Source organism: Muntiacus reevesi, chromosome 16 (genome assembly GCF_963930625.1).
Source record: "Muntiacus reevesi chromosome 16, mMunRee1.1, whole genome shotgun sequence".
Lineage (NCBI taxonomy): Eukaryota > Metazoa > Chordata > Mammalia > Artiodactyla > Cervidae > Muntiacus > Muntiacus reevesi.
In genome coordinates, this window is record NC_089264.1 from 26,751,323 (window position 1) to 26,823,411 (window position 72,089).

Sequence of the window (72,089 nt, forward strand, 5' to 3'; positions counted from 1 at the left end):
TTCTGCTATGCTGTCAGAATATTTTTGTGAGGTTTATTAGTAGATAACATACACTCAGTGTTTTAAGTAAGCATTGTATAGAGAAAGCAGATCAATAAGATGTACAGATATGTGTGTATATGTGTGTTAATAAGGAGGTGGCTTGGTATGATTATGGAGAATGAAAAGTTCTGAGATCTGCAGTCAGCAAGCTAGAAATCCAGGAGAATTGATGGTATGGTTCTAGCCAGAATGGCTTAAGGCCAAGAGAACCTATGGTAATAAGTTCCATTTTGATACTAAATCCAAATGCAGGACAAGACTGATGCACCAGCTCAAAGACAGGCAGAGAGAACAAATTTTTCCCCTACTTCACCTTCTTTATTCTGGTCAGGACTTCTTTGATGGATCGGATGAAACCCACCCTCATTAGAGCAATCTGCTTGACTCAGTCTACAGATTCACATGTTAATCTCATCCAGAAATATTCTCAAATACACACCCAGAATACTATTTACCAAATATCTTGGTATCCTGTGGCTCAGTCGAGTTGTACATAAAAATAACCATCACACTTAATAAATGTTTGTCAGATGAATCAGAGAAATTGAGATTAAAAGAATGCAGGGAATTAGTAGCATAAAATGTTGTAAAGAGGATTCTGGACAGATTAAACTCTCCATGAAATAGCACAGGCATATAAAAGGGTGATGTTCTAAGAAAATGAAGGAAGTCAAGGTGCTTTGAGCCATGTAGGTCAGATGCAGAGTTTTGGGTGATGAATTTTGAGAGGCTGCAAAGAGGTCAATTATGTAGGAATTTGTAGGTTCATGTTGTTCAAAGGGTGGTTCTCACACCATCAACACAGGTATCACTTGGCATCTTTTTAAAATCCATGGCCTTTAGTCCCACCCTAAACCCACACAATCAAAATCTAAATTTTAATAAGATCTCAATATGAGGCATGTCCCAGATGTGTAATTTTGATAGGACATGATGATGAATTATATATTGGTGATGATGATTCAAGGATAACATTCAGATTATGTACCTTGATCAGAAGTGTTAATAAAGGGCCATGTACTCAGGTAGAGAGCTCTATAGGAAGGGTAAAGTGCATATGTACACCATGTCGAATTCAGGATTACGGTTTTGCCTTTATTATGTCTGAACTGACTATGAAATATCCAAATAGTGATGTCCAGTGTTGCAAGGTATTAAGGTCTAGAACTCAAGAAAGATAACTGAGTTAGTTGCATTAAAGAGGACATAAGCTAGAAAAAGGACATAAGTTAGAAGAACATTAGACAGTTCAGGAAAATGTTAATGAGAATCTGAACAGTGATTTAGAAGTAAGAATTTTAAAAAATAAATATTTAAGAGATTAGCCTATTGAAAACATAAAACTAATTCAATGTAGGGAAAAGGGCAGAGAGAGTGAACAAAGACGACGACAAAATTCCCACCCTGCATAGAATGTGTGTGTGTATGCTCAGTCATGTCCAACTCTTTGTTACCCCACGGACTGCAACTTTCCAGGCTCCTCAGTCCATGAAATATTCCAGGCAAGAATACTGGAACAGGTTTCCATTTCCTACTCCAGGGGGTCTTCCCCACTCATTGATTGAACCCGAGTATCCTGCATCTTCCGCATTGGCAGGAGGATTCTTTACCACTGAGCCACCAGCAAAGTCCTCTATTTCTGTTAACAACTCCTTAAGGGCCTCCTGCATGGCTCAGTGGTAAAGAATCTGCCTGCCAATGCAGGAAATGCCATTTCAATCCTTGGGTCAGGAAGATCCTCTGGAGAAGGAAATGGCAACCCACTCCAGTATTCTTGCCTGGGAAATTTCATGGACACTGGAGCCTGGCAGGTTAAAGTCCCTGGGGTTGCAAAAGAGTTGGACATGACTTAGCAAATGAACAGCAACAATAGACATAGAAGATGCAGGAAAATGTCTAAGTGCATACATGATATATTTCAGAAATAATCAGTTGGAAGCAACAATAAGATGTTAATTTGAAAAGATGATGCATATATATGTGTGTGTGTGTGTATACACACACAAATGTATCTATCATATATACTTATAAACAGATACATATATGTCTATCATTTATATATATATATAGGGCTTCTCAGGTGTATATATATATATATATATATCTGCATACCATATATATGTATATAGGGGGCTTCCCTGCACTAGCAGGCAGGTTCTTTACCACTAGCGCAAAGAACCTGCCTTCCAGTGCAGGAGACATAAGAGATGTGGGTTCGAACTCTGGGTCAGGAAGATCCCCTAGAGCAGGACACGGCAGGGCACAATAACCCACTCCAGGATTCTTGCCTGGAGAATCCCATGGACAGAGGAGCCTGGCAGGCTACAGTCTGTAGGGTTGCAGAGCCGAACACAACTGAAGTGATTTAGCACAGCATGGTTGATCTCAGGATGCTAAGTCCACAGCTAAGTCTGCAGTAAAGTTTTTGGAAGATATATAGATTGAGAAAATAGTTGAGACTTGGATCTAGAGTTCCATTCTACTTTTCACTGACTCTGTTGAATTCCACTTGTACTCAAATAATGATTTCATTAAAATCAACACACCACCCCAAAGTTCTGGCTGGTCAGTGCTTAACTGGCATTCTGCCCAGGGACCATACTGAGAAAAGAAACCAAAAGTAAAATCTAGCATCCCTGAAAAGGAATGAGCTAAGATATCAGTTTGAGTGGTTGTGGATTCCCTTTTTGTTTCATTTTCCTAATAGAAAAATCTCTGCAGTTTTGAAGAAGAAAGGAGTATCTGATGCAGTGAATTATACTTAAATTGTATGGAAAGAGGAATAGACTTCATTGTGACATGACCCTACATCTGCTGATGGTTTCATCACTAATATTTGAGTAGTTAGCATTAAGGAAAAGAAAGAATGATATTCAGACAGCCCAAGTACAGTCAGTAAAATTATTGAAATATATTCTCTGGAGTTGGAAATGTGCTTCTGTTTTGAGTCCGTAAATGATGGTCCCTATTAATCTAGATCTAGATCCCAACTGGATCTGTTCCATCTAACTTTCTGACTCTCTAGAATCCACCAACTTAATTGCAGGTTAAAACTTGAATCAGTCACATTTTATCCATCTGTATCCCAACTCTGAGTTACATATATACATTCTCATTAGTAGGTGCTCATAGAATAGGTGATTGGCTTCAGTTCTGTAGGCAGGCAGTGTTAGGAGCCATGGGAGGGGACACCTAATATGAATAATGCCACTTAATTTAACTGGGAGACAGTGATTAAACTGTAGAACACCTAATTGTTCTTTGGCTATCAACACTATGAAATGTATTAGTAAAATGAGATCCAATATCAGGCCAAGCCTTAAACATATATTAGCTCATTTGAGTGCTGCAATTACTCAATTATATTGAAAGTGAAAGTTGCTCACTCATGTCTGGCTCTTTGGGACCCCATGGACTCTATGGAATTCTCTAGGCCAGAATACTGGAGTGGGTAGCCCTTCCCTTCTCTAGGGGATCTTCCCAAACCAGGAATCGAACCCGGGTCTCCTGCATTGCAGGCAGATTCTTTACCAACTGAGCTGTCAGGGAAGCCCAAAGAGTGAAAGTGAAGACTCTCAGTCATGTTGGACTTTTTGCAACTTTATGGACTGTAGCTCGCCAGGCTCCTCTGTCCATGGGATTTTCCAGGCAAGAATATTGGAGCCCGTTGCCATTTTCTTCTCCAGGTGGTCTTCCTACCCCAGGGATCGAACTTGGGTCTCCAACATTTTGGGCAGACTCTTTACTGTTTGAGTCCCAGGCCACCAGGGGTTGAGAGCTATAATTTTACAAATTAGAAATTCAGATATATTGAGATTAATAATAATGTCATTAACTAAAATGACAGTTTCAATTTGAACTCCACCAGCTAGAAACAATCTCCACTTGTATAGTTATTTCAGTGCCTCTAATCTCATCTGGAGGAAGTTACAACCTATTTATATATACTTTCAAATGAGTTTGTACACAGTAAATAATAGAATGAATATATTAAATATTAGACATGATATAAGGAGTATTAGAAAAGTGAATTTAATTATTGCTAATTCACCGGAAATTGAGACATGAATCAGTACCATGAAAAATTTCCATTGGTGACAGGCATAAAGGAGAAGAATTCAAACAAAGCTACAGTTAATCTTTCATTTATGAAATATAAACAATGAATATATTTATTTTAAATGGTCACAGTTTTAAATTTAAAGATATGAGGTCATCTGAAAAGAGAAGAAATCATTCCAAGAGGAATGGAAAAGTTTTTGAAGTACTAGTGCTGAAGTGAATTGTTGGGAAACATTCCAGTCCTTCATCATGCACCAGCCACCTTCAATTATGAAAGGATTCTGATAAAGAAAACATCAGTGCTTCCTCTTCTTACAGTCTCTAAACAGGGGTTTTGTTACAGAGAGTATTATATGTACAATTCTTAGTTTCAGGAATATGTTTCCAAACATATAAGATGGAACAAAAGCTTAGAAATGAACCAGAATGACATCTAGTGAAGGCAGACAATTTAATCCAGTATTTACTCCTCTAAAAGCTTTGTTAAACCCAACAGGCTAATGTTGTTTATGACTTTTACACTCGAATATTCAGTTATTTTTTTCAACAAAAAGCATCTTACACAGTAAACCATTTTCACAGCCCAAATCCACCTCTAAAAATACATCACAAGTTTTCATATGTTCATTTTAAGGAAGAAAATGTAGGCTGGATTAAGTAGGATATGAATGAGCAAGCAGAATAAACCAGTAAAATTTAATTAAGCAATTTAGCACACCATAAAAGCAGCAACACATAAAAGTGGGATGTAAATGACAGTGGGGTAGTGCACTGCAATTCCAACCTCTCAGGAACCTGAGAAAGTGTGCTGAGTGCAGCAAACAGACTTCCTTTTTCTCCACACAGTAAATTTAAACAAAAGTACTGATCAAAGCAGCCTTTACATACAGAGATTGTGTCTCCTGGTCTCCTGTAGTTTTTACTTTTACTTTGTGCAAGTGAGGCAAATTATAAGAAATGATTGTAAGACCTATACTCTTAAATTTACTATAAACAGGAAAACAGAGGAAAGAATTCATGTATTAGCATCCTATTTTTCAAAATGATATGCCTGCTACATACAAACATTTTAACTGATCCTACCAAGATACTGAAAACAATCAAGAGCTCAGAGATAAAAAGTATGAGCTACCTTTGCCTTAAAAAAGCTGAATGAATGAACAGCCTCCTTTGCTTCATTCCAAGGGATGATTTGTATTTTCTTAATTTAGGATTATTATGATACTACATTCTTTTAAATCAAACCTGATTGTCAAGGTGCCTGTAACCTTACTATTTTTCAATCTATTTCCTACTAGCTTTCAAAATTTTTCTGAATTTAGTTCAACTGAAATCATTTTAAACATCAGAACATTTACATTCAAAAATCACAATTATTTTATATTTAACTGGGGACTTTATCTCAGACTCTTCTACAATGACATATTTGTTAAAAACTACAAAATTATATCTTACTGATATATATTATTAGGCTGCTTTTATAAAATTCCTTATTTCTTATTTTTAGCTCATAATTTGTTTAACATATATGTGCATGTTTTACTTAATAGATTATGTAATATATAATTATATATTATATCATTATTATTTTACTTATAATTCAATTTGTTTATCACATGTATTTTATAAGTGAACTTGAAATATTTGTGGAATAAGACCCTGATAGCTCAGTTGGTAAAGAATTGGCGTACAATGCAGGAGACCTGGGTTCGATTCCTGGGTCAAGAACATTCCCTGGAGAAGGGAGTGGCTACCCATGAAATTCTTGCCTGGAGAATCCCATGGACAGAGGAGTCTGGTGGACTACAGAGCATGGGGTTGCAAAGAGTTGGACAGGACTGAGTGACTAACACTTCTACTTACTTTTCAGACAAAGAGTAAGACGGTAAGCAAGTGAAGATTTCAGTATATAAAAATGTAGCAATTAACATTAAAATTAATTTCATTTCTTCACATAGAAAGAAGACCATAAACAATTCTTCCCCTGGTTATCTTACAGGTCTTCATGTAATCATAAGCACATTGTAAATATTATTCAGCTTATTATGTCGATCACTCATCCATCTTTAGTAAACATAGCACACTTTATTCTAACTTTAATTGTTTTATTTTAGACATTATTTCTTTTAAAATAATTTCACAAATAGAGAAAAGTTGCCAGAATAGTATATACAAAGAACTCACAGACTCCCAAATTTTCATTCACTCAGACCCTCCAGTGGTTGACATTTTTCATGTTTGCTTCATCACCTTCTCTCCCCTACTTGAAAGCATGATGTAAACACAATCCCCTGTCATCTCTCAATATTTTTGTTAGCTTTTTGGTAAAGCAAGGAAGTATTATCACCCTGTCCTTTTTGTTCTTTGGTTCTGATATATCAATAACTGATTATCTAAAACTTTGATAATTGTCTTTTTAAGTTTATTTTATTTTTTTTTTTTTTAGTTTTTTGACTGGTAGGGAATTGCTTTACCATTTTGTGTTGGTTTCTTTTGTACAACAATTCAATTCAATTCAATTCAATTCTTCCTCAGTCTCCCTGTCAACCTTCTAGGTCGTCACAGAATGCCAGGCTGGGTTCTCTATGTTATTTAGCAACTTTCTACTACCTATTTTACACATGATCATGTATATATGACAATGCTACATTCTCAGTCATGCCACCCTTACTTTCCTTGGAATGTTGGAATGTTGAAAAAGCTCAATAACTTGGTTTCTTATGAACTGACCACAAATCAAAATAATTGAAGTATCTTCTTCTCTTATTCTACCCAACAACAAGGAAGCATTTCTTGATTGGATTTTAATATGTGATGAAAAGTGGATTTTATGCAACAACCAGTAATGAGCAACTCAGTCATTGGACCGAGAGGAAGTTCCAGAGCACTTTCCAAAGACAAACTTGCACCAAAAAGGTCATGGTCAGTGTTTGGTGATCTGCTGGTGATCTGATCTACTACAGCTTTCTGAATCTCAGTGAGACAATTACATCTGGGAAGTGCGCTCAGCAAATTGATGAGATCCATAGAAAATTGTAGCACCTGCAGTCAGCATTGGTCAACACAAAGGGCCCAAATCTTCTCCGTGACTACACCCAACCAAACGTTGCACAACCGATGCTTCAAAAGTTGAACATATTGGCTACAAAGTTTTGGCTCATCTGCCATATATATTCACCTGACCTGTTCCCAACTGACTACCACTTCTTCCAGCATCTTGACAGCTTTTGGAGAGCAAATGCTTCCACAACCAGCAGGAGGCAGAAACTGCTTTCCAAGTGTTTTCTTTTGTCCAATGCTTTTGTCAAGAATCCCAAAGCATGGATTTTTATGCTACAGGAATAAACAAGCTTATTTCTTATTGGCAAATATGTTGATTGTAGTGGTTCCTATTTTGGTCAATAAAAATGTGTTTGAGCCTAGTTATAATGATTTAAAAGAGTTTCCCAGGTGGCACTAGTAGTAAAGAATCCGCCTGCCAATGCAGGAGATGTAAAAAACATAGATTTGATCCCTAGGTCAGGAAGTTCCCTGGAAGCAGGCATGGCTCTTTTCCAATATTATTGCCACAAGAATCCCATGGATAGAGGAAATTGGAGGGCTACAGTTCATAGGGTTGCAAAGAATCGAACATGAGTGAAGCGACTGAGCGTACACACACACTAACTTAAAATTCATTATCTGAAACCACAATTATATTTGCACCAACCTAGTATACACAATTTATATATGTTAACTTATTAAATATTCTTAATAACCTTATAAAGAAAATATTATTTTTATTTGGGGAGAATTCACATTTTTACATTTACACTTTACATTTATAGAAAAGTTACAAAGATGGTACATAGAGTTCCAATACACCTCTCATCCAGTTTAACATCTTATATTACTAAGGTTCATTTGTTGAAACTAAGAAACTGTCATAGGTATGTTATTTTTATTAACTGAACTCTAGCATACATTAAGGGCTTCCCTTGTGGCTCAACTGGTAAAGAATCTGCCCACACAACAGGAGACCTGAGTTCGATCCCTGGGTCGGGAAGATTCCCCTGGAGAAGGGAAAGGCTACCCACTCCAGTTTTCTGGCCTGGAGAATTCTATGGACTGTATGGTCCGTGGGGTTGCAAAGAGTAGAACATGACTAAGTGACCTTCACTTTCACTTTCAGCATACATTAAAGTTCACTCTCTGTGATGTATGGCTTATATTGTGTGGTTTGTGAGGTATATGATCTATAGATTTTGAGACATGAATAGTCATGTATGTGGTATTCTAGTACTTCACAGAACAGTTCCTTCACCTTAAAAATTATCCTGCACATTCTCTTGTAGCCAACTGATCTTCACTCCTCCAATTTCTGGAAACTGCTAATATGTTTTCTATCTTTATAATTTTTGCCTTTTCCACAATATTATGTGAATGGAGTTGTGTATCATGTATATTTGGGGGTCTGTCTTCTTTCAGTTGCTGAAATGTATCTAATATTTGTCCATGTCACTGAATGCATCAGTAGCTCATTCTTTTTATCCCATATGCTATTACATTATATGGCTCTTCCATAATTTATCAATTCTCCAATCAAAAGGCATAGTGATTTTGTCAAATTTTTGGTTATTAGGGATAAAGCTGCTCTCAATATTCTCATACAGATTTTCTGTGAATATAAGCTTTCAGATTTCTTGGATAAAGACCTAGTAGAGTGATCCCTGTGTTGCATGGTATGTCTTTAGCTTTCAAAAATCCACCCAACTTTCTTCTGAAGTGGCTTTACCCCATAATCCCATCATTAATGAATGGATAAATAAGATATGGTTATATATACAATGCAATATTAATATTACTCAGCCATATGAAGGAACAAATTTGAGTCAGCTCTAGTCAAGTGGATGAACCTAGCGCCTGGTGTGAAGTAAGAAGTAAGTCAAAGAGAAAAACATGTATCGTATATTCATGCCTATATATGGGATCTAGAAAAATAGTACTGACGGTACTTATTTTCAGGGGAGGAATGTAGACACAGACTTAGAAAATCCACTTGTGGACACAGAAGGGGAAGGAGATGGTGGGACAAATTGAGAAAGTAGTGCTGACATTGTGTAATATAACTAGCTAGTGGGAAGCAGGTGTACAAACCATGGAGCCCAGCCTGGGCCTCTGTGAAGACCTAGGGGGTGGGATGGGAGGGCGAGGGAGGCTCAAGAGGGAAGAGGTATGTATACAGTTATGACTGGTTTGCTTATTGTATGGCAGAAACCAATACAGCATTGTAAAACAATTATCCTCCAATTAAAAACAATTAAATGAAAGAAATTCTGTTGTTCCTCATCCTCACCAGCATCTGCTGTTGTTAGCTTTCCCTTCCTCCCATTTTGGCCTTTCAAATAGATGAATAGGATCTCATCTCATTGTGTTTTTATTTTACATTTCTCAGTGACAAATGATGTTGAACATTTTTCATGTTTCCATTTACCATTATGTGTATCCTCTTTGCTATTTGTATGAATATCCTATCAGGTAACTATTCATTTTATCATTATTAATCCCATTTTATAGATGATAAAATTGAGAATCAGAGCAATTAATTACTTGCTCTAAGGTCATGTAGCTGATAGTAATAGATTTTGACTACTCTACTTTTTAAGTAGCATATCCATAAAAGATAAACCAGTTATAGAAATAGCATCAAACTCTACAGTAGATATTACTGTATTATATTCCCTTTCTATATGACCTCCAATTCTTAAGAAACACCATGCAAAATTATACATGAAAAAAACCACTCCAGAAAATCAGAAGTGAAAAAGATATAAAAAAAAAATTCTGAGATTGAATAGTGAAGAACTCAGCAACAAGCTGTCAATGATGGAGTTAGTGGTAAAGAATCTGCCTGCAATGTAGCAGACACAAGTTTGATCCTTGGCTTGGGTAGATTCATGAGAGAAGGGAATGACACTCCAGTATTCTTGCCTGGAGAATTCTATAAACAAAGGAGCCTGGCAGACTACTTTCCATGGGATTGCAAAGAGTAGGACACAACTGAGAGACTGACACACACTTCTCTTAATGACATCATCAGAATTGAGTTAACACACGAAGCTACTGCACTCATTATTTTCAATTAAGTTCTCTACCCTCAGTAACTTTTGAAAAAAATTATTAAAATGATGATCTATAGCATGCTAAATGGTGTGCTTAAGTAGCACTCTATTTATTCCTGCGCATTCCCTGACTTGATGTTTGCAGTGTCAATACTTTGCTTTCTATTCTGTTTCTTTTGTCCGGTCACTTACTGGAGATTCGGCTGAAGTGCAATGTCACGTTATGTCACTAGTTGCTCCAGAATGAGATGTGATGATGCCATCATTTTAAAGTTGATTTGTGTGAAATGAGGGTCATCCACACAATCACAGAGTCACACAAGCTATTTTCAACTTTACATAACTTAAACAAGCGTTCAGATTGAATTGATTGTCTTCCATTTATTTATTCTTTTCATGTATTAAAGTTGTGATCATCTATGCCTTTTATGTTGTCTAGCATTAAAAAATCCAGTCCTCATTGAGCTTTTTTCTATCTCTTGCACTGTAATTTTAATTACACAATTCCCTGGCATGCTGTATAAACTAGAATCACTATATTTTCGAAGCTATAATTGTACAAAACTCTATTGCTCTGCTTTGCAATACTGTGTTGTAAGAAAAAATATATATGAATACTTTGAGTAGCCATGCTTTTTTAAAAGAAGCTTTAATGCTTAATCATAAATGATTCAACTACTTATTAAACTTTGTTTAAACCTGAAATTTACAACTTCAAAATACAGTGAATTAGGTATTTTAATTCATGTTTATAATGCATTCAAAATTTAGTGAGGAAAAACTTATTAATTCTTTAAGTTACAAACTGATTTTTCTTAGATATATATATTCTTGAACTGTTACTGAGGTGTAGAGATATAATTAACAAATATAACTTAATAGAGAAGATTATGAGTACAATGAATTTATCATGGAGTTACCCTCATTATGAAAAAAATGAACTATTATAGGAAATCATGTCATGTGATTTCAAATGTGGACAGAATAATTATTTTAAAATTATTAATTAATTAATTTGGTGTTTTTCTCCCTCACAGTTATGCTACATTAGTAGCTTTGGCTTATTTGCTTTGGTCAATGGGCTGTAAGACTGAATAAATGCAAATGAGGGTTCCTGATGTACAATGCCTTAAAAATTATGCCGTGTGTGTGTATTAGTTGCTGAGTTGTGTCCAGCTCTTTGTGACCCAATGGACTGTAGCCCACAAGGCCCGTCTGTCCATGGAGTTTCCCAGGCAAGAATACTGGAGTGGTTTGCCATTTCTGTCTCCAAATATTATGCTATGTACATCACAATAATTTGCATCGACTTTCTATAAAATTTCTAACTTTTTTAATCAACACATAGCAACCTGTATTTTAGAATAGCAGCTATTCAGTAGTTTGTTTTAAAATATATTTTATTTCCATGTCATATCAGTATCTGTTATTGATATATCAAGTACTGAAGTGATATGAATAAACAAATCTCTAAAAACTTTTATTTGCAAACCAGTATTCCTTTTTAATGGTATATAACATAGTATAAAGTGTGGTCAATGATTTCTTATTTTGATCATTTGTATATATTCTCTCATGATTAGAGAAGAGAATTAACATTGTTGCTATATTAGGTTTTTTTCTTTTTGTCTGTGGTTTCTCCCTAATGCACATACTACTATGTGTATTATTCTCATAAATAGCAAATGAGACATAAAACTCAGAAGATACTGAATTAGTATCTCAATTAGTCTGCCAAGGTCTACCAGGAGATAATAAACTGTATTTTTTGAAATATAGTTTAAAAGTTTGGTGCCATGCTGTGCTCAGCAGTGCCTGACTCTTCGTGACCCCGTGGACTCTAGCCCACCAGGCGCCTCTGTCCATGGGATTCTCCAGGCAAGAATACTAGAGTAGGTTGCCATGCCCTCCTCCAGTAGCTACAGTAGATATTACGTATTATATTCCCTTTCTGTATGGAGAAACTAACACTTAGTTGCTCCAGGGGACCTCCCCAACCCAGAGATTGAAGTCGTGTCCCCTACATTGGCAGCAGATTCTTTACCACTGAGCCGCCAGGGAAGCCCTTAAAAGGTTGGAGTGGATCCTATTTGCTTTCATATAATTCAACTGGGGAATACAACATAACTTTTAATTTGGGAGAAGACTGGCGCCAAATATGTGGTAATGAGATCCAATCAAACTAGAATCAAATGCCAATAAGTGCATTTTTCATCCCTACAAAAGCAAAAATAAATGTTTGTGTCTTGATATATTATTTTACTTTACGAAAGACCAAGATAATTGTTCCCTTCCCTCTGCTGAGCAAGAACAACAACCTAAAGAAATGTGTAACACTAAGGAGCATTTTTATACACAGAATTAGAAACTTAGAGTGAGCAGTGTAAATATAGGGGACAAAGCACAGACTTTCTAAGAAAAGGTGACGCTAGTGCCTGGAGTTCTTCTGGGAAACATAAGATAGTTGTTGTGTTGTAAATTCATAGATCTGCCAATCAAAATGTTATTTGCATAGAGCTCTTGCCTCAGTGCATGTGTGTGTAGAGTGGTCATGGGAGGGAAGGATATACTTTTGGCTTGTTTACCCTGAGTGTCACATTCAAGTGTGACTCTTGAGTGAGAATCATAGAGGTGTATACCCACATCAATATATATATTTTTTTTTACTAGCCAAACTACTAGTCGAGCACAAAATCTCCAGCCTTTTAATTTGAGTAACTTTTACAAATAAAATAGTTATGAAAATTAAATGGAAGTGTAATCATAAAATACCTTGAATACTGGGAAACACATAATAGATATTTAATAATTTTGTATCTCTTTTTTTCCTTATTCTTCCCTGCTTTTGTGTTCCTTTGATTGAGGGTGGTGGCCACCCTCTAATCTAAAATATCAGATTAAGATTTGTAATGGGATAATATGTGATTTAATTTATTTAAATAATAATAACTAGAGAAAACGGCTCAAGATGTTAGAATATTATTTTACAAGATGAAAACTAGACCATAGAGATTAAATACCTTTCATAGATTACAGGTACATATGGCCTAACTAGATTAAAATTCAATTTGCATCATTATTTTTTCTTCACACTTTGCATCAGATTCCTTAGATTGTTATTAATAAACCAGCTCATATCTTCAACCTTAATATTCAAATATTCTCAATATCACTGTGATTAATGAACTGGTTCTTTGAAAGTAAAATCACATCCTTATTTATGTGGGGACCAGGAAGAGGAAGAACTCCTCAATACTTCAAAGTTAGTTTTCGGCTTCATTTGCTATATTTTAATTTTAAAAGTCCACTGAAGTTTGAAAGTGTTAGTTGCTCCATCATGTCTGACTCTTTTGACCCCATGGACTGTAGCCAGCTGAGCTCCTCTGTCCATGGGATTCTCCAGGCAAGAATACTGAGAGTGGGTTGCCATTCCCTTCTTCAGGGGATCTTCCTGAGTCAGGGATCAAACCCGGGTCTCCTGTATTGCAGACAGATTCTTTACCATCTGAACTGCTAGGGAAGCCCCCCAAATCCATTAAGATCCATTAAAATTAAATCAGAAATTATGTAATCTAATAGGCAGATCAGGCTTTATATCCATACTCCATACTGTAATAGTATAGTAGTGATTAACATGAGTAGAATTAACCCTCTCTTTTATTTTTATTATGAAATTCTTATTTCTGTTCAGTATCTGTAAAAAATAAAAGTTAATGATTATTTTTGTTTCTAACATGTGATTTTTGTCAGCAAAATATTCAAAGGAGAGAGAGAATGGGAAGAGGAAGGAGAAAGAAAAAAACAAGGGAAATAAAGGAAGGTCAACTGAATTCTGAAGAGAAAAGTCACAGACCTAGTATATATATTATAATTGCCTTGGACATTGTGGCCTAATTTCTCCAGGCATCAATCACAGAAACTTCTAGCATTTTCTGTAGCTTATGAGGGCTTCCAGAGTTGGACTTTACTATACCTTCTCTCAGTTCCTCTTAGCCATTGGTGTAATCAAGGTGAAAGTGCTTTTCAGACACTGTATGCTGCATGAAGCTATAATGCATGGATGAACTAAGAGACAAGCAAATGCAAAAAAGTGCATTTAACCTTAAGGTTGTATGTCTCAGACATGACCAAGTAATCATAAGGATTAATCAATTTAATATAGTTCCCATTATATAGGATGACAATAAACAGGGTTTATTTATAAGAATATAGACATTATTTCTTGACATAAATGAACACCCGACAAAATAGTATATGTTAGAAATATAGAAGGTACTTATTAATACAGACTTCCTAGAAGTATTATAAGCACCTAGAGACTTTCTTCAGGTTGCACTTATTTGTCAGTTTACCTGAAGTAGTTTTATCTTTTAAGTTTTTTAATTCTAATATGCCTGAAAGGCAGAAGCTACATTATTATTTGGGACATGTATAGATAGAAGCAGAACCAAATATGCAGTTTTTAACTATCTTAGCAATTTTAATCAATGTTAAGAGACTTGTTTTCTTAAAGTGAACTATGTACTACTATCAATAGAAAGTCTCTTCAGAATCCTGACAGCTGGAGGAACCTATTTCTGAACAAAGACTCTGGTCTTAATGATCTTAAGTATAAGGGAAATATCTTAGGGCAATTTTAAGATTAACAATTAGATCGTGAGTGTAAGTTCTTCTGGAATGTTGATGAAGAACCCACAATAAAACATTAGTGGCACAAGAACATTTGACTTCTTTCCAACTCTTGTATAAGACCCTATTAGTGAAATTTGAACAGAACAGAATAAGACAGGAGGAAAGTATCACATGGATAAGCCACTTTTATAATGCCAACTCTGGTAACATTTTTACTGTTGGTTGAGTTTTTCTCATTTAGCCAAACAAACTGGGAATATTTGGCAGATATATGTGTGTGTGTGAGTGTATTTGTTTTGTATGTTCATGCAACCTAATTATGACGTTGAATCAGAAATTAAGAATATCAGGACTATCAATACATTAAAAGATGCAATTAAAACTTTCAATATTCTTATGAAGTGATTATCTACTCAGATTATCCCTAAGAGGTGAAGTCTTCCACTCCCCTGAAGTATTTTTCATTTCTTAAACAGACTATGTAAAACTGTGATTGCCAGCATACAAATAAAATTGATATGATGAATTTATTTGGCTAGAACCCCCAAATTTCCAGGTAGAAACAATCTGTTGAAAATATTACTAATAAATAATGGAGTTTTGATATATAGTAGCTTTGCTATTCAAGCACATTAGCTTCATTTAAAAATAAATATTCTCAGTAAGACAAAACTTCTGACTTATATCTGGCTAAAGATATCATAGGAAGTCAACTCTGCTATTATTTCTTGCTTAAGATCAGGTGCATCTTGCTAGAATACATTAGTTTGAAACTAAAAATGCAATAGGTATTTTTTAACATTATTGAAATGCATATTTTATATTGAATACTGAGTTGAGTGACTTCAGTGATAATCAAATCCTAATATGTCATTTTACAATTGAAGGAATTTACTAATAGAAAACATAAATGACCAGCTTCAGTGGCACAGATATAAGAAAATTAAATTCTAAAATTCTAGGTTAAACTCATTTTCAAAAAAAAAGATTCCTGTGTCCATAGTTAAGTAAATTTATATCAGAGAGGTCTTTAGTGGAATGAAAGACAGCATTTTGGAATTAATGTGTTTTCTTCTGTTAATATGTTGTCAAATTAATATTTTCAGAGTAATGATTGAAGCAAATAAAAGCTAAACAAATCACTATAAAATTGGCTGATTTGACTCAACAATGGGGATAATGTTATAAGCCTTCAGGTGCTTGACTATCTTTTAAAGGTATTATGTTACATGACAAAAGAAGAAATCAGTGAATGTAATTGGATCAGCCTCCTAATGAAGAGGTTTTAAATTCAGTACCATCAAATCTGCCAGGGCTAAAAGGAAACTGAGAGGCAAATGAGGAAGATATTGAAGTTAGAATTATAGAAAAAGAAAATGGGTGGTTTGAGAATTTTTGAACTAGGCTTCTGGAAACCAAATTTAGCTTAAATTGCAATTCTTTACTTCTTTGGTATTCAGCAGGGAGGAAAGCCATCTGACAATCAGTTGGATCCCTCCTGCTGTTTAAAGTGTCCAAGGGAAAGAAACATGACATTGTATCTTATTGTTTCATTTCAGGGAGCTTACTTTAGGATACTAGAAATAGGAGATACCAGGACAAGAATTACCAATAGCTTTTAAATATTATTTTTCTATTTATAGCCGTCTTTTTTCTCACAAAATTTCTGTCTGGTAATCTTTTAAGCAGACTGCTAATTGTTTAGAGGAATACAATTTTACTAAGAAAAACATTTAAAATATGAAATTTCCTATCATGTAAACAAATATTATGAGGAATAAAGTATAAGAACCATTGCTAGTGTTTTTAAAATATACTTATAAAAATTATGTATAGCCAATATTAGATAGTCTACAGCAAGGTTTCAATGTTCCTTCAGATGTAATTCTCTCATAATAAATCATAATTTTCCATTTATTACCATTAAATATATGAAAAAAAAGCATTGCTTTGAATTGATGACAAAGAGAAAGTCTAGAAGCACATAGACAAAAAGTAATTTGAGTTAAAACTAGAAATCACTCAAATTAGATGATCTTTATGACTTGGCCATGAATAATACCTTGGGCCAGTAACTTAACCAATGAGAACAAGACCAAAAACTAAACCTGAAAGACAAAAACTTGAAATCTACAGACTATGCTTTTAAGTTCATAGTGTAATGAAAAAATATAGTGGTTAATAAAAAAGTAAATGTGTGAGTATGAGAGTGTTTACGTAGCCATCTTTAGAACACACACACAGAAATTAGCAGTCTCAAAGTAAATCCATGCTTTAGCAAATATGAATCAATAGGGTCATCTAATTAGATGTGCAACATGTAAATTACTATTCCAAATGCTTTCATTGCAAAAAGAGAAGGCAGTTGCTTCCTAGTTGTTTGATTCATGAATTCCTCTGAAAAGTAATGGTTGAAGCTGAAAAGTAATATTTTTAAGTCAGTGTATTAGAAACCTCTGAATTGGCAGAAAATAGACTTTACTGTATATTTTAGAAATTGATAAAACAAATTAGTCATGAAATAGTGAGATAAATAATTACTAATCCATTATGTTCTATCTAATATAAAGAGCCCAACTTAATTTCTTTTCTACTGCAGTTACACTAAAATTGTACTATTTACACTAGATAGTATATTCAGTAGATCTGCAATCCTTTCCACATGTTAAATAACCTTATCAGAGTATTGTGGAATTTACAGTAACTCTTTTATAGTAAAATTGTTAGATCTTCTTTTCTAGTAATCTGAATTTCAGAAGATATTATTCATAGGATTTTACTAAGATTCCTTATGTGGTTTATCATATATATATACACACATATATATATGACAATATGATATATATAGTACAGTGACTTTCAATGTGTGTTTGGCAGAAGGTTAAAATTTGCAAAGTATTACTATGTTACCACAAAACATAGTTTACAGTCAAGTAGGTTAATAAAATGTAGGATTAATCACTTCAAATGATTTCTTGCACTGTGGAACCTCTAAGAGCATTTAAAATAACAAACTTTATTTTAAAATATTCAAAATTAGGGTATGTTTTTCAAAAGGTTTTCCAAGCTTCTTGGACAAATATTCAATTTTTAGGTGACATAGGATCAGTATTCAAAAGAAGTCTACTTAGGAAACATATTTCTTTAGAAAAAATTGGGGGCTAACAGTGCGTAATACTGTTTTAGATGTCAGTATCTGGCATTATACATTTGTGGCCTAATTTACTCAATTAACTCTTTTTGTATACTTCAAACTACCTTCATATATATATTGTGTGTCACTCAGTCATGTCCGACTCTTTATGACTCCATGAACTGTAGCCCACCAGGCTCCTCTGTTCGTGGAATTCTCCAGGCAAGATAATTGGAGTGGATTGCCATTTCCTTCTCCAGGTCATATATTATGTTTGGGGATAAAGGGAAAAGATCGTGTATGAATAAGATTTAAGAATGTATCAAAGCAAATATACACTGCCTTTTAAAATAATAAACATCTTATTTGTCCTGTGGCTTTTTTGGCACCTCAACATCCTAGACTTTAGCTTCATGTCAGTATTTGGAAACAAACAATCAATGTCCAGAACCATTCCTAAATCAACTGAATGAAGATCTCTGGGTTGAGGCCAGACATGGGTGGTTTTAAAAGCTCTCAACATGATTCTAATATACTTTGAACGTTGAGAAATATTGCTCATCTGACCTCATCTGAATGGAAAGAAATCAGTCCTCTGAGTTTAATCAGAATTGTCCTAAAATAATATACTGTATGAGATAGCGAAGCAAGTCCCTTCTCCTATAACACTTGTTATTTGACTCGTCTTCACATCCCATACTAGTTACTAAAATTCTTCTGGCAAAGTTTCATCATGATCTGAAACAGAACTGCCAATAGCAAGAGCAGAGGTGACAGGCAGCAGCTGAAGTTTGATGGCATTGGTTCAAGTTGGTTTTAGGGATGGATGGAGGAGGCAGAAACTTAGATGAGTGTTTCTCAGTCATGAAGTGGGGTATAGAAGAACATTTCGCAGTTATCCAAGGAGTGCTTCAATATATTCATGCCTGGCTAATTCTATCTCCTCCTCACCTACACACATCCTGATACAGTTGCCTTAGAAATGTTGTTTTACTCTCATATTTGCAGTGAGAATCACTAGCCTGGAAATTTATTTCAATTTCAGAATCCGTGGTGAGTATCATACATATTGATTAAAATGTAGTTAATTGTGAAAATGCAAATGCTATAAGAAAAGATAACACTGCCTTGTTTTTGTTTGTTACCTTGGTATAAAAAATTAGGACAAGAAAGAAGGATTTGAGAAATTTTGAAAGCCAGACAAGAAATGAAAATAAATGCTAAGTGGATATGAGACATGAAGGGAAAACAAGGATATATTTGAGAAGCTTGGAATCTTAGAGGCAATTTTTTCCTATTTTGATAGCTTACCATGTACCTGAGCATTGTAAAATGTATACAAAATGCCATAGAGAAAACAAAAGGTATACAAAAAATTTAAGGGCCTGTAAAGATGTATCCTCTAATAGTTTCATAAATTATTTGTCATTATTAAGACTCATGGTCTGATCGTATGTAAGATCATATGTTCTTGTTCAGAAGAATACAATCAGAAGGATTATTATGAAAATGAGAGCTTCCCTGATGGCTTAGTGTTAAAGAATCTGCCTTCCATGCAGGAGACACAGCAGATGTGGATTAGATACCTGGGTCAGAAAGATCCCTAGGAAGAGGGAATGGCAACCCACTCTAGTATTTTTGCTGGAAAATTCCGTAGACAGAGGAGCCAGACTGGCTGTAGTTCATGGGGTCACAGAATCAGACACAATTGATTAACTGGGCATGCATGCATATAGCTGAATTTCTTTGGAAACAGTAATAAAGAGATCATTTTAACAGCATGACCTTCCCTCCTTTTCAAAGTTAAACAGACAGTCGCTATTAATCAAGGTTACACTTTTCCAAGTTCTTAGTAGTCTAGTTTGGCATGAGTTAAATGAATTTGTTCTCTTAACTGCTTTTTCTTCAAATGATTTTATTGTTCAAAATACTTACTGTAGAAACTATATATTTCTAGTCTAGTCTATATATGATTTCCCTAGTGGCTCAGATGGTAAAGAATCTGGCTGCAATGCAAGAGACCTGGGTTCTATCCCCAGGTTGGGTATATCCCCAGGAGAAGAAAATGTCACCCTTTCCAATATTCTTGCCTGGAGAATCCCATGGACAGAGGAGCCGGGAGGGCTACAGTCCATGGGGTCACAAAGAGTGGGACATGACTGAGTGGCTTAACACTTTCACTTTCACAATATATGGTAATTAGGTTAAAACTAATATTGAGACAAGTATTCCGGAAGTAAAGCATCTCAAAGGGTGCTCTGTTTAATAAAATTAAACTGTAGTGGACAGGTACACTGAAGTCTATCAGATGACGTTTTTTCCACAAGGAACAAGAAAACCTCAAAATCATAAAATTCTTGAAATATTGGTCATCCAAAATTAATTTGACTGTGCTCAGTATTTTAGAACCCAATCTTTAAAAAAATTACCTTCCCTTCTGAAGAGACTGGAAAATGAGGCCGTCATTCTTTGCACTAAAAATAGTGCACTAAATAACTATTTCCAGTTTACCTCTAACATTGAAGAGGATCATCTAGAATTCATTGACTGTTCAAAGGAAAAATGAATGATATTTTTGATAGTCAAAAATAAATGCATGAGGATAGAAAGAAAATCAGGATAGTGAAAGTAATTTATTTGTGTATGAGAGAGACTCCTAGATAAGATATTAGGGAAGGCATTCACAGATGTGACAATATTAGGGAAACAATGAAATTTCTGGCTCAAAGATCTATGAAATATCTGCAGGAAATGTGTGAATCCCACTGTTTTCTAGCCTTTGTTGTTTCTAATGCAAAATCATTTGTTAATTGTAATTTTGTTTCTCTGTACATGTTTTTCTCTGGCTATATTGAATATTGAAAGTTTTCTTTATGTTTCAGCAATATAACTTTGATATATCTAGGTTTAGATATATTTGTGTTTATTTTACATAGACTTGTTGATCTTGGATCTGTAAATTAATATTTATAACATTAAATGTGGGAAATTTTTGTAACTTATTTGTTTAAATATTTTTACTGCAAACTTATCTTACTTCTGTCTAACTGGCAGTCACATACACCTCTATGTGTTTGATACTTGCTCATAGGTTTTCACACTTATGTATATTTTTCTTAAATCTTTGTGTCTCCTCATCCTTAAGATTGAATAATTTCTTTTGATGAAATTTGTTGATTTGCTTTTCTGTCATGGCAAATATGCTAATAAACTTATCTAGTACATTTTCAATTTCATTTATTATATTTTTCAATCCTGGAATTTTCATTTGGTTCTTTTTTCATATATTACTAAGTACTTATTCACATTTACTATTTGCTGAGTCATGTCATCATTCTTTAATCCTTTAAAAATAATTTCCTTTAGTTCTTTGAACATAATTATAAGAGCCATTAGAGGTCTTATTCTGTTGAATCTAACATCTGGTCCTTCTTATAGACTGACCTGTTTCTGAATACGAGTCACACTTTTCTCTTTGTTTGTTTGTCTTGTGAGGTTTTGTTGACAGTAGCTATTTTCGGTAATATAGTAAATACCTCAGCTTTTTAAGTTTTTTTCTTTTTTTTTTTGTTTCATATATATATATAGTAAATAACTCTGTATTCTGACTTTTCTACTACACATTTTAATTGCCCTTGATTATTTTATTTATTTGTTTAGAAACTTGTCAGTACTAAAGATGACAAAAGGAAGAGGAGTAAACATAAATGGGCTCTTATAAGCCATACTTGGGGTAATTTAAGCATCTCTTAAACAATACAATGGCAAAGGTATGTTATACCATATTAAAATAAAGACATAAATGAGTCTATGTAAGATACTAAAAAAGAGGGGAGATCACTCTTCTTTTAATAGAAGGCCTTAATGAAAAAGAAATAATACTAAATAAATTATAGAATAAAAATATTGCTGTTTCACAACTCCCAATTTAACTTAGAAAATAGATCATCAATGATTGATGAAAAACAGTGCCAACTCAAAACAGCAATCAGATATCATAAGACACTTGTTAGAATAATTTGAAAAAAAGTATCAATTACTGGTGAGAATGTGGAGCAACAGGAAATCTCATTGGTTGCTTTTAGGATTGAAAAATGCTATAGCTACTTTTGGAGACAGTTTGGCAGTTTCTTATAAAACTAAATGTAGTCTGACCATAGTATCCAGCAGTTGTACTTTATTTATTTATTTTTTCATTTATTTTTATTAGTTGGAGGCTAATTACTTTACAATATTGTAGTGGTTTTTGCCATACATTGACATGAATCAGCCATGGATTTACATGTATTCCCCATCCTGATCCCCCCTCCCACCTCCCTCTCTATCCAATCCCTCTGCCCAGTGCACCAGGCCTGAGCACTTGTCTCATGCATCCAGCCTGGGCTGGTGATCTTTTTCACCCTAGATAACATACATGTTTCGATGCTGTTCTCTCAAAACATTCCACCCTTGCCTTCTCCCACAGAGTCCAAAAGTCTGTTCTATACATCTGTGTCTCTTTTTCTGTTTTGCATATAGGGTTATCATTACCATCTTTCTAAATTCCATATATATGTGTTAGTATACTATATTGATCTTTATCTTTCTGGCTTACTTCACTCTGTATAATGGGCTCCAGTTTCATCCATCTCATTAGAACTGATTCAAATGAATTCTTTTTAATGGCTGAGTAATATTCCATGGTGTATATGTACCACAGCTTCCTTATCCATTCATCTGCTGATGGGCATCTAGGTTGCTTCCATGTTCAGGCTATTATAAACAGTGCTGCAATGAACATTGGGGAGTTGCACTTTATTTAGCCAACTGATTTGAAAGCTTATGTTTACCAAAATTCTACTTGTAAATATTTACAACAATCAATCCAAAATGAACCAGCCAAGATGTTCTTCAAAAATAAATGAATAAAAAGCCCTGTCATACTGTCATACAATAGAACATAGTTCATTGATAAAGAGAAATGATTGCAGTGGCATGAATGAAACTTAAAAGTGCATCACTAAATCAAAGAAGCCTATATGAAAAGGTTATATATCATTCCATTTATATGACGTTTTGGAATAGGTAAAAATTAAAGATGGAAAACATCAGGATTTGTCAGGGTTTTGTGAGAAATAAATAGAAGCACAGGGAATTTTGTTTCAGAAATGTGAAACTTTTCAGTATGATACTATAGTGATATATATATATTACACCATTGATTTGTCAAACCTGTAGAATTTTATAGCTGAAGAGCACAGCTTAATGTTTACATTTAAATTAGAAGGTCAGAGCATCCCAAGATGAAATGCAAATTGTGATAAAATAATTTATTGCATTACACATGTATGGCATCATTAAGGGAGGTGAGGGGGAAGTATGCTGACCCAAGTGGAGATTGGAAGACTAAAGACAAAAGGAATGGAACATAAGAACTGTTCTATAGTGAGTGAAGTTATTTCTCACACACCTGTGAGATAGCAAATCTGAATGAAACAACTGTACATGTACACTGAGACTGAAGAAGTACAATACATAAATGAATTATGAATGTTGGTAGATTTCTCATTGTTGGAGTGCAAGGTTACAAGCAAGAGAGCAAAGCTAGATGAAACAATTAAAAACTGACTTAATTTGAAGACATCAGTATGAACTCATGTTTAGCTTAATATTGACTTAATACACAAAGGAAAGTAGATATAGAAATAATTATAAATACAGGTTTTATATCATGTTTATATAATATATTATTTACTAATAGATTATTATTATGCATATGCAAAGATGTATTTCATTAGCTTATTTATTTTTGGCTGTGCTGGGCCCTTATTGCGGTGCAGGGGCTTTCTCTATTTGCGGTGCATGGGGGCTGCTCTCCGGTTGTGGGGTGTGGGCTTCTCACTGTGTGGCTTCTCTTGTTGTGGAGTACAGACTGTAGGGTGTGCAGGCTCAGGAGTTGCAGCTCGTGGGCTCCAGACTGCAGGCTCAGTTGTGACGCACAGGCTCAGTTGCCCTGTTGCGTGTGGGATCTTAACTGGTGAGGGTTTGAACCCATTTCGCCTGCATTGGCAGGAGGATTCTTTAGCATGGGACCACTAGGAAAGTCCTCATAGATTCATTTTGAAGTTCTGTATTCTCAAAAAGCCTGGAAGCAATGACACCTAAATAGCAATAAAGATACCCAGAACCCAAAATTCCCTGTAGTAGAAGAAATGAGGACTCCTTGTAGAAATGTATGATTATAAGTCTGGGATAGGAAATAAACATGATAAGCCTGGACCGTCTTGTACCACAAAGTAATGGAATATGTCAGAGAAGCACAGTTGAATTTGCTGCTAGTGTGACCAAACCTGGAACAATTTGAACAAGAAAATAATGTATGTAGATAACTATAGTGTAAGGCAAAAAAATATCTTTAAGCCTACGGTTATACAAGTAAGTGATTGAATAAATACATGAAATGGAGAGAATAGACAAATCTTCATATATAAGAAATAAAAAATCAGTTACAAAGATACTCCTTTTTTCAGGAGGTGGAACATAGAACTCCATTGCTTAAGTGTGGGCTGCCCATGGTGATTTCCTACCAATAAAATATACCAGTAAAATATAGAAAGAAAGGAAAGGAGTAACTCTACAGTGGTGAAATCTGACAAATACTACCCTAGCCATGTGACCAAGGCTCATATCCATAGTCATAAGTCGTGTCGATAGCATGAATCCCTGATATGATGTGATGCACATTACCTCTGTGGCTTTTCTTTCCCCAAATCAATAATTCCAGTGTAACCATAAGAAAACATCAGCCAAACCAGAGACATTCTGCAAAATACTTGATTAGCCCTCCTCGAAACTGTCAACTGTCTTGTCATAGAAGAAAAGTATGAGAAACTGTCATCTAAAGAAATCTAAGGAAACATGATGACTAAATGTAAGGTGATATCCTGGGTGGGTTTCTGGATTGAGAAAAATAACATTAGATAAAAAATAAAATAATACAACTAAAGTATGGACTTGAGGTAATAATACATCAACATTGGTTCATTAGTTATATCATTCAATGCAAGATGTTAAAAACTGGGCAGGCAGTCTACTTATGGTAAATATAATAACTTTCTGTATCATCTTTATATATATATATATATATGTAAATATAAAACTGTTATATAATTAAAATTTTATTGAAAAGAAAACATTGGGAAAAGTTCAGTGAGTAAAAGGATGTTCAAATAGTTCAAAGATTCACTGCACGAATTGCTTTTTCTTTACAGGAGGAGGGAAGGTATCTTTGTGGTGAGAAACCTAGAGGATAACGCTTTAATCAAATGAGCAAATTTTTCATTGCCAAATATTGAATATACACCATATGCCTCCTGATATGCTGCACAGAGATTAATGCAGCATCACTATTTCTGACAAGAATCTTTAACCTGATTTCATTATGAGGATACCATTAGACAAATGCACATTATGTAATGTTCTGCAAAATAACTAAAATGTATGAGATAGCTAAAGCATTCTTAGCTGAAGGGCTTCAGATTAAAATTATTTAGTTTTTTACCTAGCACACTGTTTCCATGGGGTGATTGGAAAGAGCTTGATAGAATAAATGCCACCAGGGATTCAAATCTAAGGATGAATTGGAAGGGTCAATTGGACCAAGTAACAGAACAGAACACGTTATGGTCAATTGATACATTACTGCATAAGAGGAAAGAAAAAAAAAATACAAACCTTTCCTAAGAATTTAGATCAGAGGAGTCAGAAATGAGCAGGCATAGTATCAGCAATTTCAGGTTTGAAATTTACCTAATGCTGCAGCTTTGTGTTAATTCTAAAAAGGACTGTGATCAGAAGCTTTCTTCTACTTCATGATCTCAGTTATAAGAAATATTCGACTATTTTTCTCTATTTTTATCTATATACCTATAGATAAAGTAATCACATAAACAATTTTGGACCATAAGATTTCTTTTAAAATGGAAGAGGTTATCTCATGGACGGAGGAGCCTGGTAGGCTACAGTCCATGTGGTCACTGGAGAGTCAGACACGACTGAGCGACTTCACTTTCACTTTTCACTTTCATGCATTGGAGAAGGAAATGGCAACCCACTCCAGTGTTTTTGCCTGGAGAATCCCAGGGACAGAGAGGAGCGTGGTGGGCTGCCGTCTATGGGGTCGCACAGAGTCCGACATGATTGAAGCGACTTTAGCAGCAGCAGCGTTCATCATTTTAAAAATATGTCTGACATAATGATTTTTAAATATAGGAAATGGTTTTATGTTCATTTAGCAGGTAGATCAGTTATGAAATCCTTATTGATGAAAACGTTAAATATTGCTTTGGTTATGCCAACGGATTTGAAGCTTTTGACTCTGAACCACTTTCACTATTTGATCATAAATCCTAGCATCTTTGGTTACATTTTATAAAATTAAGTAAAATGACAAAGTGTAATAAAGTTCTGTAAAGGGACAAATATGTAAAGACACTATGTTTATGCTTTTTCTTATTTGTTTTTTTGGTATTTTGGATTTCAGTAAATCTCTTAGAAAACCCATATTTAATAAACACGTACTGTAAATAATCCAAATCCTGGAAAGTAACTAGGTTGCATTCTTATCATCAAGCCCTGCACTTGTATAGCTGCGCTTGAAGCCAGTTTTCTTCTTTTTTCTGGCTCTGTGATCTCTTTTCTAGCACCTCAGTCCTGTAAATTTCTGGCAGAGGCTCCCTAGAATTGTTATTTGACAGCCTCAAGCTTTGCAGGCCCCCTGTGGCTGGTTATAACAGGCAGTTGCATAAGGAGAAAAATACAGTTGCCAGCTAGTACTGAGGAGAACCATAACACAGACACCTTGAGACTCATATTCAGTTAACCTTCTCTGCCTCCAAGCTTTTTCATAACAAAACCACTGCCATCTACAAAAGTTATAGTCAATTCAACAAATATTTACAGAGCTCCTACTGTGTGTGGAGTGGGTACTCTGCTAGAGTAAGGAGGCTAAGAGAAAAGGGAATGGAGGTGACTGATGAAAAGAAGGGGGGAATCTTCAAGTTTGAGCTTTGGGGTTAAATAAAATGTATTCAAGTAATCTTAACTTTTCCCTCATTGGCCTGTGACCTTAAGCAAGTTAACTTCTGCAATTTTTTTTTCCATTTGGACAGAACTAAAGAGAATTTTTTAAAGGTAAATTTAAGTATGCAACCATATTTAAATTTTATAAGTCAGTAACAAAAATTAAAATTAAATACAGTGAATAAATGTAACATTTTAAATTCTGTGCCTGTACCTTGTGACTGAGAATAAAAATTGAATATAACTAGTTCTAGGGAGCAAACCAGAGTTGTGGAAACATAGGTAAAACTTGCTGAGAGGAGACATTCAGTTAGTCTGCACTAGGTGGGGATCAAAAGTTCAGGTTGTCTGCTGGATCTGAATTATGTATTCATAGAGTGCCTTGATGGCATGCCAGAACAGAATATTGCATTCATTCATGGAACTGCAATCTAAGTGGGGTCATCAAAAATTTAATAGCAGATTATAAGAGGATACAGGATGAAATGTGTTAAAAAGAGATGCAAGCCACACATAGCCAGAAAACTAGAATAATTTATCCCAGCTAAGTTGGATGGTGATAACAGGAAAAGTTTCATAGGAGAGCTAGCATTGAATTGGGCCTAGCGATGCTAGTGGTGGCATCAGAGGCAGTGAATGGGAAACTTGAGCAGTATTAACTAGGTGAGAGCAGAGGGAATGTTAAAGAAACACAAAAGTATCATGGAAATTATGAGTACACCAGAGGGTTATGGTTTATGCGTGCTGTTGGTGATGAGTTTATAGTCAACAAGAGGGCAGAGAAAGTTGCATAACTAATCTAGGGAGAAAGTTTGAATAAGGAAGAAAAATGAAGCCTGAGGACTTAACCTTGGAGTATGTCAGTGTTTGGAGTTTGGGAAGAGCAAGTAGATCTAGCAGTAGACAATGAAAAGAAGACATATATGTAAATGTTCTCATCAGTTCAGTTAAGTCACTCAGTTGTGTGACTCTTTGCGACCCCATGAATCGCAGCACACCAGGTCTCCCTGTCCATCACCAACTCCCGGAGTTTACTCAAACTCATGTCCATTGAGTCAGTGATGCCATCCAACCATCTCATCCTCTGTTGTCCCCTTCTTTTCCCACTTTCAATCTTTCCCAGCATCAAGGTCTTTTCAAATGAGTCAGTTTTTGCATCAGGTGGCCAAAGTATTGCAGTTTCAGCTTCAGCATCAGTCCTTCCAATGAATATCCAGAACTTTTTTCCTTTAGGATGGACTGATTGGATCTCCTTGCAGTTCAAGGGACTCTCAAGAGTCTTCTTGAACACCATAGCTCAAAAGCATCAGTTCTTCAGCCCTCAGCTTTCTTTATAGTCCAGCACTCACATCCATACAATACTACTGGAAAAACCATAACCTTGACTAGACAGACTGTGTTCTCATAACAAAAACAAAATTGTAGCCCTATATGGTGGTGGATGTTAACTAGACTAATTGTGATCATTTTACAATACACACAACTATCAAGTCATTATACTATATCCTTGAAACTAGTATAAAGTATGATAACTATACTTCAGTAAAAAAAAAAAAGAGGACATCTATGGGGTAGAAAATGAGCGAGTGAGGTATGGAAATTAAAAAGGAAAGAAGAAAGTAACCAAGAATAGGCATTTATCATCTGTATGAAATGCTGCTGAGATTTGAGTAAAAAGGAGACAGATAAATAGCGGATAGTTGACCTAGCATGATGCATGTCTTTGGTGATTATGAGTGATTGGTGAATGGATTGGATGGGGCTGAAAACCTCTGCTAGTTTCTTGAGAGGACAGAGTTGAGGAATTGAAGACAGGCAGTATTGACAGCTTTTCTAAGGAATTTTGTCGTAAAATTGTTTCATATTTTTTTATCCTAAAGCCTAGCACAGAAATGTGGCTGTGAATGGAGGGAAGGAGACTCAGTCAAAGCTTCAGAACTGGAAGCTTCAAGTATGAGAATCAGGAGGTTTGATAACTTTCTTCCCTGTCCTGTGGACAGTGTGGGATTTTATTACACATAATAAAACCAGCACCTAGAACAAATCAGGGAAGACAACTATGCAGACTTCTGACTGGTTAGTGTAATCACATGCCAGTATGTTTCTAATGAATCTTTCCTCAGCCTAAGTTAATTAAAGTGGAATTTGTGTAATCTAAATAGACCTGGATGATTGAGTAGTAAAATATAATCAGCTAAACTTCCCAAATATTAACTGTGGGATGTCAAAAACATCAGCAAATTTTGGAGATTCAGACCTAGAATTCATCAACAAACTCAAAACTATAGTTTCCTAGTTTGGAATAGAGAGGACATAGTGAAATCATTAGTTAAGAAGGAGAATTGCTCAGTTTGTGTGCCCAGGTATGGTAGAAGTATTTTCAGTATGTATATAAAACAATATTGTAGAATACATACATGTGAAGAACAGCTGAGTAAAGTCCATGGAAGAAAATTTCAAGAAAGGTATTCCAAGACGTGGAGGAGAACCAAAAATGTAATGTCATAAGATCTAAGGAGTGGTTAAGTATTTTAGGGAAGTAATACATTGCCAAGTGTGTCAATTTTTTTCAAAGAGATTAATTATGATAAAACCATTGGGCTTGACAGTGAGGAGCTTTGAGAAAGCAGTTTTACTTTAAATAGTAGAGATGAAAGAGGGATGAGATTATCAGGTTAATATGTACATTGACAGAGAGGAGATAGCAAGGGAGAAGTCATTTAAGTGAAAGGACAGAGAAAGATGGTAACTAGAGGGAAAACTCAGAATGAAAGAGAAGGATCTTAAATAGTATTGATGGGGGAGCATATTTGGTGAGTATAGGGGAGCTGGGGAGGAGGAGAGACTGTAAAGCAAACAAGTAATAGATACAGCAAGGATACGAATGCCAACAGGGGAGAAAGAGTTAGTATTAGATGTCTCCATTGCTTTTCTTCAAATAATTTCATCAGTACCACCTTTCTAGATTCCATATATATGCATTAGTATATGATGTTTGTTTTTCTCTTTCTGACTTACTTCACTAACACAATACTGTAAACCAATTATCCTCCAATTAAAAATAAATTAATTTTTAAAAAAAGAAAAAAAAGTGAAGCAGCATTACATGTACTTACATGGAACAATCCCCAGTATAGAAAACTTTAAGGAAATGAACAATGCACGTAATATTTTTCTTAAAAATAGTATGTATTTCAGAATGAAAAGTTAAAAATTATTTAAAATATTTATGGATATATATGTATGTGTTTGTGTGCATGTGTATGTATGGATATATGTGTTGTGCTTCTGTGTGCATAGAATATCTATGGGAATAGAAACAAGGAACTAAAAACAGATCTAGGTAGAGGGGTTGGGTGGACTGGACATGGAGGTTAGGAGATGGGAGATTTACTTTTCTGTGTTTACTCTTTGGAACATTTTAGTTTTATAATTGTGAGTTACCAGGTCAAACAATAAACTGGGGTGAAAATTAAAAAAAAAAAAAAAGCATTAGAATGAAGGTAGGCCATGTGTTTGTTGAAAGTAAAATGACAGAAAAAAAATGCAGAAATCTTTTAGGTGAAAAGTGGGAAATTTATGTTTTGAAAATGATAACTAAGAGGAAAGGGGCCAGATATAGAAAAATGATAAGGCAACAGGTCAGTCAAAGGAGCAAATAAGGTAGATAATTATCCAGAAATGAATAAACAATGCTACTTCCTTCCTTCTGCCACTTCTTCCATTCACCCCCTCCTTGATTTACAACTAGTTTTAGATATGTTAAACACTCAGAGGCTGTGCCATCAAAGGGTAGACAAATAAAAGAACAAAAATACTGGATTTTGCTTTGGTATCCAAGAGGATGACTTTGGATTACACACCACAGAGAACACTGCTTTCTCAACACAAGAATCAACCTTTCCAGGATGTTTTCTTGGTGTACAAGCAAGAACTGAGGACTATTAATTAGCTGGTGGAAGTCTTTCTGTAAGAGATGACTGGTTTTAGAGGACATAGGCAGTTTCTACAGGGCACCCAACTTTATGTTGCCCCACCCTTGTGATTAGAAAGGGTTTCCCTTAAGAACCATCATCCTCCTTTACAAAAAAGATTTGAGATACCAGAAATACTTGCTTCAGAGTATTATAAATGAATATGCACATATATAAAAATACCATCCATTTACAAGTTATGGATTACCCTCAAGTTTACTGCTCGTTCTTCATTTGAACTCTGCATCAACAGGAAAACACATTTACTCTGTGGCCTATGACTCTGATACACTGAGACTTTGTAATTGCTCTACATTCCTGAGTAATCATTTTCTGATGGGTTTATTGCCACCTCTGCCTTATCAGGGCATGGCTCTGTTATGGACCCTAGTGATAAATTACCCTTTGGAGAGGGATAAGACAGTGCCACTTTAACAAGTGCAATAAAACACTTTTTATATTGGGAGAGTTCAGTGCATTTTCCATTCATCATACACCCTCAGTGATTTTACACAGATTTTACACTGTTGATTAGCTCATTAGTGGGGTTAATTGGATACATTAACTGGCAGAATTACAGCTTGACTATGAACCAGAGGCTGCAGCATTATAAATGACAGACAAACCGCAGACATGCATGACCAGCCTGAAGGAAGTTCTTCTCTTTGATTAACTTTCATTAGATTTTAATTTTCCCCCCTCCCCACTCCTGTAATTGGCTCCACATGAATATTTACTATGGGTTGGATAAGTGAATAGATGGCATGAATACCTATTTTCAATATCTCCTCTCCTTCTACTATAAGCTTTCCTGAAAAATAATAAGAAAAAAGAGCAGTTTAGGAAAATGATGGAAATAGTCTCCAGGAAATCAAGAAATGAATGTCTAGAAATTCAGTAAATTCTCTGCTTTCAAAAACCGTACTTTTATGAATCCTTGGTAATGCATAGTGTGACTAATTGTTCCCTCATGGACTGCACTTCAATATCACAGGGAAACTTTTAACAATACAGATTCCTGGACTATACAGCAAACTTATTAAATAAAAACTTATAAAATAGACCCAGGAATCTTTAAAATTAACAAATTCCCCAGCTGATCTTACAGTGAGTTTTACATTATGGTTAGAATAGCATGTTAGTTTGTATTGAACACCAAACAGTGTGAAATACACCCTTAATTAAATGACTGTAAATGGATGTGATACCATTTGGAGAAAGGCCAAGGTCTTTTTAAGAAACAATAGAACATTTTTTCTGTAGTTTAGTTTCCTATCAGACTCAGGTTTTAAGTTTGTTGAAGTCTTTCTGAGTCTCTTCTCCCATCTTTCTTTAACTTGTTTACGTCTACTAGTTGTGATTGTCTTTATGAAATTTTTAGTTTTATTTTTTTCTGTCGAAATTGTATTTGTTGTGGTGGAAACTATAAGTAGAAAAACTGTGTGTAATTTACCTATGTTTTATATAAGATAGCGGTTGGCAGTGGAAAGCACTCTAGACTAGGAAGGTGGACCTGGGCTCCAGTTTCAGTTCTGTGCTCTGGGTGCTCAGTTGCGTTTGACTCTTTGTGACCCTGTGGACTATAGCCCACCAGGCTCCGCTGTCTATGGGGTTTCTGCAGCCAAGAATACTGGAGTGGGTAGCCTATCCTTTCGCCAAGGATCGAACCAGGGTCTCCTGCTTTGCGGGCAGGTTCTTTATCAGCCGAGCCACCAGGAAAGCCAGTTCTGTTACTCCCTTTTTAGACACCTTAAGAAAGTTTCAAATTCTCTGGTCCTCAGTTTATGATTCTTAAATTGGAAATCCGTCGTATCTGATAGTAGGATCAGGAAAGGATCAGCTCCAAAGGAGGGGGAGGCAGCTCGTTCATTAGGCAGCTAGTTTACAAAGCAGCTGATATACAAAAAAGGAAGGGAATTTCATGTGGACAGCATGTGCAAACTGCGTGGAGAACAGGGATGTTGGGATTACAGGTAACTTGGTGATGGTTACAGGTAACTCACCCCTACCTGATACCCTTCAGGTCGTGGAACAGGCATGAAGCAGACACTGCATGAGGAGAAGGCAGAAGATAAAATAATTATTTGCAGTTCTAGGGGAAAAAAGCATAGGGAAAGAATGGGGAAAAAAGTAAAAACAGAAAGTTTTGTCTGTGAATTCTAAGAGAACAGAAAGCCAGGAGGGCTTGGGAGAGAGAGAAAAGTCTCCTTGTTTGGTGTAACAGGGAGAGAGAGAAAGGACGGTTATTAGGAAATCTACATAAAAATGCATGGAAGTGATTACCAAGTTACTGCTTAGTTGGGACTTAATGAATGATTTAATGAACTGAACCCAAAGGCTGCGTTTACAGTGACTCTAAGTTCTGGAATTCAGTATTGATTTGCATTCCATAATAAAGATTTTATTGTAAAAAATGTTTCCAGAGAATAAAGATTGTAATGACAGTGTTTTCAGTGACTTTCAGTAGGTGTGAAGTAAAACTGCTAAGATGTGTTATGACTTTTGTGACCAAGATACTGTAATGTGTTTAGGTGACCTTGAAACCAGAGACAGTACATCAAAAGGTCCACATGTCAGTGACTTATATGTTTAGGAAACTTTAGGTATCTGGCATGTCATTACTTTTCAGAAAAAAAAAATATTCTTTGTACTATTTTGGAGGGGGACCCTCAGGCACTAATTTCACCTTTTTGGGTAATTAATACTTTGGTTTCAGCTACCTTGATGAACTTTTTGTTAATAACCACCCCCAGATATGGCATTGCTCTCTCCTAAAACTCAAAAACCAAACAGTTTCTAAATATATTCATTTAAAAATATTCTCTGTGCTATGAGAACCAAATAAAATGTAATACATTAAGTAAAGCTCTTCCTGTTCAACTAGGTCTCTCTCTTTTCTGAACTTCTGTAGCATGCTATGTGTGCACCTTATGAGGTACTTATCTTATTTTACCTTCTGTCCTAGTTATTTGCACGTGAATTTTATCTTCCTTCCTAGATGACCTGTTTCTGGAGGACAGAGATGATGTTTAATAAAATGTAGAATAGACACACAGTTAATCATTATAATTCTCATAATATACATAAAGATCTGTTGAGAACAAAGGTATACCAAGCAGAACACAGAATGAGATAGACGTTGATTGCAGTGTCCTTCAGAGTTCATATATCGAACTCAATGGATCTCACAGCTTGGAGCAAAAGTTGTGCATGTACACTTAATATTGGAGTAACTATTTTTATATCTTAGTAGACTATAAAACAACTAGAAATAAAGGTCAATAAAATGCATATTTTGAAAGTTATTGGAACAGAGCAATAAAATATTTTGTAGAATATATTGTAGATTAATCTTGGTCATGCTGAGAAATGAAACTAAGTTTAAGACAAATAGACAGACACAAATTGAACAATGTATTGAAATGAAATCACAAAGTAAAACGAAATATATATTTAAATATACATAGTATAGGAGAGGATATTGCTTTAATATTGTTCTGGAAAGCAATTGAGAACCAATGAAAAAGATTAAAGAGCAAAAAAATGTTGGAAATACATTTAGAATGTGGACAAGGTATCTCACCTTTTTATTTCTCTAGTTGCAACTTGAAAAAGCCTTATTGTTCCCTGTTTTGTACAGTGGAGTTCAGAGCTTATACCTCCTGATATTGGCTAATGTAGTACATAAGACGATCACCTAGATCATAAAGAGCATTGGGAGAAGAACTCTGCAAGTGAGTGGGGGCTAGAAATCATTCTGTTGCTTTGTACCTTCCCTGGAGCCTGGGTGGGCACTTTGGACATAGAGCACAGTTTTATTTCTCTACTACATAATGTGACTTCCTTAGGTTCTTGTTCAGTGCACTCATTACCCACCGACATGAATCCCAAGTTGCTCAGCTGGAGTCCTGTCACTGCTGAAAGTTATCATTAGTCCTCTCTAAATCCAGAATCTAGTCCACACCCATTTCTTGTTGTGGATGTGAAGTTTCTCAAAACAGGATTGTATGACAAAACCCACTGAAAAAAAACAAAAACAAAAACAAACAGGATTACACAGTGAGTATCATGATGAGTTTCTGTCTGACCAAATCTTGTCACATTTTGAGACTATGACTTCATTTGGTCTATGTTGAAATCAGTGCCAATGTATAATCTGTCATTATACCTGTTTAAATACCTATAATTTGGAAGAAAGTAAGTCAATGGAAAATTAGCTAAAAAGTTGAGTATATATTTTCAAAACTCAACATGTTTATTCACAAATCATTCATTCTATTTGTTCCTCTTATTGAGAAAATATTCTACAAATTATTATAATAGTAATATATAGAAACAGAGCAGACTTATTATTGCTTGTTAGTATGTATAAAATATGAAAATGGATACATATTTTAAACAATGATATAGGAAATCAAGCTAGTACACTACAATATGAAATCTGAATCTTGTTTTTCTGGAAATAACTTGCCTTCTTGACAACTTCATTATCAAGCATAAGCCCTTATCCATACTAGGCACTATATAAATACTCATTGCAAGAATAAGTGTGTCTGCTGAAGACAGAAGGTTTTAGCAAGCATAAATAAAGCACAACAGTTCTGTACAGTAAATGAACAGTTGTAGCTGAATCAGAATCCAAAATGCAGTATTATTTTGAAAGCACGATATACTGACAATGGAATATGTGAGGATACCCTTTGTTTGGTACACTAGTGAGGCAAAATCTGGGAGTTAGTGATGGACAGGGAGGCCTGGAATGCTGCGATTCATGGGGTCACAACGAGTCGGACACGACTGAGTGACTGAACTGATCTGAAGGCTTCTTTAGAGAAACAGAACCAATAGGATACAAAAAACAATTTATTATGGGATATTGGCTCGTGTGACTATAGAGGCTGAGAAGTCACATGATTCTCTGTCTGTAAGCTGGAGATCCAGAAAAGCCAGTGGCTTAATTTAGCTCAAGTCCAGAGACTTGATGATATGTCCCAGTTGAAGCAGAGGAAGAAAAAAGGGACACATTTCTTCTTTCATTGACCTTTTTGTGCTGTTCAAATATTCAACAGATTGAATGATGCCCCCTCACAGAGGGGAGAGCTACGTACTTTACTGAGTCCACAGATTCAAATGCATATCTCACCTGGGCACACTCACAAGCACTTCCAAAAATAATGATTAACCAGTTATGTAGGCATTCCTTGATCTAGCCAAGTTGATATATAAAAATTAATCTTACAAATGGTTTAATGAAGTTATAGTAATTGAGTAATTTAGTTATTACTCAATAAATTACACAACTTGAGTTATTATTCAATAAATTACTCACTTGTGTCCATGAACTCACAAGAATCAGACATGACTTAGTGACTAAACCACCACGATATTATAATAAATTCCTACTCTTTAGTTGCTATGAGCTGTGTATATAGCTTGGAAATAAAGGATCTTTGATGTTGAAAGCATGGATGATACTGCATATGTACAAGGCTCAATTTGGGACTACAGAGTTAATAAGAAGCTGTGTCTGCTCTTAAGGATTTATAATTTAGTAGATGTTCTTAGTGCAGAGAACTTCATACAAACACTCTTAATGAAAACTGGCATTTGACAGTATTACCTATTGATAAGTAGGTATAAGTCAGTATGTACACACACACACACACACACACACACACACACACACACACTTGCAATCTTCTGAGACACAGGAATTAGAATATCCAGTATAGCTGGATAATAATTCAGGCAGTCTTGAGACCAAACAGCCATTTTATGTATTTTCCACACCAGTGTTTTCTTCCAGAATTGTGAATGTCTGTCTTTTATTGCTGGTTCTTTGTTGGTTCTTTGTTGCCCCAGATCATGGTGCTTCTTGAAAGCTGCTGGTGAATGAACAATTTTGTTTCTATTCCCAGGATAACATCTGTAGGAAAACAACTCAGGCAGATATATTCACTTATACTAGCAAATGCTACTTTTTTTTTTATTTGCAGAAAGTTGTTTGAGGCGTGATTATGCAGCACCTGCTAAGATGTTGGCTGTTTCTTTCCCTGTTAGGAAGATGTGGTTCTGATGACCCTAGTTGTTTTGGGAAGAATAAGGGTAGTGATTAGGTGGTTATTGTCTCTCATTCGAAGGCAGATTTCTGGCTGAGACATCTTATTTTCAGTATAAAGTGTTTATATAAATGAGAAAAATGCCATACTCACACAAATCCTTGAAATGTCACATTCCTAGTATTTCAATCTGAATCTTATATTCCTCACAATAAATTCATCTCTGCAAAATGTCCAATCAATCCTTTCAACCCTTCCGCTATCATTCTAATTTAATTAAACACCGTTACAGTAAAATTATCATCTTTCCTGTGATAATTAAATTAATCTTGTATTCTGTTGCCTTAAATAATGAAAAAAAAGTTTATAAAAAATGAACTCAGTACTGAATATTTTAAGCTTTTCCATCTTATCACTTTCACTATGTAAATATACTTTAACTGTTTAGCCCCTGAATTACTTAAATTCCCTTTGCCTTAGTTGAGGCTGCTGATCCCACCTTCATGACTTTCTCTATGATCTCATCTTATGTACAATATCTTTCTTCTTTGATTTCTTCTCTAGATAGGTCAACCTTCTCATTTTGATCACATGCGCATAATTTGATCTCTTTCTCATGAAGAGTCTTCTCTTAGTCGTTAACCATAGTTTCATTTTCTACCTTCCTTTACCCTGCTAAGTGTACCAGTGTTTGATTTAGCTAGACTCCCTATCTATCCCTTACAATTATATTTGTCCCATAGAAAATTCCAGTGAACTGTCGGTGAATGTGAAGACAAAACTGCCTTTGCATTTAAATTTCTATCTCCTTGTGTTAGTCTGTAGTTACCAATGGCTGCTTCCTTCATGGTAAGCCACAGCTCCAGACGGGCTACACCTTCTGTAACTCTAAGTCTTGCCATGTTCAGAGAAACATATGTCACCAGCTGTTGTCAATTCTTAGGATTCTTCACCTTCTTTTTTGGTGTCCTATAAATGTGTCCAGACAACTGTAAAGCATCCTTTTATTAAACTCTTTTTCAGTCACCTTATATGAGTATGCCATATATGTTTCTTGTGGGAATTCCTCTAGATACAGTCTGCCCAACCCTAACAACATCAGTAAAGACTAAATAAACAACAAGTGAAAAAGTAGGACGTCTCAGTAAAGAAATAGAAGCCATAAAGTGGACCCAAATGAAAATTTTAGAACTGAAAAAATATGTTAACCACTAGTAAAATTGGGTAAAGAACACACAGAATTTCTCTGTATTGTTTTTACAACAGCATGTAAATGTAGTTATTTCAAAATCAGAAGTTTGATTTAAAATATCTATTTTAGAAGGACAGAAAAAAATTTACCTTGAAAGTATCAATATTTAGATGAAAAAAAAAAAGCCTCCAAATAATCAAATTATAATTTCTTTTTCTTTATGACCTTTTAAAACAGCTTTATAGGTATGCTTACATATAAAAAAAAACTTGCACACATTTAGCATATATGTATATATACAATTTGATGAGTTTGGATGTATGCATACACATGTGAAACTATCAACATGATCAAGGTAATAAACATAACTGTACCTCCATAAGTTTCCTCATGCTCCTTTGATTTTGTTGTGTGTGTTTTATATCACAGCTTTAATCACTAAATCACAGTACTGTAAATCACTATATTTGAAAATCCTTAACAATGTTCTCTATGCCTGTAATCTAACTCCTAATATCTTTACAGCTTGTTCCTTTGGAAAATGAACATGCTCATGAAAAATAAGTAACTACTCTTATCTTTTAATTATTAAGCATTAGTAGCAATGCTTTATGTAATAGGGATACTGATGGGTAGCCATGGATCAGACTAGTTAGGGGCTTATATGTATGATCTGGAATGGATTTGGGATTTTATTATAAATGTGAGTCAGATTAAGATTGAGAATCAGGTTGCAAATTAAGACTAAGTTTGCATGAGTATTAGCATATTATCTTTGTATGTACTCTCACTTGACAAATAAAAATTTTTCATATTATAAAATCTGTTCTCTGAAAATCTTCATTCCTAATTTGATTTACCTAAATTACTTAAATATATTTTTCTCTACCTTCTAATTATAGAAGCATTGTCATATATTCTTCTAATATGTGCTAATCTAAATTTAAATTTAGACCTTTAGTTCATTTAAATCAATTTTGTTGTATGATATAAAATGAAAAACTTATATTTATTTTCTTCTAAATAAAATATCCAGCACCCTAACACAATTTTTGGAATACCATTATTCCCTACTTGGGTCGTATTATTATTACATTTATATTATTGTTTTCACACAACTCCTTGAATCAATTGTTTCACTTTCTATCATTTCATTAACTTCTTAGACTTTTATTATACAAATATCATGCTATTATGATTAAAGAAGCTTGATAGACAAGGTACAGGTTCAGTTCAGTTCAATTGCTCAGTCGTGTTAAACTCCTTGCGGCCCCATGAGCCGCCAGGCCTCCCTGTCCATCACCAATTCCCAGAGTTTACCGAAATTCATGTCCATTGAGTCGGTGAGGCCATCTAACCATCTCATCCTCTGTTGTCCCATTGTTTTCCTGCCTTCAATCTTTCCCAAAGCAGGGTCTTTTAAAATGAATCAGCTGTTTGCATCAGGTGGCCAAAATATGAAGTCTCAGCTTCAACATCAGTCCTTCCAATGAACACCCAGGACTGATATCCTTTAGAACAGACTGGTTGGATCTCCTTACAGTCCAAGGGACCCTCAAGAGTCCTCTCCAACACCACAGGTGAAAAGCATCAATTCTTCGGTACTCAGCTTTCTTTATACTCCAACTCTCACATCCATACACGACTACTGGAAAAACCATAGCCTTGACTAGATGAACCTTTGTTGACAAAGTAATGTCTCGGCTTTTTAATATACTGTCTAGGTTGGTCATAGCTTTCCTTCCAAGAAGTAAGCGTCTTTTAATTTCATGGCTGCACTCACCACCTACAATGATTTTGGAGCACAAGAAAAGAAAGTCTGCCACTGTTTTCACTGTTTCCCCGTCTATTTGCCTTGAAGTGATGGGACCAGATGCCATGACCTTGGTTTTCTGAATGTTGAGCTTTTTTTTTTTGAATGTTGAGCTTTAAACCAACTTTTTCACTCTCCTCTTTCACTTTCATCAAGAGGCTTTTTAGTTCTTCTTCACTTTCTGCCATAAGGGTGGTGTCATCTGCATATATGAGGTTATTGGTATTTCTTCCGGCAATCTTGATTCCAGCTTGTGCTTCATCCAACCCAGCGTTTCTCATGATGTACTCTGCATGTAAATTAAATAAGCAAGGTGACGATATACAGCCTGACGTACTCCATTTCCTATTTGGGACCAGTCTGTTGTTCCATGCCCAGTTCTAACTATTGCTTCCTGACCTGCATAAAGGTTTCTCAAGAGGCAGGTCAGGTGGTCTGGTATTCCTATCTCTTTCAGAATTTTCCACAGTTTATTGTGATCCACACAGTCAAAAGCTTTGGCACAGTCAATAAAGTAGAAATAGATGTCTTTCTGGAACTCTCTTGCTTTTTTGATGATCCAGCGGATGTTGGCAATTTGATCTCTGGTTCCTCTGCCTTTTCTAAATCCAGCTTGAACATCTGGAAGTTCACGGTTCACATATTGCTGAAACTTGGCTTGGAGAATTTTGAGGATTATTTTACTAGCGTGTGAGATGAGTGCAATTGTGCTGTAGTTTGAGCATTCTTTGGTATTTTCTTTCTTTGGGATTGGAATGAAAATGGATCTTTTCCAGTCCTGTGGCCACTGCTGAGTTTTCCAAATTTGCTGACATATTGAGTGCAGCACTTTCACAGCATCATCTTTCAGGGTTTGAAATAGCGCAACTGGAATTCCTTCACCTCCACTAGCTTTGTTCTTAGTGAAACTTCCTAAGGCCCACTTGACTTCACATTCCAGGATGTCTGACTCTAGGTGAGCGATCACACCTTTGTGATTATCTGTGTCGTGAAGATCTTTTTTGTTTATTTTTTTTGTATTTTTTATTACTTATTCATTTAAAAAGTTTGTTTAGCAATTTCATATTTTATTCTCCCATATATACTTTAGAATCACTTGCAATAAAAAAGCCCTTTGTAGTTCCAACATTAATGTGATTCTGTAATTAATGTAATCTGTAATTAATGTTGCTATTGAATACAAATCTTTATGTGGCTTTTTAACTATTTATAATGTTATGCTTTTCCTCATTTATTTAGACATCTACAACAAAAGTGTATTTTTCTGTTGTGTGTGTGTGCTTCTGCAATTTTTAAAATAAGGTTTTGGTGACAGGATCATCCCAGTATTATAAAATAAGCTGAAGGGCTTTTCATGTCATTCTGCTGTGAAGTTTTGTAAAATATGAAGGGTTTGTCTGTCATCTGAGTGTATGTTAACATTCACAAGTAAAACTACCTGGAACTTGTGTCTTTTACAGTCATGTACCTTTGAAAATCTTTTCTTCTAATGCTTTCAAACGTTGAATCTTTGATCTCTTCTTAGACCAGTTATTATGATATATATTTTGCTAGAAAATCATGAAAGTTGTCATGAATTAGCATAGAACTGTCACTTATAATAATTTAAATCCCTTTGAAGCCTGTAGTTCTATCTTCTTTCTCAACTCTGAGGTTGTACATATTAGTATCTTTTTCTTTCTTTCTTGTTTTACTCTTAATGAGATGTGACTTTTTAAGTAAAGAGAAGGTGACTCTATTCAGAGTTTCATACTCATTTTTTTTTCACTTCAACATAATCTAAACTTTTATCATTATACTAATGTAATTTTTAGTTTATGTTGATTCTTTCCTTTTATAAACTTAATATGGCCCATGTAGTTTCTTTTGTTTCTGAAAAGGAAAGAATTTACATGAATACAATCAGTTTCTTAAAGAAGCTTTGATAGGATATAATGTTTCTTATTGCCAAATTCAGACTTAAATTGAAGAAAGTGGGGAAAAGCACTAGACCACTCAGGTATGACCTAAATCAAATCCCTTTTGATTATACAGTGGAAGTAAGAAATAGATTTAAGGGGCTAGATCTGATAGACAGAGTGCCTGATGAACTATGGATGGAGGTTTGTGACATTGTACAGGAGACAGGGAGCAAGATAATTCCCAAGAAAAAGAGATGCAAGAAAGCAAAATGGCTGTCTGAGGAGGCCTTACAAATAGCTGTGAAAGAAGGGAAGTGAAAAGCAAAGGAGAAAAGGCAAGATATACCCATTTGAATGCAGAGTTCCAAAGAATAGCAAGGAGAGATAAGAAAGCCTTCCTCAGTGATCATTGCAAAGAAATAGAGGAAAACAATAGAATGGGAAAGACTAGAGATCTCTTTAAGAAAATTAGAGATACCAAGGGAACATTTCATGCAAAGATGGGCTCAGTAAAAGACAGAAATGGTATGGACCTAACAGAAGCAGAAGATATTATGAAGCAATAGCAAGAATACACAGAAGAACTGTACAAAAAAGATCCTCATGATCCAGATACTCACGATAGTGTGATCACTCACCTAGAGCCAGACATCCTGGAATGTGAAGTCAAGTGGATCTTAGGAAGCATCACTACAAGCAAAGTTAGTGGAGGTGATAGAATTCCAGTTGAGCTATGTAAAATTGTCAAAGATGATGCTGTGAAAGTGCTGCACTCAATATGTCAGCAAAATTGGAAAATTCAGCAGTGGCCACGGAACTGGAAAAGTTCCAATGGCAGAGCAAGGTAATGCCAAAGAATGCTCAAACTATAGCACAATTGCACTCATCTCACACGCTAGTAAAGTAATGCTCAGAATTCTTCAAGGCTTCAGCAATATGTGAACCATGAACTTCCAGATGTTCAAGCTGATTTTAGAAAAGTCAGAGGAACCAGAGATCAATTGCCAACATCCACTGGATCATTGAAAAAGCAAGAGAGTTCCAGAAAAACAATTATTTCTGCTTTATTGACTATGCCAAAGCCCCTGACTGTGTGGATTACAATAAACTGTGGAAAATTCTGAAAGAGATGGGATACCAGACCACCTGACCTGCCCCTTGAGAAACTTGTATGCAGGTCAGGAAGGAACAGTTAGAACTGGACATGGTACAACAGACTGGTCCCAAATAGGAAAAGGAGTATGTCAAGGCTGTATATTGTCACCATACTTATTTAACTTATATGCACAATATATCATGGGAAATGCTGGGTTGGATGAAGCACAAACTGGAATCAAGATTGCTGGGAGAAATATTAATAACCTCATATATGCAGATGACACCACCCTTATGGCAGAAAGTGAAGAAGAACTAAAGAGCCTCTTGAAAGTGAAAGAGGAGAGTGAAGAAGTTGGCTTATACTCAACATTCAGAAAACTAAGATCATGCCATCCAGTCCACTCACTTCATGGCAAACAGATGGGGAAACAGTGGACGACTTTATTTTTCTGGGCTCCAGAATCACTGCAGATGGTGACTGCAGCCAAGAAACTAAAAGATGCTTACTTCTTGGAAGGAAAGTTATGACCAACCTAGACAGCATATTAAAAAGCAGAGACATGACTTTGCCAGCAAAGATCCATCTAGTCAAGGCTATGGTTTTTTCCAGTAGTCATGTATGGATGTGAGACTTGGACTGTAAAGAAAGCTAAGCACCAAAGAATTGATGCTTTTGAACTGTGGTGTTGGAGAAGACTCTTGAGAATCCCTTGGACTGCAAGGAGGTCCAACCAGTCCATCCTAAAGGAGATCAGTCCTGGGTGTTCATTGGAAGGACTGATGTTGAAGCTGAAACTCCAATACTTTGGCCACCTGATGCGAAGAGCTGACTCAAGAAAAGACCCTGTTGCTGGGAAAGATTGAGGGCAGGAGGAGAAGGGGATGACAATGGGTGAGATGGCTGGATGGCATCCCCAACTCAATGGACATGAGTTTGTGTAATCTGTGAGTTGGTGATGGACAGGGAGGTCTGGCATGCTGCAATCCATGAAGTTGTAGAGTTGGACAGGACTGAGTGAATGAACTGAACTGAACTGATCATTTCTTTAAAAGTCTCTTTTAATTTATAGATGGTTTCCATTTTAAAATTTAGTTTAATGTTAAGCTAGTTTTGTTAACTTCTATGTTTTTTGCATTAACATCTGAAAACATGGTCTCTAAAAATCACTGAGGCTATCTTTGCTACTCATATACAAAATTTTTGTAAAAGCTCCATCAACAAAAGAGAGAAGAATGTGTTTTTCTGTTTGTTGGTTCAGACATCATTTTTCCTTTGGGTTTATGTTCAAGTTTTCAGATTATTTTTTTCTACCCCTATAGTGACAGAGATTATAAGTATTAGAAAAAGCTACATTAAAAGCATCTGGATCAGATGCTCTGTAAAGTGATGTGCTATCTTCATCTCTCTTTCTAGTCCTGGAGCTACTCTGTGATTCAGATTATGTAATATGATTTTAGCTGCCTCCCCTTCTGTTTGAATTGGTGTTTCTTTCTGTTGCTGTTAGCAAACATGTTATTCAAATTCAAAACATTTTTATATTTATCTTTTCTATTTCAGATCAAATCTTATTAATAACCCCAATTCCTACTCATTTTGTTTTTAATGCACTTAAGGTATATATACACAGAAGCCTTCATGATTTTAAAGGATCGAGGTGCACAATTAATTTACCAAGAGTTGACACCTTAAAGGTACGTTAAAAATATCTATAAATCAAAACTCATAAAGCACATTAACATTTTTAAACAGAAAATCCCAAAGGCCACTTAGAGGGGGATGCATATGGGCTTTCTCTCTAAATGCCTCATATAGTTTCTTTTTAATATTTTCTACTTTGATATTTTGACAAGAGAAAACCCTACCATTATATGTCTGCTTTATATAAACCATTTAAAGCAATATGAGAAAAATCAATCTGAATTCAAAATGCATTTTAAGTGCTATTATAATAAAACAGCTGTCTATATATAATATAGGTGCCCATGTTTAAGATGCTTAAAGAAATGTACTACATCCATAAAAGATAATGTAGATATAAAAATATTGATTTTTCAAAATATAGAGAGTAGGAAATGCATTATTGAGTGGATATAATTTCTAAAATTTACCTGAGTGAAAATTCAAGAATAAGAGTACATTTCTGGGATACTCTTTTATGTGATTTCATTCACAAAAGTAAGGAATGGTTACCAAGCAGCAGTCCTTCCCAATATTAAGCACACCAAGACATTGCACACACAAGCTCATGTATAATTGAGCATGCACACATATACAGTTGCACACACAGGACGTTACCTGCACATACACACAGACACTAGATATCTCTAATTTTGGGGACCTTGTTAGCAGGTTTTTCCAGGGTGAAGTATGCATAAGAAAAATTTGAAGATACTTTAAAAAATATTTCTAAGTCACCGGACACACAAACACGCTTCTTTGAAATAAATACTGAGTTCTGCCGACCCTTGATATAATAATAACATTAGGAATATCACTTATTTTGTCCCATTATTTCTAAAATTTAGTAAAGTTTTAATCAACTTCTCCCCCCCCCCCCCCCCCAAGGTTACACCCATTTAAAGGAAGAGACTTTCTACAAAGAAGGAATAGTATGAATGGAACTATGTAGACAATAAGTAAGGTGATGACACATTATGAGGGGCAAAAACCTCTCCTCTCTTTTTCTTCATTATCACCCCCATCTCTGTCATGTTAAAAGAGATTGCCTTTGTCTAAGAGATGTTAATGTTTCTAAATCTAATGCCCTCAGATCCCATTCACTTCCCTTTGCATCTAGAATAAATATCTGGCTATGCTTTTTGAGGACATATTGACCATTTGTAGTGAATTAAAGAATGTGATTTTGAAGGACAAGGGACCCTGGCTTGCTACAGTTCATAGGGTGGCAAAGAGTCAGACAACTTAGAGACTGAACAACACCACCAAGGAATGTGAGGGGCCTAGGATAGTTTGTTTGTTTGTTGGTTCCTAAGTGACTGAGTGTGTTACAGGCTTTTGTTAAAGGTACAGAACTAAAGGAGATCAGTCCTGGGTGTTCACTGGAAGGACTGATGCTGAAGCTGAAACTCCAATACTTTGGCCACCTCATGTGAAGAGTTGACTCATCGGAAAAGACCCTGATGCTGGGAGGGATTGGGGGCAGGAGAAGGGGGTGACAGAGGATGAGATGGCTGGATGGCATCACTGACACGATGGACATGTGTTTGAGTAAACTCTGGGAGTTGGTGATGGACAGGGAGGCCTGGCATGCTGCGATTCATGGGGTTGCAAAGAGTCAGACACGACTGAGCTAGTGAACTGAACCGAACTGAACTGAAAAAACTTAGGAGGGTCAGCAGGTCTGAGGGGCAGAAAAGTGGGTTCTGTGTTAGCCTTCTGAGTTTTGGATGACTGTGATAGTACTTAGTGGTTATAATCCCCAGTACAGTTGCCCACTACTTTCTGTATGCCCAGATGTTCTCTAAATTTTTATGATAATATCTATAGTATTTTACCTCACTTCAATTAGTTTACTAAATTTCGAACCTTCAAAGTCAAGATGTGAATGTTTTTACTTCACAGAATCTCATGCATTGTCTGATACGTGATAAGTGTAATAGGAGGTAGAATCAAACTGTTTTCTTTCTCAAAATGTTTATGAAGGCTCAAATGCCAAGAACAATATAGTTGTTTTCATTGCTATATCATTCTAATGGTCCTAAACACTTTTGTAAGATGTGTGAAGAGATAGCAATAAGATATTACCAGCATTAATTCACTTCTCCCTTTTCTTGTTATTTTTATAAATGGGGTTGGGGTATTGTACAGGAAAGGGTGTGATAACTTTGGGGGAATGATTGTTGGAGTGATGTGACATTTGCTCTCCCTACCTTTTGGAGGAAGAAAATAAAGCACATCTCTGTCACCTCAGGTCAGGTGAGTGGGGATTCAAGGAAATAGTTTGGAAAGCTTTATATGAGTCTTCTGAAGACTCAGGGATATTGAAGCCTGGTATCTTTCTCCTCTATGAGAAGTCAAAAGGTAAAAACACTTTGATTAATTATGTTTCAACCATCAAAACAAAACAAGAGAGGACTGTGATCAAGGAAGCCACATTTCTTCCAGAAGTATTGGAAATGAGTGTGTTAACCTGATGAAATTTTGGAAGGTGATTGGCCTAGGGTCACCTAGGAAACAGTCCTAAAATGGGTAAGTGATTTCTATCAGAAGGATGAGTATGTGCAGACCATGCCCTGAGGAGGAATTGGTAAAAAAGGGAATGGGTGAATGTCAAGAGGATTACAGGTACAAGTTCCATTGGGAGGGTCTCTGAGGAACTCACAGAAATCACATAAGAGAAAGCCGAAAGTTATTCCTTTGTCACCCTGACAGCACTGAAACCAAATTACGAGTTTACCAACCTAGTGAGGTCTGTGCTATCTCTTATCTCTCTTGCAACCATCACTTCAGTTTAGTTCAGTCACTCAGTTGTGTCCAACTCTTTGAGACCCCATGGACCACAGAACACCGGGCCTCCCTGTCCAACACCAACTCCTGGAGTTTACCTGGACTAATGTCTATTGAATCAGTGATGCCATCCAACCATCTCATCTTCTGTCAGCCCGTTCTTCTCCTGCCTTCAATCTTTTCCATCATCAGGGTCTTTTCCAATGAGTCAGTTCTTCGCATAAAGTGGCCAAAATATTGGAGTTTCAGCTTCAACATCAGTCCTTCCAATGAACACTCAGGACTGATTTCCTTTAGGATGGACAGGTTGGATCTCCCTGCAGTCCAAGGGGCTTTCAAGAGTCTCCTCCAACACCCAGTCCAAAAGCATCAATTCTTCGACGCTCAGCTTTCTTTGTAGTCCAACTCTCACAGCCATACATGACCACTGGAAAAACCATAGCCTTGACTAGATGGACCTTTATTGGCAAAGTAATGCTCTGCTTTTTAATATGCTGTCTAAGGTTGGTCATAACTTTCCTTCCAAGGAGTAAGTGTCTTTTAATTCCATGGCTGCAATCACCATCTGCAGTGATTTTGGAGCCCAGAAAAATAAAGTCAGCCACTGTTTCCACTGTTTCCCCATCTATTTGCCATGAAGTTATGGGACCTGATGTCATGATCTTAGTTTTCTGAATGTTGAGCTTTAAGCCAAGTTTTTCACTCTCCTCTTTAAATTTCATCAAGAGGCTCTTTAGTTCTTCTTCACTTTCTGCCATGAGAGTGGTGGCATTTGCAGATCTGAGGTTATTGATATTTCTCCTGGCAATCTTGATTCTAGCTTATGCTTCATCCAGCCCAGTGTTTCTCAAGATGTTTTCTGCATATAAGTTAAATAAGTGAGTGTCAATATACAGCCTTGATGTACTCTTTTCCTGATTTGGAACCAGTCTGTTGTTCCATGTCCAGTTCTAACTGTTCCTTCCTGACCTGCATACAGATTTCTCAAGAGGCAGGTCAGGTGGTCTAGTTTCGAATCTATTTAAGAATTTCCACAGTTTGTTGTGATCCACATAGTCAAAGGCTTTGGCATAGTCAATAAAGCAGAAATAGATGTTTTTCTGGAACTCTCTTGCTTTTTCAATCAATAAAACACAATCACAGAAAACTAACCAATCTAATCACATAGCCTTGTCTAACTCAGTGAAACTAAGCCATGCCATTAGGGTCACCCAAGACAGATGGGTCATGGTGGAGAATTCTGACAAAATGTGGTCCACTGGAGAAGGGAATGGCAAACCACTTCAGTATTCTTGCCTTGAGAACCCCATGAAAAGTATGAAAAGGCAAAAAGATAGGACACTGAAAGATTAACTCCCCAGGTTGGTAGGAACCCAAAATGCTACTGGAGATCAGTGGAGAAATAACTCCAGAAAGAATGCAGAGATGGAGCCAAAGCAAAAACAACACCCAGTTGTGGATGTGAGTGGTGATGGAGCAAGGTCCGATGCTGTAAAGAGCAATATTGCATAGGAACCTGGAATGTTAGGTCCATGAATCAAGGCAAATTGGAAGTGGTCAAACAGGAGATGGCAAGAGTGAACATTGACATTTTAGGAATCAGTGAATTAAAATGGACTGGAATGGGTGAATTTAACTCAGATGACCATTATATCTACTACTGTGGGCAAGAATTCCTTAGAAAAAATGGAGTAGCCATCATAGTCAACAAAAGAGTCCGAAATGCAGTACTTGGATGCAATCTCAAAAGCAGCAGAATGATCTCTGTTTGTTTTCAAGGCAAATCATTCAATATCACAGTAATCCAAGTCTATACCCCTACCTGCAATGCTGAAGAAGCTGAAGTTGAATGGTTCTATGAAGACCTTGCAGCCATAGCAACCCAGTAAAAGTCAGCACACGAGGGGGAGGAGATGTGGTTTTCTAAGTATGGTCCCTGACAAGCGGCAGCAACAGTGCCATCAGGGAACTAGTTAGAAATCTTTCTTAAACCTCATCAGACTGACTGAATGAGAAGTTTTCAGACTTAGATACAGCAGCCACTCTAATACACTGTATAGTTGATTCATGCTGATTCATAGGGGAGTGTGATAGCCACTGTGTTAAGAGAATGAAGAGGTGGGTGTCACACTGTGCTACACTTGTCTGTGGCAGGCCTGAGATGTAGAAGGAAAAGAACTCTCAAGCAGATCAGTTGGACTTTTGGATAGGAAATGATTTTTAAATAACTGAAACTGAGGCTTACCCTTGCACCATAAAGGACTAAAGAATCGATGGGCCATGCTTGATAGAAGAGGAAGGAATGAGATTAGAGAGTGTGTTTGATAAGGAAAGGGGAAAAACAGAGTTGCTTTCCAATTTTTTCCCCTACAGAGCTCAGTTCATTCAATACACTTGACAGGAATGTGTCAAATAAATGTGTTCATAAATTTGAGTAAATGCACAAGTCTGAAACATAAATGAAAAGCAGAGGAAGAGATAATGAGTTTGTTGTCTACTGCACATGGATGCTAGTTAAAGCCATGAGAAATGTGGAGATTTATAAAAAGGTCAGGAAACCAAAGACGGGAGTCTGGAAACATCAGTATTTAAATAAGAGCTGGAGAAAGAAGTTATCATGAGATAGATGGGAAAAAATAAAAAGAATTGTTAGAGATGTTAAAGAAAAACTAAGAGAAGTAGTAAAATATGTGGCAACGAAGATTTAATTATAAGGAAAATAACAAAAAAGAAAATGGACTGAGTTTAATTTTCTGTAGAGATTCAATAGTACTAGATGTGAAAATGTGGATTAATTTTTTTCCAAGAGTCTTAGAAAGCAACAGAAGTAAGGAAAGTCAAAAGCTGGGGATTGGAGGTAAAAAAAACAAAGGAAAGCATTTAATTCGCATGAGTCAGAATGTGTGGATGTTTATATGTTTTAGGTTAACAGCCTTTAGACATAAAGATACTCAGAATTTAGGAACATGTTGTAGTGATACAACATAACCCAGAGGAGTAGAGGAAGGAAGGGATAATAGGCATCAGTTAAATAGCTGGTTGTTTAAACAGAATTTCATAATGGTTCATTAACAACAGCAACTGAATGACTATTAATTATTGAAGTGTAGTATTTAGATAGTGGTATAAGATTTCCATAAGCTGATCACCTAAAGCAATAAAATTTAAATAATTCATGAGAGGAGATCTTATGCTACAAAGTATTAGCTAATTCCTTATTAGCCCATTCACATAGAATTTCAAGCAACTTCCACTGTTCCTGATGATATAATCCATTCCCGCCATGAACTTTTGCTTGTCTTTTTTTAGTATGGGACTAGGTGTACTAGAAGAATTATACCATCTTCCCAATCATATCCACATGGCTTCCCTTTTTATGTGTATTTTGGAAATTGTATATCCTACTTAATGATTGTAGTAAGGACTGTAGCTGCTTGTATGGGAACTGAAAACTCTAATGAAATTATATAGAATTTTCAGTCTTATGGTTCAAAGCTTTTGCTTTCTCAGTCATTTACTTTTTAATTCTTTAAACAAGCAATTATTATGGTACAGTTGGGTATGGTAACACAACAGGGCACAGGGCATGCATACTCCTGCCTTCATGGAAATTCAAGCGTCCTGAGGAGGATGTGGGGGTCCCCTGGTGGTTCCGCTGGTAAAAAATCTGCCTGCAGTGCAGGAGATCCTGGTTCAGCTCCTGGGTCCTGAAGACCCACTGAAGAACGGATAGGCTGCCCACCCCAGTGGTCTTGGGCTTCAGTTGAAGAGGAGATGGTCAGATGGTTAGCTGCCTGCTGGGATGAGGTAACTGCCTTTTGTGTGGGTGCGCAGATAAGGGGCTGATGGAGGTAATGGGGGGGAAGCTATAGAGGAGAGGGTAGGTAAGGCATGAGTCCAGGGGAATAGGCATCCTCAGCTGACAGTAATGATGTAAATATTTATTTATTGTGATATAAGTATTTAGTCAAGAGGAGTGAGTGCTCCAAGAAGGTAGGTGGAACATTAACATAACACAAAGGCCTAGAAATCACACAGAACAGCCTAGAAGGAGTTAAATAGGTAAGAATTTACTGTGGTAATCTTAATGAGAGCAATGATGGTCTATATTTTACTCATAGCAAAGTGGATGAGGATAAGTAAACAAATGTAAATAACTGCATATTGAGCCAAGGCTACTGGGTGATCTTATCCAATAAGGAGAAAACCTTACTCTCCTAATCTCTTCCCGCAATTGGATCGATTAGCCCAGGGTGTTGTGGTCATACCACTGCCTTGCCTGCCCTGGATAAGGTAAATCAAGGATGAAACAGGCCTCAGATATATGGCTGGGTCTGAGAAATGGTCCCTCCATTATCAAAATCTCTTTAGTGCAAAATACAGAGGGAATATTGAGAGAGGGTACAGATCATATGGAAAAGAGTTCTGTAACTGCCACCCTTGGAGGTGAGAAAGTGAATTAATGGTCTGATAGAGTGACGTCAGGAGATCACCGGCAAACCAGTGTGTTGTCCCATGCAGAGTCTGTCTGCACAAGACACTGACTGTTCAGTGTGGAAGCCATCTCACAGATTTCAGACCCTGATGGGACAGCTTGTTCATAACAGGGGATTTGTGGCGAATTCTCTGGTGGTCCAATGGCTAGGGCTCCATGATTTCATTTCCGAGGACCCAGGGTTGGATTCCTGGTAAGGGATCTGTGATCTTAAAAGCTGCATGATGTATCCCTCTCCACAACCACAATTTTTTTTTTAAAGGGATTCCCTTTCTTATCAAGATGACACATGATGGTATTACCCATATAAAGTAGGAGAAAGTTAGGAGAAACACAGTTTGGAATTGTTTTAGAAATCAAGCATATTCATATAGTGTATTATTACCATAGAGTTAAAATATCTTGAGGAATGACCAAGTTTAGAATATGGCTATGGAGATGGGTGTTTCAGGTGGAACGAATAGGATGGTCATTCAGAATGTTGGGTCAAGGAACTGGAAGTGCAGTTCTGGAAGTGCACTTAGGAACTGGAAGTGCTGTAGGTAATTTTTTATATAGCCATGTATTGACTCAGTATGACAGTAAGGTTTGAATGTAGTAAGATGAGAAAAGCTGGTAGCAAAGTTATTAGTGGAAAAGAGGAGAGTGATAAGAATGAGGAATGAAAGCATGAGGAACGGTAACTTGTTGTATAGCCAACTGGCATAGGCCTCCAAAAGCAGTGGAGTGATTTTTTTATATGAGAAATCATCAACAATGGCTTGGAAAAGCCACGAGGAACCAAGATTACACCAATCTCATCTATTAGCTATGCAGGAGTGTAAGAACGTGGTAAATTCCTCTTGAATGTTCTGCAGAGAAATCTGTTTCCACAAGGCCACAAATTTAAAGTGAGAGGATGAGACTAGTGGAATAGTTTTCAAAATTCACAGTGGAAATATTTGGGAGCAAGATTAAGAAGAAATAAAGCATTGCATGTGTTTATTGTTAGAACATGACACAATAACTTATGGAAAAATCTTGCACCTTGAGTGCTGGCCAAGAGTTTCAAGGATGTTGAAGAATGGTAGATAGTAAACCTTGTATAATAGGCTGCATTTAATAATAAGACATATGCAAAGAGAAAACTATGCAAAGTTGGCTGTAAGGATAACCATAAGTGTTGTTATATTGAAGTCGCAAAACCCACTCTGATAGGTCATCAGTTAAAGAACAGGTTTCCAAAGTGTTTGGAGTTTTATATGCCTTTAATACATTTATGAAACCACTCAACTAGATACACGATTATAATACTATGAGGCAGATTTTCTTATGTGGAAAACCTAATCATATTTTATAATCATTAACCACTACTATCCTTACATGTAAACCTTTTTTTTTTTTTTTTTTCCCACGATTTCAGAGGTCATACTTTTGGCTAAGAGAATAGATATTCTAATTCTGTTACCACTAAAATTTTACCAATGTAATTCTTTTCCTCTAGGTTAACAGTAAAAATGTGAATATTTAATTAATATTAGTATTTTGCTATATGATCAAATTCCCAATGTCCATTGGATCACTGAAAAAGCAAGAGAGTTCCAGAAAAACATCTAATTCTGCTTTATTGACTACACTAAAGCCTTTGACTGTGGTTCACAACAAACTGTGGAAAATTCTGAAAGAGATGGGAATACCAGACCACCTGACCTGCCTCCTGAGAAATCTGTATGCAGATCAGGAAGCAACAGTTAGAACTGAACATGGAACAACAGGCTGTTTCCAAATTGGAAAAGGAGGACGTCAAGTCTATATATTGTTACCCTGATTATTTAACTTATATGCAGAGTATATCATGTGAAATGCCAGGCTGGATGAAGCCCAAGCTGGAATCAAGATTGCTGGGAGAAATATCAATAACCTCAGATATGCAGATGACACCACCCTTATGGCAGAAAGCAAAGACAAACTAAAGATCCTCTTGATGAAAGTGAAAGAGGAGAGTGAAAACGTTGATTTAAGACTCAACATTCAGAAAACCAATATCATGGCATCTGGTCCCATCACTTCATGGCAAATAGATGGGGAAACAATGGAAATAGTGGGAGACTTTATTTTTTGGGCTCCATAATCACTGCAGATGGTGAGTACAGCCATGAAATTAAAAGATGCTTCCTCCTTGGAAGAAAAGCTATGACCAACCTAGACAGCATATTAAAAAGCAGAGACATTACTTTGCCAGCAAAGGTCTGTCTAATCAAAGCTGTGGTTTTCCCAGTAGTCATGTATACATGTGAGATTTGGACTATAAAGAAAGCTGAGTGGGGAAGAATTGATGCTTTTGAACTGTGGTGCTGGAGGAGACTCTTAAGAGTCCCTTGAACTGCAAGGAGATCCAACCAGTCCATCCTAAAGGAAATCTGTCCTGAATACTCATTGGAAGGACTGATGCTAAAGCTGAAACTCCAAAACTTTGGCCACCGGATGCAAAAAACTGACTCATTTGAAAACACCCTGATGTTTCATTCTTTTACAAGTGGTTGACCAGTTTTCCCAGCACCACTTGTTAAAAAGTTGTCTTTTTTCCATTGTATATCCTTGCCTCCTTTGTCAAAGATAAGGTGTCCATAGGTTCGTGGATTTATCTCTGGGCTTTCTATTCTGTTCCATTGATCTATATTTCTGTCTTTGTGCCAGTACCATACTGTCTTGATGACTGTAGTAGAGTCTGAAGTCAGGCAGGTTGATTCCTCCAGTTCCATTCTTCTTTCTCAAGATTACTTTGGCTATTCGTGGTTTTCTGTATTTCCATACAAATTGTGAAATTATTTGTTCTAGTTCTGTGAAAAATACCGTTGGTAGCTTGATAGGGATTGCATTGAATCTATAGATTGCTTTGGGTAGAATAGCCATTTTGACAATATTGATTCTTCCAATCCATGAACACGGTATGTTTCTCCATCTGTTTGCGTCCTCTTTGATTTCTTTCATCAGTGTTTTATAGATTTCTATGTATAGGTCTTTAGTATCTTTAGGTAGATATACTCCTAAGTATTTTATTCTTTTTGTTGCAATGGTGAATGGTATTGTTTCCTTAATTTCTCTTTCTGTTTTCTCATTGTTAGTGTATAGAAATGCAAGGGATTTCTGTGTGTTAATTTTATATCCTGCAACTTTACTATATTCGTTGATTAGCTCTAGTAATTTTCTGGAAGAGTCTTTAGGGTTTTCTATGTAGAGGATCATGTCATCTGCAAACAGCGAGAGTTTCACTTCTTCTTTTCCTATCTGGATTCCTTTTACTTCTTTTTCTGCTCTGATTGCTGTGGCCAAAACTTCCAACACTATATTGAATAGCAGTGGTGAGAGTGGGCACCCTTGTCTTGTTCCTGATTTCAGGGGAAATGCTTTCAATTTTTCACCATTGAGGGTGATGCTTGCTGTGGGTTTGTCACATATAGTTTTTTTTATGTTGAGGTATGTTCCCTCTCTTCCTGCTTTCTGGAGAGTTTTAATTATAAATGAGTGTTGAATTTTGTTGAAGGCTTTTTCTGCATCTATTGAGATAATCATATGGTTTTTATCTTTCAATTTGTTACTGTGGTGTACTACATTGATTGACTTGCAGATATTAAAGAATCCTTGCATTCCTGGGATAAAGCCCACTTGGTCATGATGTATGATCTTTTTAATATGTTGTTGGATTCTGTTTGCTAGAATTTTGTTAAGGATTTTTGCATCTATGTTCATCAGTGATATTGGCCTGTAGTTTTCTTTTTTTGTGGCATCTTTGTCTGGTTTTGGAATTAGGGTGATGGTGGCCCCATAGAATGAGTTTGGAAGTTTACCTTCTTCTGCAATTTTCTGGAAGAGTTTGAGTAAGATAGGTGTTAGCTCTTCTCTAAATTTTTGGTAGAATTCAGCTGTGAAGCCATCTGGTCCTGGGCTTTTGTTTGCTGGAAGATTTTTGATTACAGTTTCGATTTCCTTGCTTGTGATGGTTCTGTTAAGATCTTCTATTTCTTCCTGGTTCAGTTTTGGAAAGTTATACTTTTCTAAGAATTTGTCCATTTCATCCAAGTTGTCCATTTTATTGGCATAGAGCTGCTGGTAGTAGTCTCTTATGATCCTTTGGATTTCAGTGTTGTCTGTTGTGATCTCACCCTTTTCATTTCTTATTTTGTTAATTTGGCTCTTCTCTCTTTGTTTCTTAATGAGTCTTGCTAATGGTTTGTCAATTTTGTTTATTTTTTCAAAAAACCAACTTTTAGCTTTGTTGATTTTTGCTATGGTCTCTTTAGTTTCTTTTTCATTTATTTCTGCCCTGATTTTTAAGATTTCTTTTCTTCTGCTAACCCTGGGGTTCTTCATTTCTTCCTTCTCTAATTGCTTTAGGTGTAGAGTTAGGTTATTTATTTGGCTTTTTTCTTGTTTCTTGATATAAGCCTGTAATGCTATGAACCTTCCCCTTAGCACTGCTTTTACAGTGTCCCATAGGTTTTGGGTTGTTGTGTTTTCATTTTCCTTCATTTCTATACATATTTTGATTTCTTTTTTGATTTCTTCTATGATTTGTTGGTTATTCAGAAGCATGCTATTTAGCCTCCATATGTTTGAATTTTTAACAATTTTTTTCCTGGAATTGAGATCTAATCTTACTGCACTGTGGCCAGAAAAGATGACTGGAATGATTTCAATTTTTCTGAATTTTCCAAGACCAGATTTATGGCCCAGGATGTGATCTATTCTGGAGAAGGTTCCGTGTGCACTTGAGAAAAAGGTGAAATTGATTGTTTTGGGGTGAAATGTCCTATAGATATCAATTAGGTCTAGCTGGTCCATTGTATCATTTAAGGTTTGTGTTTCCTTATTGATTTTCTGTTTAGTTGATCTATCCATAGTTGTGAGTAGGGTATTAAAGTCTCCCACTATTAGAATGAAACTAGAACACTTTCTAACACCATACACAAAAATAAACTCAAAATGGATTAAAGATCTAAATGTAAGACCAGAAACTATAAAACTCCTAGAGGAGAACATAGGCAAAACACTCTCCGACATAAATCTCAGCAGGGTCCTCTATGACCCACCTCCCAGAATATTGGAAATAAAAGCAAAACTAAACAAATGGGACCTAATGAAACTTAAAAGCTTTTGCACTACAAAGGAAACTATAAGTAAGGTGAAAAGACAGCCCTCAGATTGGGAGAAAATAATAGCAAATGAAGAAACAGACAAAGGATTAATATCAAAAATATACAAGCAACTCCTGAAGCTCAATTCCAGAAAAATAAATGACCCAATCAAAAAATGGGCCAAAGAACTAAACAGACATTTCTCCAAAGAAGACATACAGATGGCTAACAAACACATGAAAAGATGCTCAACATCACTCATTATTAGAGAAATGCAAATCAAAACCACAATGAGGTACCATTACACGCCAGTCAGGATGGCTGCTATCCAAAAGTCTACAAGCAATAAATGCTGGAGAGGGTGTGGAGAAAAGGGAACCCTCTTACACTGTTGGTGGGAATGCAAACTAGTAAAGCCACTATGGAAAACAGTGTGGAGATTTCTTTAAAAACTGGAAATAGAACTGCCATATGACCCAGCAATCCCACTTCTGGGCATACACACCGAGGAAACCAGATCTGAAATAGACACGTCGACCACAATGTTCGTCGCAGCACTGTTTATAATAGCCAGGACATGGAAGCAACCTAGATGCCCATCAGCAGACGAATGGATAAGGAAGCTGTGGTACATATACACCATGGAATATTACTCAGCTGTTAAAAAGAATTCATTTGAATCAGTTCTAATGAGATGGACGAAACTGGAGCCCATTATACAGAGTGAAGTAAGCCAGAAAGATAAAGAACATTACAGCATACTAACACATATATATGGAATTTAGAAAGATGGTAATGATAACCCTATATGCAAAACAGAAAAAGAGACACAGAAGTACAGAACAGACTTTTGAACTCTGTGGGAGAAGGTGAGGGTGGGATGTTTCAAAAGAACAGCATGTATATTATCTATGGTGAAACAGATCACTAGCCCAGGTGAGATGCATGAGACAAGTGCTCGGGCCTGGTGCACTGGGAGGACCCAGAGGAGTCGGGTGGAGAGGGAGGTGGGAAGAGGGATCGGGATGGGGAATACGTGTAACTCTATGGCTGATTTGTGACAATGTATGCCAAAACCCACTGAAATGTTGTGAAGTAATTGGCCTCCAACTAATAAAATAAAATTAAATAAAAAAAAAAAAGAAAAGACCCTGATGCTGGGAATGATTGAAGGCCAAAGGAGAAGGGGCTGACAGAGGATGAGATGGTTGGATGGCATCACCAACTCAATGGACATGAGTTTGATTAAACTCCAGGTGTTGGTGATGGACAGGGAAGCCTAGTGTGCGGCAGGCCAAGAGGTCACAAAGAGTAGGGTGGTATTGAGTGACTGAACTGAACTGAACTCTTATGATTATTAATTTTGTGTTATTATAAAAGATAATTTCATAATTTATCAATTTCTGACTTTCCAGAAAGAATATAAATAAAAAATAGTTTTACATATTACATTTTCAAGCATATTTGCTTTTTAATATGTGGATTAAATTGATTTTAATGCAATTTCATATACAGTTGACTTTAGTATGTTTTATTTTTTCAATTAAAATATGGAGTTTGCCAGCATAGATAGAAAGGACTGAATGCTCACCATATGTACATAGTTCACAGTTCTCCCAAATAATCCTCCTCTTATCACCATGGTAACAGCCAGGTCGGTTGCTATTGGGATAACATCATTGATGGTGGGTCCTTTTCTATAGAGTTCAGTAAATGATTGTCAGGACCTTGTTTTATGAGTTGACTTCTAGCCCAGGTTAAGCCAGGGGCTGTGATTTTTGCAGATCTAGGTTGCATTTGTAGATACATATTTGGGCATGAGATGATTCATTCTGTCACCTCAACTCATTCTAAATCCAAGGAACTTCAGAATTCTAGATAAATTTGTTTTGTGTATCCAAGGATGGATGGGAAAATTGGATTGTGCTCTATCTTGACAGAACCAATGAAGGAGATTTTGATTAAATTTCTTCTAATTTTATTCCAAAAAAATACTGCTTGCCATCATCCCAATTAAACTATATTGAATGGAAGTTGATGTTTTAACTGATTCTTAAATAAACAAAGGAGACTAACTTAATTATCAACCAGAATTTCTTCTTCTGTAGACATTGGATACATGTCTATGCATCCAATACATGGCTATCCGTTCAGTGCCCTTCCTTGTCATCAGGAAGGGGTGGATGTGCCTTCTCTGACACATCATTAAATGTTGAAATTGTTCAATTTTTTAAGTATAGTTGAATATTCTATTATTTATAACTCAATTAACAATTTCCTTACTCATAGTTATATTATAATAAAATATTTACTTTATGTGTTTAGAAATATGCATAGTTCTATTTGTATTCATGACAAACTCTCCAAGCTGCTTTTCCAAGAATCCTGATGAACTGTGTTTAGCCTTAAGTTAGAGCAAGGAAAAAGATCATTTTTGCAACTGATAAAAAGAGTTTAAAAACATAAAAGCAGACCTTAAAAAGACAGAAATCATGCAAATCTAGAAATTACAGTGATTTTTTAAAAGTCATTCATACTTTTCAGAGGGCTGCATCTTTTTTTTATCATAACTAAAGATCTTTCATTTCCCAGCATCTCTGGTTTAGTTGAAGTCCTGGCCCAGTCTGAGTCACACGTGCATCCTGTCATACAGGAGCCCAGATTATTTGGTGGTTGGTAGCTTTACTAGAATCACTTTGGGCAGAAGAAGGTATCTCAAGAAAATTGAGCTTTAACTGATAATAATCAGCAGCTTATTTTTTTTTTATTGCTTTGCTTTCTTGATACATCTCTCTCTGTCTCTCCCTCTGCCCCACACACATGTGCACACACATGCACACAACTTTTTTTCCTATATGTATTCACTTCCAAAAATGTCACTACTGACCTACTTCTAATAGCAAACCAATTCACTGAATTGTAAGAAACAACCTTTAAAAAATGTTTAGCTAAAGTCTACAAAGTCCAGTGTCACAAGGCTTCTTTTCTCCAAATCCCGTATCTTTAAGAGATGTTATGGATTTATGGAGGAGTCAGTGTTAAAACAAAAATATTTCCCAAGATTATGATAACTGAATAACTTAAGTGATAAAAGAATGGACATTAGAGAGGAGTTGCAGAAAGGATCCTTATGAAACATGAGATATTTGGAATTAGTTATCAAACTCAGATTGGGCACATGAAATTGAAGTCTCCCCTTATATGCTGAATGAGCTAGTCATGTCTCTCAGTGCCAACTTCATTAATCAAACTACTCCAAGTCAAGTTCAGGTTAAGTGCAGCCAAATCTAGCCTAGATCAGACAAGCCAGAGCCAGAGTTTACTTGCAAACTCCTGAGCATGAACATAAATATTTGTTTTGTAAGGCACTGAGATTTTGTAGTTGTTTATTGTAGTGGAAATGAAGAGGAAAGACTGAGCTTCCTGTCCAATTCTCCAGTCTAAAACATTCTAAGATCCTAATTTTCTAGTCCATTAGTCACAATGCATGAATTAGTGTAGATCTTGACCTCAGGCCATCACTCCTTTTAAGCAAAGTAGCAAAGAAAATGTAATGATTGAAATTTTTGCCTAATCAGAGAACTTCCCTTTTGTCCTTAGGGATTTCTTATTAATGAGGCTGTTATATTCCAGTTGCCCTCTTGTTGCTGTCGTCTGCATATTTTCAGAACCATCTGTAGTTTGGGCAATATATTTTGCATTGCTTAATTAATCTGAGGCACTCTTCTGATTTCAGTAGTTGGTGATGAGGAAGTGGTATGTATTCAAGGCACTTAAGAAATACTAACTTGCTAATGCAGTGTTCCTTCCAATGCTCCCTAGGCCTCCCTTAGATGTACCAGGTTTCTCTGATGCCACAGGGTGGTTACACATTCCCAGTTTCACAGCTCAATGAATCAGGGAAGGCTATGTCCATGTTAACATCTTAGATTTCATGTTCACAAGGGTAGGTATGCTCTCATCCTCAAAGCTCAGTGATAAATCAGAATCTGCTCCTCAAACCATACGCAAATCCTTTGAATTGAATTCTTTAACTTTTATGATTTTACTTTACTGATTCCAGATTTGCTTTATTTGAATTTATGTTTTGTTTGAATTTATGTTGTCTTATAAATAATATGAGGAATATGGTATGAGGAGAAGGGTTAATTCATTTCCATAGGGGGAAGCACATTATTTTCAGTTTGATGAGGCATAATTATAAAGGATAATTCTCAGGGATTTGGGTAGTTGGAACTTTTCAATGCTTTTAGTCCTTCTAAACCAGATGATCAGCCTTAAAGTTTTCACCTAGCAGCCGAATGTCAATAAAATCTAGCAACTTTCACGATCAATCTCTTCATACTCTTTTCAACAACAGGTAAAAAAAGCAGCATGCTGTTCTTTCATTATTGTCAAATAATCATTCTAAAAGATAAACATTTCAAATTTTAGTTTGTTTTTTCTTTTTTTTTTAGATTTTAATATTCAGCTTTGAAAGCAACCTGCATTTCTTTAGTATAAATAAAACTTGTCTCATCTCCTTTGCATTGATCTATCTTAGCAGTTGCTTAGTCTATGAAAACTTTATCAAAAACTTACTATGACACCACATGGAGTAGATTGATTAGTGCAGTTGGCACTGAGACATGGACTAATTCTTGCTCTTTCAGAATATAAATGGAGACTTAATTTCATGTGCCAAATCCGAGTTTGATAACTCAGATTACTGTAATTCCAAATACCTCATATTTCATGAGGATCTTTTCTTCGGCTTCTCTCTAGGGTAGGTTTTTTGTTTTTTTTTTTAATCACTTAAGTTATTCAATTATCGTAAACAAACTCCAACTTCAGCTAACTTAAATAATAAGGATTAAAGGAATATTTATTTTAAGAATTGGGTAGCTCAGAATATCAAAATCAATCAGTATAGTAAGATCTTAATGCCAGGCAAGTGTATGCTCCTCGGTTTTTGTCTCGTCACAACAAAGATTTGGAGTGACGGACATTAAAGCCCCCCTCAGCGTGTCATAGCTCTCAGGTCTCGAACAGACCGTGTTATCGTTCTTAAATAAATCAGCATTACAGCTCAGTGTTACAGCTCTATTTTATTTAGATAATAGCAGGAAAATCCATCTTCAAGGCATGACGGCATGTCAACCCAAAGACACGAATAGAAGAGCACCCCAGCACGTGGGAGAGAGAAAGCTAACTTTGGCTCCTCTTTTTATATGTCTTTCTCTCCCTGGGCCTGTCCTATGTAAATTGGGCCAGCCAGGAGTGCTGTTTGTCTTACCTGAGGTCCTCATTCCAGTCCTTGGATCTTCCTTTGTTCTATTTTCGTGGGCTTTTCCCTGCCAGGTCTTTTAGCCACTGCCATTCTGGGCTCCTTTCCCCTATTCTAACTACCTAGCATTAAGAACAACAGAAACCTGGGCAGCTTGAAAAGGTCATCAGAGGGTACTTTGGAGAACATCTCTTCAGGACAATGCAGTAACAATTTAGTTCCAACCACTTCATCCCCATGTGTATCTGGAAGACAGTTCATGAACTGTCATGGCCTTCTGTAGGAGGAGGTCTGATTAGTGTGCTCATCAGAACCATTGGGAGTGGAAGAAAGCAAATCCTAATGTAGTATTTGTGGTTGTCATTGTTGTTCAGTCACTCAGTCACATCTCTTTGCCACCCCATGGACTGCAGCATACCAGGTTTCCCTGTCCTTCACCATCTCCCGGAGCTTGCTGAAACTCATGTCCATTGAGTTCGTGATGCCATCCAACTATTTCATCCTCTGTTGTCCTCTTCTCCTCCTGCCTTCAGTATTTCAAGCATAAAGTGAAAGTCACTTAGTCATGTCCAACTGTGTGTGACTCCATGGACTATGTCCATAGTATGGCAAACATACTGGAGTGGATTGCCATTCCCTTCTCTAGGGGATCTTCCCAACCCAGGGACAGAATTCAGGTCTGCCACATTGCAGGCAGATTCTTTACCATCTGATCCATCAGGGAAACTCTTTCCAGCATCAGGAGCTTTTCTGATGAATCAGCTCTTTGCATCAGGAGGCCAAAGTATTGGAGTTTCAGCTTCAGCAACAGTCCTTCCAATGAATATTCAAGATTGACTTCCTTTAGGATGGACTGGTTTTATCTCCTTGCGGTCCAAGGGAGTCTCAAGAGTCTTCTCCAACACCACAGTTCAAAAGCATCAATTCTTCAGCTCTCAACCTTCTTTATGATCCAACTCTCAGATCCATACATGACTACTGGAAAAACCGTAGCTTTGACTACATGGAACTTTGTCAGCAAAGTAATGTCTCTGCTTTTTAATATGCTGTCTAAGTTTGTCATAACTTTCCTTCCAAGGAGAAGGTGTCTTTTAATTTCATGCTGAGGTACGTCTAGTCAAGGCTGTGGTTTTTCCAGTAATCATGTAGGCATGTGAGAGTTGGGTTATAGAGAAAGCTGAGCATAGAAGAATTGATGCTTTTGAACTGTGATATTGGAGAAGACTCTTGAGAGTCCTTTGGATTGCAAGGAGATCCAACCAGTCCATCCTAAAGGAGATCAGTTCTGGGTGTTCATTGGAAGGACTGATGTTGAAGCTGAAACTCCAATGCTTTGGCCACCTGATGTGAAGAGCTGACTCATTTGTAAAGACCCTGATGCTGGGAAAGATTGAGGGCAGGAGGAGAAGGGGACGGCAAAGGATGAGATGGTTGGATGGCATCACCGACTCAATGGATGCGGATTTGGGTATACTCCGGGAGTGATGGACAGGGAGGCCTGGCGTGCTGTGGTTTGTGGGGTTGCAAAGAGTCGGACATGACTGAGCGACTGAACTGAACTGACCTGAACAGTCACCATCTGCAGTGATTTTGGAGCCTAAGAAAATAAAGTCTGTCACTGTTTTTATTGTTTTCCCATCTATCTGCCATGAAGTGATAGGACCAGATGCCATGATCTTAGTTTTCTGAATGTCGAGTTTTAAGCCAACTTCTTCACTGTCCTCTTTCACCTTCATCAAGAGGCTCTTTAGTTCATCTTCCTTTTCTGCTATAAGGCTGGTATTATCTGCATATCAGAGGTTATTGATATTTCTCCCAGCAGTCTTGAGTCAGGTTTGTGCTGCATCCAGCCCAGCATTTTGCATGAGGCATTCTGCATATATGTTAAATAAGCAGGATGACAATATACAGACTTGACGTACTCCTTTCCCAATTTGAAATCAGTCCATTGTTCCATGTCTGGTTCTAACTGTTGTTTCTGAAAGATTGTCGCTGAACCACAAAAGACACCGGGATTCTTGGCCTCTGGAGGAGAAGAATTCAATCCAGGGCCAGAGAAGAGGCTTGATCGCTCAGAGCTTTTGTGTAATTAAGTTTAATTAAACTATAAAAGAGATAGAGAAAGCTTCTGACATAGACATCAGAAGGGGGCAGAAAGAATACCTGCCTACTAGTCTTTAGCTGGATTCTATATAGTTACTAACAGTCTGTTAATGAAAGAAAGGAAATGTCTCGAAAGTCCGGAGAATGGCACCAGGCCCCTCACCCACACGATGCATTTGGAGATAGTCTCAGCACCAGGTAAATCATCCAGGGCCATAAAACTATTGACTTGAATCCTGAAGAAAGGCATATTACCATACAAATAGTTTGACTTACATAGATTAAGAGAAAAATGTATGAGTATAACATGCTGGTTTGTCAAGTCAGTCCTGAGCCTTTAGGCTGAACAGACTTGAAGACAGAGTCTGGGGTAAATGCATAGTACATTAACATAGCCTAAGACAAACATTTCTATTTAAAAAATGCATTGGTTAGCTCAATATTTGAGAAAAGTTCAGGCGGAACCAGGTGTCATTATGTCAACAGAGTGTTTTACGAGAAACCTGTTTTTAAATTTGTATAGCGAAGGGGAAAAAATATATCACTAGTTTGTTTCCTCCTGCCACTTAAGAGAGAGATAAAAAAAATGCCTGACACTTGCAGCCTATTTCCTGTTTGGAGACCCATGGCCTTCCTGCCTGTTAACCTCTCACTTCTTGACCTGCATACAGGTTTCTCAGGAGGTAGGTAAGGTAGTCTGGTATTCCCATCTCTTTAAGACTTTTCCACAGTTCATTGTGATCCACAGAGTCAAAGACTTTAGCTTAGACAATGAAGCAGAAGTAGATGATTTTTCTGGAATTCTCTTGATTTTTTGATGATCCAGCGGATGGTGGCAATTTGATCTCTACTTCCTCTTGTTAGTTAGTTAGAATAGGGGAAAGGAGTCCAGAATGGCGGTGGCTTAAAGACCTGGAAGGGAAAAGTCCGCGAAAATAGAACAAAGGAAGGTCCGAGGACCAGAGTGAGAACCTCAGGTAAAACAAACAGCACTTCTGGCTGGCCCAGTTTATATAGGACAGGCCCAGGGAGAGGGAAACATATTAAAAGAGGAGCCAAAGCTCTCTTCTCTCTCTCTCTCCCAGGCACTGGGGCGCTCTTCTCTTTGTGTCTTCAGGCCCTCAGGCCTCGAAGATGGATTTTCCTGCTATTATCTAAATAAAATAGAGCTATAACATTGAGCTGTAATGCTGATTTATTTAAGAGCTATAACACGGTCTGTCCAAGAGCCGAGAGCTGTAACACGCTGAGGGGGCTTTAATGTCCGTCACTCCAAATCTTTGTTGTGATGAGACAAAAACCGAGGAGCATACACTTGCCTGACACCCTGACTTTTCTAAATGAAGCTTGAACATATGGATGCTCTTGATTCACATACCGTTGAAGCCTAGCTTGGAGAATTTTGAACATTACTTTGCTAGCTTGTGAGATAAGTGCAATTTTGCAGTAGTTTCGACATTCTTTGACATTGCTTTTGTTTGCGATTAGAATGAAAACTGACCTTTCCCAGTCCTGTGTCTGCTGCTGAGTTTTCCAAATTTGCTGGCATGTTGAGTGCAGCATTTTAACAGCATCATCTTCGGAAATAGATAAACTGGAATTCCATCACTTTTAAAAGCTTTGTGCATAGTGATGCTTACTTAATTAAGCCCAGTTGACTTCACATTCCAGGTTGTCAGGCTCTAGGTGAGTGATCACAGCATTGTAGTTATCTAGGTCATTAAAGATATACCCATTTGAATGCAGAATTTCAAATAATACCAAGAAGAAATAAGAAAGCCTTCCTCAGTGATCAATGCAAAGAAATAGAGGAAAACAAGAATGGGAAAGACTAGAGATCTCTTCAAGAAAATTAGAGATACCAAGGGAACATTTTATGGAGAGATGGGAACAATAAGAGACAGAAATGGACCTAACAGAAGCAGATGATATTAAGAAGAGAGGTGGCAAGAATACACAAAAGAACTGTAGAAAAAAGATCATGACCCAGATAATCATGATGGTGTAATCACTCACCTAGAGCCAGATATCCTGGAATGTGAAGTCAAGTGGGCCTTAGGAAGCATTTCCACCAACAAAGTTAGTGGAGGTGATGGAATTCCAGTTGAGCTATTTCAAATCCTAAAAGATGATGCTTTGAAGGTGCTGCATTCAATAATCTGGCAAATTTGGAAAATTCAGCAGTGGCCACAAGATAGCAAAAGATCAGTCTTCATTCCAATCCTAAAGAAAGGCAATGGAAAAGAATGCTAAAACTATAGCACAATTGCACTTATTTCACATGCTAGCAAAATAATGCTCAAAATTCTCCAAGCCAGGCTTCAGCAATACATGAACCATGAAATTCCAGATGTTCAAGCTGGATTTAGAAAAGGCAGAGGAACCAGAGATCAAATTGTCAACATCTGTTGGATAATCAAAAAAGTGAGAGAGTTCCAGAAAAACATCTACTTCTGCTTTATTGATTATGCCAAAGCCTTTGACTGTGTGGATCACAAGAAACTGTAGAAAATTCTTAGATATGGGGATACCAGGCCACTTGCCCTGCCTCTTGAGAAATCTGAATGCTGGTCAAGAAGCAACAGTTAGACTGAACATGGAACAACAGATTGGTTCCAAATCGGGAAAGGAGTACGTCAAGGCTGTATATTGTTACCCTGCTTATTTAACTTATATTCAGAGTACATCATGTGAAATGCCAGGCTGGATGAAGCCCAAGCTGGAATCAAGATTGCTGGGAGAAATATCAATAACCTCAGATGTGCAGATGACACCACCCTTATGGCAGAAAGCAAAAACAAACTAAAGATCCTCTTGATGAAAGTGAAAGAGGAGAGTGAAAACGTTGGCTTAAAGCTCAACATTCAGAAAACCAAGATCATGGCATCTGGTCCCATCACTTCATGGCAAATAGATGGGGAAACAATGGAAATAGTGGGAGACTTTATTTTTGTGGGCTCCAAAATCACTGCAGATAGTGAGTTGTGCAGCCATGAAATTAAAAGATGCTTGCTCCTTGGAAGAAAAGTTATGACCAACCTAGACAGCATATTAAAAAGCAGAGATGTTACTTTGTCAACAAAGTTCCATCTAGTCAAAGCTATGGTTTTCCCAGTAGTCATGTATGGATATAAGAGTTGTACTATAAAGAAATCTGAGCACCGAAGATTTGATGCTTTTGAACTGTGGTCTTCAAGAAGACTCTCGAGAATCCCTTGAACTGCAAGGAGATCAAACAAGTCCATCCTAAAGGAAATCTGTCCTGAATATTCATTGGAAGGGCTGATGTGGAAGATTAAACTCCAAAACTCTGGTCACCTCATGCAAAGAGCTAACTCATTTGAAAATACCCTGATGCTGGGAATGATTGAAGATTCGAGGAGGAGGGGACAGTAGAGGATGAGATGGTTTGATGGCCTCACCGACTCAATGGACTTGAATTTGAGTAGGCTCCAGGAGTTATGATGGACAGGGAAGCCTGGTGTACTGCAGTCCATGTGGTCCAAAGAGTTGGACACAACTGAATTAACTGAACTGAACTGAGGTCATTAAGATTTCTTTTCTATAGTTCTTTTCTGTATCTCTTCTTAATCTCTTAACCTCTTCTTAATCTCTCTGCTTCTGTTAGGTCTATACTATCTCTGTCCTTTATTTGTGCTCATTTTGAATGAAATATTTGTTGAGAAAAAACTAAGTTATGGGATTTTTTTTTTCAAAAAGCTTTACTTATCTTTCTTATTTGAAGGTTGCTTTTATATGACTGGGAATTATTTTCAAATTAATTATGGCTTCCACTATATCACCCAATAAAAGTCTCAAAATGCCCTGAATTATAATAATGCCCATCATTTATGCAGGGTTAAATCCAAAGCTCCTTTTGGATGTATATATTTTAATAAATTAGTAGCATAATTATTTTAGCTGAAGTCTCCCTACTTTGTTTTAATAATGTGCTGGTTTCAATAGAGATAAATATGGTGACAAGGAATGGACATTGAGAAGTCCTCTCATATATTTTGATCCCAGTATGTCCCCAAAATAGCTAATTATTTTTTCTGCTTAAAGGTATTTACCCAAGTGATTTTTGCAGCTTTTAAGTTAAACTCCACTCATATTTCCAAGCAAAGTTCTTGTAATTATTAACTCTTTTTTCTTGAACCCTTCTCCAGTTAGACGCTGAATTCATTTAAATATATTAAGAATATCTCCCAGATTTGGCCACTTCTTTTGATTTATGCTTATTATCCTTTTTGATCCATGTCCTCAACAGCCTGATAAATGCTCTTGTCACCACTTATTCATCCACTATATATGTGTGTGTATATGTTTTATATATTCTCATTGTCACCAGATTTATCTTCATAAAAATGTCTCAATTGCATTTTTTTCCAATTCAAAGATTTCTATTGGTTCATCAGTGCCTTCATTATAAAATTGAATACTACCATATGATGCAGAAGGCAGTCAAACAGGCACACAATTGGACTCAATTTACCTCTTCCATTTTATACCAGATAGAATCCCCACTGCCTTCTCCACAAGCTTCTTTCTCAGGAAAACTGAAAGTCTCATTTTTTCAAGATGGCAACTAAATTTTAACTTTGGTTCAATGACTATACAGAGAGGCGTTTCTTCTGCTAATGACCGTTTCTCTGGATAATCATTTTTTTTTTTCTCCTGCATCCTCTTGCTAATTATTCAAAACGCAACACAAATGTTGCTTCTTGACTATCTCTACTTACTCTCAGAGTTTACTTGCATATAAGTGATTTAGTCACTAAGTCATATTTGACTCTTTGTGACCCCATGGGCTGTAGCCCATCAAGCTCCTCATTCCATGAAATCCTCCAGGCAAGAATACTAGAGTGGGTTGCCATATCTTTCTCCAGGAGATCTTCCTGTTCCAGGGACCAAACCCGAGTCTCCTGGATTGCAGGCAGATTCTTTACTAACTGAACTACGAGGCAAGACCTAACTGCATGTGAAGAGCATGGCAATCTGTGGAATAAATAATCCACAAAATTAATATTAATAAACTACTAGCATCATTGTAATTTTTATTAGGTTATATTATTATTGTTAATGGGTATCTTCCTGAGCAACTTCTGAGTTTCTCAAGAGCAGAGGAGATACCAGTTTCACCTTGGGTGTGTTCCGTGCCTAGCATTGTGCATGCCTTATTTGATGCTCAGTAAGTTTTATTGAACTAATACATTAATGATTGACTCTTCCAAAATGAAAACATAACACATATAAACTATAATAAATTCTGAGTTGTAAAGTGTGTAACAATGTGTTTTCCTCAGAAGACCTTAGGAGTTACTTTTGCTTGTCTAGATTTATTTTACATGTTTTAAGAAAATCTAAAACTTTTTCATCCAATGTAAAAATGACCTTGGTTCACCCTCAGAAAATTAACACTGAAGAGATCTATTCTAAAACAGCATGCTTGTTTTGAAATCTTGTTTTACTCATTAAGAAAAAGGCACACAAAACTATTTTTGTAAAGAATGTCTTCAGCTGATCAAGTATACTTTGATGTATCCTAAAGCATTCATCTTACCAGAATGAAAAGAAAATTCTAATCAAAAGGACTGAAACTAGGCCTAGTGGGAGGTAGAATGTGTACTGAATGAAGAAATAGGTCTCTCAGGCAAATTGCACTTTGAGACCTATCCAGATATGCCAGAAATGGAAACCTTCAAATGATTTCAAAATATTCTATTTCTTTGTCAAAAAATTTTTTTCACATGGGAAGTTTAACAGATATTAACCTGAAACTGAAAAGTATAGTGGAGACAAATGGGTAGTAAGATCTTGATCTCTGTAATTTTTCTTGAATATAAAGATTGTCCGGACCAAAGAAAGTGAAGAAAAACACATGGGTGGATCCTTGAAAAGTTTTATTTCTGTTCTTCATGTAATGCAGCATTATAAATGTTTAGGGTAAGACATATTTTAGTGCTAAATATTAGAATTTGTTTCAGGGGCCCTAGTACTCTATGAGGCATCTTTGTGGTACAGGGCAGTGATTGCACACATCGACTCATACAACAGATATTAACTTTTCCCAAGATTCTAGTGGTACACTTGTACAAAAAAGCCTTTGCTTTCAAGACGCTTACCTTCTACTGGGGAAAGAAAGATAGGAAAATATAAACAAGTGATTTATAATATAATTACCAGTAAATAGAGAGTATATGTTTTAGGGTGTACTCTAGTGAAGGTATTTGAATTCCAATTGAGTTATTACAAATTCTAAAAGATGATGCTGTTAAAGTGCTGCACTCAACATGCCAGCAAATTTGGAAAACAACAGTGGTCACAGGACTGGAAAAGGTCCGTTTTCATTCTAATCCCAAAGAAAGACAATGCCAAAGAATGCTCAAACTATAGTAACTTACTAGGTGTCCTTCATCCAGACAGGAAGGTACTTATGAGAACACCTTGTAAATATCATGGGAAAGGAAGACAGAAGAGCATTTTCAAAAGACCTGGTGTGGGGAAAATCTTAGTGTATTTCATTAACAGCAAGAAGGAAAGTGAGAACCAAGCCCAAGGTTGTAGAAGTTGAAGTCGAGAAGTTGGCCAGAGGCAAGATCCTTTAAGACATTGTAGCTTGAGGTAAGATGTCTGCATTCATTTCATATTAGATGGGAACCAAGTGAGTGGTTTGAGAAGCAAAATGATTTGCATTCTTAAAATATGATTCTAGACGTTGAGTTTTGGGGTCAAGGCTCTCATTTACCTCAATGGGAGAAGTGGCTCAGGGGATGAGCTCAGAGCTAAATATGGTCAGAGTTGGGATATTGTTGAAGGTGAACTTATATAATAAGTTGATGGGGTGGATATTACTATACTCAGGCTGCCAAAGCAACAGACTAAGTGACTCAAACAACAGAGATTTATTTTCTCAAATTTCTGAAGGCTAGAAATCTTATATCAAGGTTGGGTAGTTCTGAGGGCTGTGAGAGAAGGTTCTATCTGGGCCTTTATCTTTGAGTTGTAGATTGCAGTTTTCTCTCTGTACTTTCTCTTCACCATTTTTCTATACCTGTATTTTTCCAAATGTTCTCTTCTTTCATGAACAACTACTATATTGGATTAAGACCCACTGTAATGATGTCATTTTTCTTAATAGCCTCCGCAAAGATCCTGTCACCAAATATGGTCATATTCTGAGTTACTGGGAGTTAGGACTTTAACATATGAATATTTTTAGAGAGTACAACACAAGTCAGCCGATAGCAGATAAAGAACCATTTTGAAAAAGAGGAGTTGGGATAATTTCTAATCATTGGCCTGAGTAACTAGTAAGTTTATATTACTGAAGGATAAGAGCATGATCGGTCAAGTGTGAAGATGATCATAGAAGGGAAAACAGGATTTATGCATTGTACAACAATATTGGAAGTGTTCATTATATAGTTGGGTATATGAGTCTGATACTTAGGAAAAAGATTAGGACTGGAGGCACATGTTTGAAATGCTTCAGATAGACATTTGGATTGCATTGGGACAAAGACGGTGTCTAAAATCAAGGGATGATATGAGACTATCTAGAAAGTGAGTGAGG